This window comes from Melozone crissalis, unplaced genomic scaffold, assembly GCF_028551555.1.
Source record: "Melozone crissalis strain CALT ecotype California unplaced genomic scaffold, PUWL_Pcris_2 ptg000027l_1, whole genome shotgun sequence".
NCBI lineage: Eukaryota > Metazoa > Chordata > Aves > Passeriformes > Passerellidae > Melozone > Melozone crissalis.
Genome location: NW_026535805.1, coordinates 50,847,792 through 50,919,880, shown reverse-complemented (window position 1 = coordinate 50,919,880; position 72,089 = coordinate 50,847,792). Strand labels below are relative to the sequence as shown.

The 72,089-nt window shown below is 42.3% G+C and overlaps 2 protein-coding genes across 3 annotated transcripts; both read right to left on the bottom strand.

Moving 5' to 3' along the window:
- Positions 1-8,044: 8,044 nt before the first annotated feature.
- Positions 8,045-17,987, bottom strand: DDO (D-aspartate oxidase). The gene is given in 6 exon segments (XM_054280532.1): positions 8,045-9,333; positions 11,864-12,040; positions 12,857-12,965; positions 17,673-17,730; positions 17,732-17,873; positions 17,875-17,987. Coding segments are annotated over 6 exon segments (1,167 nt in total). The 3' UTR covers positions 8,045-8,765.
- Positions 17,988-22,738: 4,751 nt separating this feature from the next.
- On the bottom strand, positions 22,739-56,792 carry SLC22A16 (solute carrier family 22 member 16). Of its 2 annotated transcripts, XM_054280356.1 has the most exons (8): positions 56,704-56,792; positions 39,011-39,487; positions 36,317-36,434; positions 33,843-34,392; positions 31,837-31,964; positions 31,329-31,438; positions 30,726-30,825; positions 22,739-25,703 (listed from the first exon to the last, which is right to left on the bottom strand). In XM_054280356.1, the coding sequence occupies exons 1-8, from the start codon at positions 56,751-56,753 to the stop codon at positions 25,491-25,493; spliced, it is 1,746 nt and encodes a 581-aa protein (XP_054136331.1). In that variant the 5' UTR covers positions 56,754-56,792; the 3' UTR covers positions 22,739-25,490. The 2 variants fall into 2 exon arrangements, with proteins under 2 accessions (XP_054136331.1, XP_054136332.1); XM_054280357.1 differs by lacking the exon at positions 31,837-31,964 and having other exon boundaries at positions 25,536-25,703.
- Positions 56,793-72,089: the final 15,297 nt, after the last annotated feature.

The window sequence follows — 72,089 nt, the reverse complement described above, 5'->3', positions numbered from 1 at the left end:
ATTGGTGGTGAAGCATACTGGGAACTCTTGGAAAGTGAAGGTGGGGGGCGGTACTGACCGTACCAGGAATCCCTGCTGCCTTATCAAGGTGGGAGATGACAGCAGGAATAATTAATCACCCCTGACAGCCCTGGAATGTTCCTTATCTGAAAAGTAGCTCAAGTGGAACAGGAACAGGAATCATCCTCACTGGAATTTCATAAATTCCAGTAATACCCAGATTGCAGCCAGGATGAAAATATATCAATGGCTTAAGCCAACCATCTCATGGCCCTAAAGTCAGTGGTCCTAAGACAGACTCTGAGTTCTTCTGGACAGCAGTGGGCTGCATCAGTATTTCTCTCTGTGTGGGACGCCTCTCAGAGTGCCCAAACTCTCAAGTTTGTGAAATTCAGAGAAGTGTCACCTGGCGACAGAGCCTGGACTGATATCCCAATACTTGAGGCTCAACACCCCACCTCACCCCGTCAAGAAATGCCAAAAGGGCATTAGATATGAGTGTTTCACTGAAATGTTTTAGTACATACACCTTTGCACTTATACATTACATATCTGTGTGTGTATTACCTTTGTATGTTTGCACACACATATTTGGGGGTGTGTATTCACTTGGACACCCTCTAGCAAATATAGTATGCATGTTATTATCTTGAACCCTTAACAGTTATTACTGTTTGTAGTTGATCCTTGGTTAATCTGACATTTAAGTGCTTCTAGATCCTTTAGACATAAACAATTGACCCTGTATGAGTCTGAGATAGGATCCAGCCATGTGTGGGCACCTCTCTGAGAAGCAGTCTAGCAAGCAAGGGAGCTCACTCTGAATCTCATGACCCACCAGAGAGTCTCCCCTAACCTTTCCCTCCTTGCCCCTTTTTACATCCCTGGCCTCAATATAAATCACTCTAAATTGATTCGAATTGGCTATTCTTTATATGTATTATCCATGAAGTATTAGAATAAGCCTTTAATACCTCATGGATAATACATATAAATTATATATTATATATCATATATTGGGCTTTGCTTGACTTTTACATTTGTATTAAAGTTTGTTTTCACTAATATATTTGATGGTGATCCTTTAAAGTGATCAAAACCATTTATTTGTGCAACAGAGAAGCTCCCCCCATGGCTTTACTGTGTTCCCCGAGGGATGGATTGTTTTTCAGAACCTTGCTTTAGCCAAAATGCTGACTGAAGGCTCACACACAGGTGCTTCTGAAACACCAACAGCTGGCTCAGTTGCTTAATTGTCTGATAACACAGAAAATAAACAAACCTCCCCTCCTCTGTTTGGCTTGCAAATTGAAGGAAAGGCTAATGTCAGGCTTAGATATGCACTGGTTGACTGGGACTTTGGAGATGTTGAATCAAAAAGCTGTGCTGTGACAATGGTGGGAGCACAGCACGTGATGCACATGGTACATGCCTCTCACTGTGTGAAAAATATATTGGCCTTATGGTGGCTAGTGGACATTAACAGGAGCAAAGTGATGTGGGGCAGTACTCCCCTAGTGCTGGCTACTGTCAGTGGTGCAACACAGTCTCAAAGGATGAAAGCAAAACACAGGAAAAATATTCCCTTGAAACTACTTTTACTTTTGGAAATACCATTTGTATGAAATTGCTCACTTTCAGAAAATTTCTTCCCCCCTTCTTTTCTCACCAGCACCTCCCTTTCTTAGTAAGCCTGGGTTTTGACTCATGTCTGCTTTTCCCTCTCCAAAATATGTAATTTTTACTTCTTCATTGAGAAAAATAGACACGAGGGGGAAATTCCCAGAAAGAAACCAGTCTATTTCAGATCTTGAAGCAGTAATTTCTAATACCCGAGCATGCAGAATGGTGTCTGGGCTCACCAGGAGCCTGGTCAGGAGCCAGTGAACACATGGACCAGGATGCAGCCCCACATGGACTGCCCCACAGGATGTCCAACCCAGGCATTACTTGAGAGGCTGGGGGGACCCCAAGAACCCACAACACAAGGAACTGAGAACACTTGGCTATCCAAGACAATGGTTTTCTCTCCAGCCTTCTGGTGGGGGAAAAACTCTGGGACATGCTGCTATAGCAGCAGCTTTACCTAGGATTAGTATTATGATTATTTGGTTGTTTTTTTGGTTTTTTTTTCTTGGGGTTTTTTATTAACAACCACTTCTCGTATGCTGCTACCTTCACATTTATTGTACTTCTTTTAAATGTTCTCCATAAATCCATAAAGGATCTACGATCCTTTTTCAAGGCTCTGTTGAAGCACCCAAATCCCCCAAGCCCTGTAGGTATGTAGGAGCCCGACAGGCACCCAGATTTCCACTGAATTAAGCATCACTGCATTTGCTCTTTGAGATGGTGCGAGGGTTTTTTTCAGCAACTGCTTGATCCAATATCTCCCTCTGGTGGAAAGTAGGGAATAGAGCAGGATAGACCAGAGCAGCGGACAATGTAACAATAGTCACTTGATTGCTGTGAAAACAACAAAAATCTCAGTCCACGCCATGACGTTATCTCTAATTGCTACATTTATTCCTAATGAATTTGTAGTTTAGCTCAAATAGTCCTTGACTGGAAGAGAATGCTAATGAATAGTGAATGCCAATTTTCCTGTATTTTCCAGAAATTTGTTTTAAAGAGAAGCAAAAGCCTCTATCAAGAAATATGACTTTATGGCATTATTTCTGTGAGGAAAATCAACAAAATTCCTTGTTGCAGAAAACTATCATTTTGTGCTCAAGCTCTAAAATCCATCACACATCCCACCTGCTCTCTGGAATCGCAAGGATTGATAAAAATATCTCAAAATATAATCGTTCTCTTTCTATACCACAATTACACCTTTGAAGTTCCATGTGAGTGTGCCAGATCGGTTGCCATCTGCCAGGGGTGCCTCTTCAGTGTAGATCAGAAAGTGTGGATAAGAAGGAAATACTCAAGCACAGTTTGGATAACTTATGTCCAGACACGCACAGGCCTAAGGAACAGCAGAGGGATAAAATGCTTTGCCCAGGTGACACCGAAGTCTTTCTTTCAGGACACCTTTCATCACCATGAGGAAGTCAGGGAGGTTTAATGAACCTTCCACTCTTAATCCTCTCCCACGTGTGAGTGTTTCTCTGACACTTGTTCTGTGATTCCAGATGAAATCTACAGAGCTGATGCGGCAGCACAGACAGATTTAAGATCAAAACAGAGTTTTGAAAATTCCTCAGCTGCTGGCTCAGCTTCAGCTGGAGCTGGAGAGGCAACAGAGGCTGCAGCTTTGCTTCAGCTCCTGGCATGAGTCTTGGGTGAGGAGCAGAAACTCAGGGATGGCTGATGAGATATTGCTGGAGACCGACACCTGGGGCTGGGCAGCTGAAGCCAGCCAGGACTAGTCTCAACAAACTTCAACTGCCTGAAAGCAGTCAGCAGCAGTGAGCTGGCCTGAAGGCTCTGAAATAGTGTGACTCCCCTTTGTGGGCAGGTGCACAGCTGGCACAGGGCAGCATCATTATGGATCTAGGATATATTTTAGATTATTTAAATTTTCCATGCCCAGGGAAGCATAACAGAAGGATGTTCAGTTACTCCCAAAATATTAGGGCATATTCTTGGCAAATTGAAAGCTTTTGGAACAAAAAGATGAGATTTCTGAATAGAATGCCCAATCTTTTTGTGGCATGACTCTAACCAGGGAGAAAACCTCTGTGAGAATGAGTAAGATTTTAAAAAGAATTTCAAGCTAGAAACTGGAGAAGTGAAGAGGAAGAGAGGAGCAGAGAATCATGACTACATTTGTTTAAAGGTGCCATTTTGACATCATTATAATTACAAGTCAGAAACATCAGACATATTCCAGAAGGAAGATAACTACTGGGTCATTGTAATAGCATGATAAAAATTACATGGGAAAGAACCAAAATAGATCCCCTCCAAAATAGGAAAAGGACATGAACTCTGTCAAATTAAAAGCAGAAACAGAAAGGAAGACTAAAAAAATATTTTGAGACAAAAAGCCTCCTCTATCCCAGCAGGAGCCTCCTCTATCCCAGCAGGAGCAGGGAGCCTGCTGGAGGGTTCTGCAGGTGACCAGAGTGTGCAGTCAGCAGATGATCAAGGTGGCAAAGGAGTTTGAGAGGAAACACATCCTAACACAACAGCTAAACAGATTATTTGTGTCTGTGTTCAGCACAGAGAAGATTAGTGAAATTCCCATAGCAGAACCATTTGTTAAAGGGATAATGCAGGGAAGCTGCCTCAGATTGAAGGGTCATTAGATGAGGCTTTAGAACAAACAAATTCAACGGATAGTAGCAAATTCATGGAAAGCAGATGTTACTTGCTTGTGGGTTTTTAAGGAATGCGAATGGAAATTATTGCACTATAAGAGCCAGCGTATAAGCTTTTACTTAAAACAGCCAAAGAAAAAGGATGGCAATTTATGCTGTTTTCTTTTAAGTGCTGAAAGGGATCTAGAGAAATGTAAGCCATTAAATCTGACACCTGTGGCAGGCAAACAGCAAAAGCCATAGTAACAGAATAGTTACAAGGAGAGACAGACTAAGAGGGGAGAATTGGCAGAGCTTTGCAGTGAGAGCCTATGAAGCTGTGCTCCACCACCCTCTGACAGCTTCAGAGGAAACTGTGAAGCTGCAGATGAGAGCAATCCACTCGCTGTGATCTGCTCAGCTGCTGGAAAGCCTTTAACAACATCTGTCACCAAGGACCCATTAAGAAGCTAATCTGGCACAGGGTAAGGGGGAAGATCCTCTCATGAGTCAGCAACTGCATACAGGATAGAGAGACAAGGTAAGGATAAATCATCCATTCTTCACAGCGGAGAGAAGCTGCCAATTGCATCCTAGAGGGATCACGTAGGGCCAGTGTTCATCCACAGACCCATCAGTCAGGCAAATAACTGATCTGCTGGTGGTACCAGTTTGTTCAAGGCAGTAAAATGCAACCTGCCTAAATGAGTTGCAAAAGCCATCTCATGAGTTTGCACAAAGCAACAGCAGTTGAAAATCAGTATAGCCAACAGCAGAGAAAAACACCTGGCTGATCTGGGAGGAAGACTGCCTCACTACCCAGCCACAGCCTCTGAAACACTTAGTACTACTCAGGACAGGTATCTGGTTGCCACTTAAATGCTTACTAATTACTAGAAAGCATTTTAATATATTATGAAGTGAAGAGGGGTTACAGAGTTATGGAATGGTTTGGTTTGGAAGGGACATTAAAGATCATCTAGTTCCATCCCTTGCCATGGGCAAGTGCACCTTCTACTAGACCAGGTTGCTTAAAGCCCCATTTAATTTGGCCTTGGATGCTTCCAGGTATAAGGCATACACATCTCTAGACAACCTGTGCCAGGGCCTCACCACCCCCACAGTGAAGAATTTTTTGCTAATCTAAATCCACCCTCTTTCATTTTAAAGCCATTCCTGTTACTACATGCCCTTCCAAAAAGTCTCTCTCCAACTCTCTTGTAAGCCCCCTTGAGGTACTGGGAGGTGCTGTAAGGGCTCTCCAGAGCTGTTTCCTCTCCAGGCTGAACAATCCCAGCTCTCTCAGCCTACATACATAGGAGAAGTTCTCCAGCCCTCTGATCATCTTCATTATTTCCTCTGGACTCCCTCCAGCAGGTGCATATTCTTCTTATGTTGGGGTCCCCAGGGCTGGATGCAGCACTTGAGGTGGGGTCTCACAAGAGCGGAGCAGAGGGGCAGAATCAACCTCCTCAACCTGCTGGTCACTCTGCTTCCATGTAGACAAGGATACAGTTGGCTTCCTGGGCTTTGAGCACAAATTGCCATGTTGTTGAGCACAAATTGTCATGTTGAGCTTCTCCTCAACCAACACCCCCAGGTCCTTTTCCTCAGGGCTGCTCTCAGTCCATTCACCACACAGCCTGTATTTGTGTTTGGGATTGCCCCAGTCCAGACACAGGACCTTGCACTTGGCCTTGTTGAACATGACAAGGTTCAACAAGGACAAGTGCAAGACAGTTCAAGACAGTCCCACCTCTCAAGCCTGCCAAGGTCCCTCTGGATGACATCCCTTCCCTCCAGTGTGTCCACTGCACCACACAGCCTGGTGTCATTGGCAAACTTGCTGAGGGTGCACTCACTCCCACTGTCTGTGACACTGACAAAGATTTTTAACAGCACCAGCCCCAGTACTGACCCCTGAGAAATATCTTCACTTGGGACACCAGCCCCTCCTTGTTGACAAGAACAGGGTCCAGCATAGGACCTCTCCTTGTTGGCTGCTCTATCACTTGGAGAAGGAACCTTCTGGATTGCTTATGCTTCACTGTGCTGTCTTCTCCAACAGATTTTCCCATGAGGATCAGGGCTTGTGAAAGTGAGGCAATTATGTAAACCAAGATTCTTCAAGGTGGGAAAGAAGAGTCTGAGAGAGAGTATGGTGGAGCTCTATAAACTCAAATGGGACATGGAGTCACTACCTCTCATAACATGCAAGAAAGGGGCATCAAATGATGTTTTTAGGTTCAAGACAAAGATGAAGGCAACAAGCTCTGCTCCTGGACAAAGAAGTTTCTCCCTTTACAGAACCTGTTTCCACAGGATGTTGGGGAGTATAGAAGCACCATAAATGGTTTTAGAAGCAAGTCAACAACTTTGTGGAAGATAAATCATCTGAAACACTGAGCTACCCCTCAGATGAGGAAGACCCTAGACCAGAAGTGGCTGTCCTCCCTGCTGGCTATGAGCAAAGCTAGGACACCAGATGGATAAGCTTTGCAGCCAAACCTGGTTTTGACACTGCATCAAACAGATAATTTTTAGAAGTAGATTAGAAGAAATCCCATCACCCTGCAGAGAAGTGCACAAGCACAGCTTTGCTTTCTTATGGGGCTATAATCACCCTATTAGCATTAGTAGCATTTCTTGCTCCAGGATAAGTTACACTGTTGCTATTATAAAGCTTAAAATAAAGATTAAGAAAAAGAGTCCATTCTTATATTCTTTTTCCATGTATTTTTATGTTCTGTGTTAGCTGAGGACAAAGCTGCAGTTTGACAAGCCCTACGCCAACACTGCTGCCAAAAGCAGCAGCTCTGCCCTCTCATACCACTGGAAAGGACAAATGGGGGGGGACAAAGGGGGGAGTGCAAAATTAGCTTTCAGAGCTGAGAAAACGAGGATTCTCTTTTTCATTCTTCTTCAGTCCTGCTGAAGGCAGGGCTGGCTTAGGCTGGTCCCCGGCGCTTATTGACCCATAATTTAATTTAGTGATGTTTCTTCTGACAGCTGTCCCTTGGAAATGATAACTGTCCTCATCCCCCCTGAGAACAGCAGGAGTTGGTAGCTGAATGTGGCCTTTCTTGGCCCTGTCAGGCCATCCCAAATGAAAGAAAATCCCTTGCTTATGAAAGGAAACACTACAGAAGTGACCTTTGCTCCATTATTAGAACTTTATTTATCCATTAATTTTAATCATTGGAATTATTGAAGGATTTTGAATGGTTTTGTAATTTTATGGAACAAAAAAGCTAGACAAAAATGGATGATAACACTCTCAAGTGAGCCATTAAAGATTTAATGAGTCATTTATTCACTAAGAGTCAGACCTGTAGTTTGATGATAAGATCCAGTTTTGGGGAGTGATTATCTTCAGACACATCAAAGGGTTTGAATTGCTGAGGAGAGTGTAAAGCCCAGCACAGCCTCTGCCATGGAGTGAGCAGAGGACTCAGCTTTCTTACAGCAGAGGAGCTCGCTCCTGTCCAGTTACAGACACATTTTTCTTTAGAGTGTTTATCCAGTCTTAAATGGCTCTTCTACAAAACCGATGACGGTGTTAGAATCCTTGTTGGTTTGTCTCCAATTTATTCCTATCAGCTGTTGCAAGGAAATCAGACAGTGTTGTTGTGAAGTAGAAAAGGGATGCTGCATTCCCCAGCCCACTCTGAAAAATCCTCTTCAGTAGAACAAAGGCCATATCAATGTTGTGTGGGGGAGGAGGGGAGGGGCTGGGGGGAAATCACTGGTGTCTAAGAGCAAAACCAAGAGGGCCTTGGTTTTGCTCTTAGGAAGGGAAAAAACAGATTTGCAAACTAGCATGAGAAAAGACACACAAAACTGTAGCTCATGTGGGCCAATATCAGCAGAAACTTTAAGCTCCCTGAGGTGCAATATGAGCAAATACAGCGATGGGTATTACAGACCTGCTCTTAAAATCACACTTGCCTGGTGACTGTGTGTGACAGTGACCTAACACTGCTTTCTATAAGAGCTGACCTGGAGCGCTGTAATGCAGCACTGCAATGCAGCACTGCATGGGGTTTTCTTTTCCTTTTAAATCCTATAGACAATGATAAAATTTGTCAGCAAGGCAGCAGAAGCAAGGGCAATTCTAGATTAAATTTGGTACAAGAGGAGACCTTTTTTTACTATTTTTACTGAATCTGAGCCTACTGCATCTGACACCCTTTAGATGCAGGTGCAGAAATGCTAAATTGATGTTATTTGTATTATATTGCAGCAATCTGATCCCTGTTATGTGAAGAGTATTTATGTATCTTGTCTTCTTCACATGAGACTAAGATAAATGTCCAGGGCAGATGGAGGAGATGATCAGCTGCGCTAATACTTGGATCAACACATCATGCCTTTCCAAGGTGGTTACAGATACCACTGAGTATCTGCACTGGAACAAGATGTTGACTTAGTTCCCTTCTATACAGTAATGGACCTAAAGTCCAAGCTGCTGCTAGGAGATTCAGCACTAGCTGTAAATGGAAAAGGAGCCTCTGGGATTCAAAGCTTAGCCCTTGATGAGGAGGCTTGCAGAGCAGAAATGCACTCTTCCACCAGGAGAGCAGCCTCTTTGGCTGTGCCCCTGTGCACTGAAAAGCCACCTGCCCCATGTCCATAGTTGTGGACCACTGGGAGCTTAATTCCTCCTTGGCTCAAAACCTCTCTCTGCAGTCTCACACACTGCCTGGATGGCCTCAGGCCCACCTTCACCTCGATATCCTGAGCTCCCTGCAGTGAGGGCTCAAGGGAGCAGCATCTGTCAAAGATGTCTCTAGTAGTGCCAGCATCAGGAGATAGACTCCAGCTCCCCTTTTCCCTGGTTCCCCCCAGGGTCACCCTGTGTATCCCTGGGTAGATGTAAGTTAAGCCATCTCCATCCCGGATGAACTGTGTCACCCAAGGAGCGTGAACTTTGAGTACTTGTCCCCTGACAGGGAAGAGCTGCTCGTCCCCCACCAGCTGGTGGGCTCCCATGCCTGTGCAGTTGACAACGATGTCATATTCTCTGTGCAGCTCCCACAAGTCTGCCACTTTCCTGGTGAACATCTGGGTGCCAGCTGCTTTCAACCTGCAAAAAGACTCCAGAAGTGAGGCAGAAAAGAAACCCACATGCAATTATGATGAACATTAGGTAAATGAGATAGATCGCCTTTGCCTTTTACATACTGATCAAAACCAAACAATAGATAGGACAAAAAGCAAAGAAAATGCCATGGAGGTTCTGTTTGTGATTTATCTGATTTGATCAGAGGTATCTAGCCTGGTGGGGCTGGAAAAAGTACAGCAAGTTGAGCAATTTTAGAGAAGGGTCTGGCATCAGACCCTAGGCAGTCAGGTCTTTGTGGTCTGATTCATTTCTATAGCAGTATCAAGATTTAACAGCCCAAGCAAGCTGGGAAACAACAGATTTATTTACCAACTTGCTCATGCTAGTGGCAGAGCTATTGTCCTACACTCCTTTCAATGTGCCTGTTATATGCTGCCACACTCATTCCCAACTCACCTCCTGAGCTACATACCCATCTAATGCCATGTGCCAAGCCCTAATATCCACACTAAGGCTGGGCAGATGTGGCACAGGACCCCCAGGGTGGCCAGAACCTTCTGGAGCAGCAGCCAGCAGTCACTCAGGACAGCTCAGAGCACTATACATACACGTCTGCTCTTCAGTGAAAGTAGTCACCTCTTCTTGAAATTCATTTTTGAGCTCAATTTCATGCCAAATCCTCCCCTGAACTTGCCTGAATTTTGAAGCCCTTCCCTGTGGAAAATCACTGGTATGAATTGGAGTCCCTGCATGCTGTCAGCTGGATCCCATTGCAGGGGGTTTTTGCTGGGGGTTTTAGCATAAGCAAGTCAGGAGACAGGTCTGTGATGCACTAAATGGAAAATCCCATCCTCTGCAACATTCTAGCATCTGGCAAAGTCATCAACTCTACTATGAAGGCAGTGGTTTCCCACAAAGCAGTGAGTGAGCCAAGAATCCAGGCCATAGTTGATGCTCTGGGGCCTGATGGAGCAGGGCACTGAAGCTGTCTATGAAGAACAGGGGAGCTCGCACGCAGCAGCTATAGCTGGGCAACTTGCAGGAAGAGTTCCTAAGAGTTGTAACTGGGACTCTGTCACCACGCCATAAAAAATACACCAATGAAAAAACCTCCTGAAAACTCCTGAATTCAGGCAAGGAAGCAGGAAAAAATTCCTGAAGTCTATTTTTGGCCAAGCAAGGTGGGCACAACAAAAATTTTCCTTATGGATTGCCAGGAGAATGGTCTATAAATACTGCTCAGGTCACTAGGGGTTTGAGAATTAGTTACATGTTTAATATTCTCTCACTTCTCATCACCAGGGAGAAGAGAAAAAAAAGGAGCTTGATCATCTCATTAGACTACATCCTTTGAGAAATAAGAAGACTACAGCAGGAATAAGGAGGGAGCAGAAATCACATGGCAGATACTAAATGGGTTGTACAACTTAGCTGTCCTGCAGCAGAAATTTGCTTCAGTTAGACAATGAAACATGACAGATCATGTGTACTGAGTAGATGGCACAGACCTCACATGGCACTGGTGCCACAGGAGAACTCCCAGCCCGCTTGGCTGCTACAACAAGAAATGCTTTTTCACATTTTGCAGTGTGATGAAAGGCATCCAAGTAACCAGCTGAGCTGGCAATTTGTACCTTGGTGTCAGTACACATCTCTTTACTTAACCCCAAATCAGCTTGCAGCCTGTCTCTTTCTCTCAAGTGGATATAGCCATTTGCTCACTTTAGAGGTACTTATTTGGATTAAATACTTACCCCAGTATGTCCCAGGGTGTCAAAGCCCTTTTAGATCTGCATCCTGTCTCTCACATGGTTCTCCAAAATTGAGGTATTTGGGGGGAAACTTAAAAATTTGGAAATCGGCAGATTTTCTGACTTTGATGTCAATCCAGGCATGAGCTCTGAAGCCACGACTCCTCAGAGTGAGCACATCACTCATCTTATGCAGGCAAACATTTTCAAGAAATGTGTTACAAGATGATGCTGCTTAACATTTTGGGATTTTTTTCAGCTAAATGGATTAAGAAATTACTCCAATTGTTGAACAAATTTGAGATTAATTGGTCCAGTTACTTCATAAGAGGAAAGTCTTCACAATAAGACACCTTCCTAGATGTGCTTATTCTCACAGGCACTGGATGTATCTTCAAAAACAGAGGGACACTATTTGGGAAGTTTGGCAAATGTGGAGCAGCCAAATGTTTTCTCAGGACATGGCAGGCTCCTGATGTACCTTCAAGGTCTGGCTGGCCAAGCATAGCCCCTGTGGCTACGTTTGCCCAATGCCCAGGGTCGCTCACACTCCAAGCCCCATTGTACAGACACACTGGGAGAAAGTGGACATTGCACAAATAGGGCCTTCCACATTTCAGAAAAGTTCTGTATTTATTTGCCGTGCTTCTCCCCAAGCAAGAGCTTGTTGCATTTCCTGCAATGAGAAACAGCCTTTTCCCAGTTTTGTTCAAATCTAAGGCTCTCAAGGAAACCCTGTCTTGTCTCCAGTCCCTCTGCCAGGGTTTCCCCCTGCATGCCCAGCCTGCAGCAAACCCTACCTTTTCTCCAGCCACAGCAGGTAAGGTGGGCAGTCACATTTCAGGGTTGTAAAGGCCTGACCAAATCGGTGCTGCGGGAACTTCTGGAGTTCTGCTTCGGACATTGGTCGAAATCCCAGCACAATATCTGACCAGAAAGGTAACTCTTCTTTGGGAGGGCTTTTAAAGATCTGCCAACTAAAAAGACAGAGAAAAATCTGGACAACTTCACTGTTATTGCTCTACTATGTTATGTGTCGTGGCAATCTTAAAACAAATGCAGGAGCTCAGAACCTCTTTCCCCCCCCCAGTGCAGCTCTGCAAGGCTAGCAGCAATGGGGAAAAATTGCTGCTTGCTCCTGCAATACCTGTCTGGGCAAACAGGCAGAAGGTCAGCACAGTTGAGTGTGAGGGTGGCACATCAGGGTAAATAAACTGCAGAGAGCCCTTCCAGTGATGGTGTACGTACAGAGTGCCCTCATACAGAGTCCCCACCACAACTGCAGACACCTGGCAGGACCTGGTGGGGCCACTTGCACACCTGTTCACCATTCCTTGGGTATCTATAAAGCTACAGAGTGCTCAGTTTCAACACTCCTAAGAGGCAAATTTCTCACTACATAATAGGCAGCATAAAACACCCCCAACACACACATCCCCCAGCAGAATCCCTGTACTCAGTTGCTGAAGATGGAGGATCCTGCAGTCCCTTCTGTCTGGAGATGATCCCTCCAGATCAAATAACTGCTGCAAATAACTAGTGGGTGACAGTATAGAAAACAATGGTTATTAAAAGAGATTTGGTGCTGGTCACACTTGAGTGGATTTTCTGTGCACACCTGTTCCTGAATTTTGCCTGAAAATACAGCGTATGTGAGCAGCTACAATGCAGTTTCTTGGAAATACAGACATAAAAGCTATTCCTTGAAGGGAATACCCCTGAATCCAGCAAAGAAAACCTGCTCCAGAACACAGCACAAATGTACCAAAGGCTGCCCTAGGGGCTGTTCTTACCCAGAGACCAGGTGAATGCCAGCCTCTGATGCCTCGGCTGAGTTGCTGATGGCAAAAAGGTAAGTGAAGGTCTCTTGGAACCACTGCTTCTGCCTGTGGATTGGTGTGTCTGCATGTGAACAAATCCAAATGTGCAGAGAGGAATAATGCAAAGAAGAGAAGCATTCAAATGAGTGTCAAGGATATGGGACAGACATGGAACACAGGTGAGGGCACCTTTTTTTCTGAGCCTCTATGCACCGCTGCACAGGGCTGCATGAGGTGCCATGGGCAGTGCCGCCCTGAATTGAACGAACCTGGGTAGATATGAGGGATGAGCATCCCAGCTGCCACATCACTCGTTGTGTTGGGGCTGAACTGGTCTGAAAGGACTGTCACAGAGCAGCTGGGACAAGTCTCTGTGATGCACAGTGCTGTGGACAGGCCGATGACTCCTGCACCCACCACTGCAACCTTGGGTGAGGCCATCTCCAGGATGCAGAGAGAGGAGAGAGGTTCCTACCTGCATTTGGAAACAACATATCACACATCACTATCATCCAGGGCGAGTATCAGGCTATGAAATACCCACATGAGATGTAACATAATCCCTCCCCAACAACTAATTAACTGATGCACACAACCAGGACTGTGGTTAGGTTCAAAAAAATCAGCTTTTGATACGACAAAAAAGTTTTGAAAAGTCTTTAAGCAGCCACTACCTCATCCTCAGCAGATCTGCATGTCCACCACTAGGGCTTGGGCTGGTTTGAGGAAGGTTTCCTCAATAAAATCTGAGGGGGTAAGGCACTCATCAAGTTTTCTATTGTGTCAGGTGCAAAAGGCACAGAGCTCTGGAGAAACTGGCTTTTTTTAAGCTTGTTAGGCCAAAAGGTTACTTGAACATTGGGATCTCCAGCAGTGAGGGCTATCACTGCCTGGGCAGCAGAAGCAAATCACACTGGTGGTCTCCAATCCATTCTTGGTCCTTGTACCTGCCAGCATGACTCACCACCTTGGACAGATTTGTGGGCATCCAAGGCTGCCATGCTCTCTCAGCAGCACATGGCAACCCCCAGGTGCCAGCCAGTCCTGCTGCTCCAAGGGCCTGTATTTCTGCCTCTCTCTGCATTACTTTATAATTTGCTTTATGTCCTGGGCTCCACTCCACTCCTCACCTGCTGATTGCTTCTCCAGGAAGTGCAGTGTCTCTGATTTCCCCTGTCCTGGGCAAGTCTTGGAGCTGGCACCTGTCCTGAGGAGTGGCACACAGCTCTTGGTAGACAGTCACCTGGTTGCCCATCCCAGTGAAGTGCCAGCCTGTGTTCCTGGCCATGGCCAGCTCAGGTCTCACACTGGTGAAGGCACCAAGCAGAACTGAACCATGCAGCTCCATGCATCCTGCAAACTCCCCAAAGCCAGGACTAAATGGGCCCAGGAGAGAGAGACTGGGCAACCTCAGAGGTGATAAATCCTTTAGCAGCTTTGAACAGGTGAGTAGGGGTGCTCCTGCTGGGTCAGGCACCCCTTCAATAGGTTACTGCCCAGATCTGACCAAGGATGTCGGGGGAGGATCCCTTCTGCCTATGACTAATTTTTTTCCTGGAATAGCTACAATATTCACTCTTGGAGAGGATGCTGAGCGAGACAGACCTTCAGTTGTGTGCCCTGATGGTTCTGGTTTCTTCTATGGGGCTTGCTTATCAGTGACTAGAAATCCAGCCTCACTAATTGCTCTTTGAGAACTTCTACTGGAAACCAGTGCCTGCACTTTACAATGACAGGCTAATTTACCATCTTCCTGTGGCTTTTGGCATCTTTGATGTAAATTTAGGCAAGACAGACCTGGAGTTATGATAGGTCAATTTATTTATGAGATCCTTGTTCATAACTGTTCACACAGCTTCTCACTTACCCCTGAGGTTTTACTACTTAAAATTTGATGTCTCTGCTATGCAAGAAGGGAAAGAGCAGCAGGAACTGTTGCCTGTCATTGCATTCCTTCTGCCTCACAGCCAAGGGTTGTTACAACCCGTCTCCTTCCTCTCTGGGCAATGCTTAAGTTTCTTTCTGTTAATTATCACATCTTCTTTTACAAGCTAACTACTGAAGTGCCTGCACAGCAGAGGAAGAGGACACAGTACAGGGGGGAAAATGGACCCTGGAGCAGAACTGCTGGCCTGCATGGCTGACACCCAGAAACCCAGTTTGGAAAAATGCTGTGGGAAGGGAAAAGGGAAAGTAAGGAAGAATGTAAGCAACGAGAAATTGGAGGGCTGGGTAATAATTCTGAGGAATAATTCTGAGTAATTACTGAGGCAAACTGGTTCTGAGAAAGGTATCTAAATACATCTTTGTGAACAAACCTTCTCAGTCAGAACTGTGGAAATGGCATGTGGCTCTCAGAGTGCCCAGTGAGCCTCCCAGCAGTCCATGGACAAGCACAGCCCTGCTTTTTCAGCTGCCCTGGAACATATACAACGGGTACATTATCCACCTGCCAGAGATGTGCTTTCAGTTGTCCCTCACAACTCTCCTTTGCTGAAGCCCTTGGACCATGATGGAGATTGAATTTCCTGACTGACCTCCCTGGGGAAGAAAGGGGAGCTGTGGCTTGGTGGAGATTCAGGTTTCACAAGTCTACCCAGTTTCAGATGGGATTTTTGCAGATGAGCCAGTTTGATATCAACTGATCCCTGTGCTGCAAAATCCAGCAAGGGCAGGAAGGTGGTGACAGTGCTGGAGCCAGTGAGAGCAGCTCAGAAGACCATGACAAGCAGCTGTCCAATGCACCACTTTTCCTGCACCTACTGCTGCAGTCCAGGAGCACAACAAGCCTTCATGCCAAAAACTAACTGGGCGCAAAGCAGAGGCTACACACAGCTTGTATGAGCAAGCACAGCTCAGGCTTTGCAGAGCTACTGATCCTGCTTTGAGTGCAAGGCCCACCTATGGCTCTGCCCTGGCAGCATGGCCTGCATCTTGCTAGGTAGAGGGCAGAGAAGGAGAAACTATTTTTAGCTGATGTGGCAGCCCAGCTTAGTCCCAGCAGGGCTGACACTTCTCATCCCCTCAGACAGGCCTGAGTGTTTTGCAAAAATCAGCATTTAAAAAGGCAGATCAGTTGCAGTAGCTCTTGGGGAGGGACGTGAATGGTGACTGGTATTGTTCAGCTCTCTGTCCCTTCACAGTGTACAAAGAACAGGATAGAAGCCAGAGAGAGTTACCTGGAGCTGTACTCCCCAGCAAGGAGGACACCAGTTGCCTGATGTGGGTTTCATGTCCCTGTGACCCTCCTGCCTCTCCCAGGCCAGAATGAATTAGTTTTAAAAATACTGAGGTACTTTTTGATGTGACTTCACTCCCAACTCCCATAGCTGAGGAGACAATGTCAGCCTCATGTGACACAAGGGGGTCTTTATTCTTTCTTGCCTCAAATAGCTGTATGTCACCACTAAGTGCCACTAACTTTCAGCTCTAACATCATTCTGGCAGGGGGTAACATGGCCAGTATGGATAAATACACTGTTCCCCAGCACATACACACAAACACACACACACACACACACACACACACACACACACAGAGGAACGTGCACATCCACTGCCAGCTGCAGCTGCAGCCCACGGTCACAGCAGGCTGGACGCTCTAAGCTTGTGTCGCAATCTGGCTGGCCTACCAAAATAAGCATATTTACACACCCAAATAAACAGTGGAAAAAGCCCAGCTGAACTATTGACCAGAAAAGTTAGAACAGGAAATAACTAAAGAAAACCAAAACCTGTTATATTTGAAGGGCTTAGTTTGTGTGGGTTTTTTTTAACTGACTCTCATCATAAGTAAGTGCTGAAACTGTTTTGAATAGTGTGAAGCCTCTGGTACTGGGGAGCAAAGGCTAAAGCTTTTCTGAGCTTCTGGAGAGGCTCCTCATCCACCAGGGCAGCTGTACCCACTGTCTTTGTCAGTGCATGCCATGGAACACTTTTTCCTTTCTTTTTTTTGGTTGATCACTTTTATTTTATCATTTCCCCAGTTTACAAGCACCCTTGGTGTTACTTCCCTTCACATGACCCCAGAGAGGGGTTTTTCTGGGCAAAGACTGATTTATTCTCGGGTGTTTGCTGTGGAAGAGCTCCTGATTTTGGCCTTTTGACTCTGGCCAGGTCCCCTTTCTGCTCTTTGGGCTGCCCTGTGAAATATGCATTTAGGAAGTGCTGCAGGAGAAAGGCGAGGATGATCTTTCCTCAGCAAACAAAGGATTCCAGAGGCTCCTCGGGATCCCCTCAGCCCTTTGGCACACACAGTACTGCTGCCAGAAAGCAGGACTCGCAGGTGATCACAGAGAGCCACTGTCACAGGGGACCCCGGGAGGCCTCAGCTGCTCCTTCAGATGGATAGTTTGCAAGCATGGGACACACCTCCGAAGGGATGGTAGGGGTACCCCTCCATCAGCCACCTGCAAGAGCTGCCTTCACCCAGAGCACCTTCACATGCTTTCCTCCTAAACGGGAGAGGAAATCAATGCTCTCTCCGATCCTCGCTCCCCAGGGCTGGCATGTCGCCGCTCAGGCCGGGGAAGAAGGGCACAGGGAGCAGCTGCGATCTCGGGCCTTCCCCCCCAGCTAAGCCCTGCGGTTCACCCCTCCCGCCCCGGTGTGTGGGCCGAGCCCTCCCTGCCCGGCTCCGGGAGATGGGATCTGCCCGCGGGAATTCCCCACGCAGCCACTGCGGGCGTTTCCCGGCCCTCGGCTGCAAAAGGGCTCCGGCATCCGACATTTACTTCTTCACCTAGAAATACGGTCTGGAAACAACCCAAGCGGGGAGAGCAGGCGATACCTGGTGAGGAGGAGGCCCCCGGTCCCGCCTGGAAGAGCCGGCGTCCCGGGCAGCGCGGGGGCCGCCGCACCCTGTCCCGGGGCGCTCCGGGGCCCGGCTCCCGCCCCGCTGGATGAAGGAGCTGTTTGTGCCCAGGCCCAGGCTCGGGCCGCCTCCGGCGCTGGCAGCGCTCCCGGAGCGCCCGGCGGCCTCTGCCAGGGCTCTCTGCCGCCTGCCAGGACTTTCCCCCCTGATATTCCCTCCTGAGGAGGCCCAACGGGACCCGCTGTGCTGCCCGGGGTACATTGTCCTTTGCCGTCCCTCACAGGCAGTCATGTTCTGAGTGCTTTGGAGCTGCCTGAGGATTGCCAAGGCGCTGAGCGGCCAGGAGGGGAACTCCAGCCACCACAGGTCGGTGCGGAACGAGCGGGCTCCTGCCAGACCGCAAATCCCCAATGAGCGCAGCCAGGCAGGGCTGTTTTCAGCACAAAAACATGAGTTTGTCAAAAACAAACCTCTCTGCAGGAGCTCTAGGATGAAATTGCATGCCGTACACCCCGGTTTATTACTCCGGGTACTAGCTGTTGGCAGGATATTTTGGCTAATATTTGACAGCCTGAGCATTCGTCCCTGAACGCTCTCAGCAGGACGATGTTTGCCGACCACTCCCCTCCAGCCCTGTCGAACAGCGTTTGCAAAGAATCTTCCAAGCAGGTGCCTTTTCTCTGTAGCCATTTGAATTCAGGCCAGCAGCCATCCAAAGTGTGCCTGTATGAACAGCAACAGCGTGCACCACACATTGTGGATTGTTCTTGCCTCCCAGTCTAGCTGTGCTCTGAAAACTAAAGCCATGATACACTACACTTCACTGATCTCTGAGATACATAATTTTAAAAGGATTTTCCCTTCAACAGTGACAGGAACTAGGCACAATTCTCCCAAATTATAGTATGGCTTGATTTTTCTGAGTATTCTGAAAATAGGGGACTAAGGGAAGGCAGCAGAGGAACAGACGTTTGCTTGTTTAGAAGTTAAATTTTTGGTGGGCCTGCTGTATTGTAAAATGAACGCTGGTCTAAGTCATTTCAGGGTATCTACAATAGGTTTGGAAAGGATTTTCACATATGGAAATCTACAAATATAAACAGAGGTTTTGGTTCCAGCTAAGATAAAAACTGCCTGCTGCTTCTCCTCCTGAGATTCCACTGCTTATTGCTTAGAATGTTGCCAAATTTGAATGATTTGGATCAAAACATTCTGTGACAGATGTTTGTGCAAGTCATGTTTCATGGAATTCTCAGTGTGTTTTTTCCTGAGAATAAGATGCAGGAAATTCAAGCTGGTTTGGGATACCTAATCTAATAATAATATTATTGAAAAGAATCTTCTATGGGCTAAAGTACTTTGCAAAGGTGAACAAAGACATTGTGTTTGGTAAAGTGCAAGTCATGATTTGTCTGTTTGGGGAGAGACTGCCAGTCTTCTGGCCCAGAACAAACACAGCTCTGATTGTACTTGGAGCTCTTTCTGAACCATCACTGGCAGTGGCATCCCAGCACACCACCTACCCAGCTCGAGCAGTGCTTAAGAAGTGTTTCCTTTTATCTTAGCATTCCCTTTGCTTTGTGTGCTATCCTGAACAGAGCCATAACAATGGACAGAAATGACCTCTCTGAACACAGCAGTACTGACCTATTTTAGATCTTGTGAATGGCATGCACCATTTATCTGCCACTTCTTCAACCAGTTCAAGTCAAGCATCAGTGTCCATGGCAAGTTACTATTTCAGCAAGGAGTTTCAGCTGTGCCTCATTTTGCTGTTGTCCCGTGTTATTTACTTATTTCTGGGGGAATTCTCTCTCCATGAGGAAGAACCCAGCAGTGATGATATTCCTATTGAAAAGCTTTGTGAAAATATTTACTGAGAGATAGCCCAACCATTTAGGATGGTTGTTTTGCCATTTGACTGATTACCTCAGTCAAAACCACTTTTTAATCTCATCACTGGCAGTGAGGCTGTGGAGACAATCTTAACAAGAATCACCCCTTGATGCTGTTTTGTTCTTATTCCTATGCAAGTCTGTTCATCTCCATGTGGAAGATTATGAGGCAATGTTAATAACTGAATGCCTATGAGCATTCCATAGCTGGATCCTACTTATTTGCAGCAAATACCCAAGCAGTATCCACGGCTTGTATGATAGCCAGGAATGCAGAGACAGAAGAGTGGGTTTGTCACTAAATGAGATATTCCCCATTACTTCTGATTATTCATAAATCTAGGTTGGTAATTTTTTGAAAGTGTTGTTTTGTCCAGAAACTGGAATCTGTAATCACTGTTTATATACCAATCATACTAAAAAGGATATTTCCCCATATGAAGTATATACTTCTTAGGCTTGATTTTTCTCAGCTTGATTGAACTCAGTGCTCTTGAAATCAGTCTATCAGGCTTGATTCAAGTTTCTCAGCTTTAGCAGCAACTGTTTGGACCATTCACTCCAATCACTTTCAGAGAGGAATGTAAATCACCTGGCAAGGATGCATTAAGCCTTCAAAAATGATGGAGCAAAGCAATGAGTGTAACTTGATCAGAAAACACAAGATTAATAAAATATGCATGGAAAGTTGAGTCATTTGCACTAATTAGAGATTTAAGGGAAGTGAAGAATAAATAGGCTCCTGAGACATTTTAAGGGGACAAATAACAATAGAGCTATGAATTGCTGTAATTCTTATTTTCCTTGCACTTGAAGCCCACTCCAGTTCCTGCCTGAGGAAGCTGTAGTTAGTCTTCACATGCACTGAACACCACGTGCTTACAAGTACATTGTTCTGTCATTCCTGTGGTCACCTACTCTCTCTTCTGGTAACTCAAACCCATCCCTCAGTATCTACAGCTATTTTTGTCATTACTGAACATGTCTGAGGGACTGCTGCTCCAGTGAGTTTATACAAACAAAGGCAAGAAAGAATCATGTTTTTCCTGCAAATGAAATGCAAAACATGTCACATTTTTAATGCACCTTTTGTCATAGTCACCACTTAACACATTACCCAAATCTTGGTTTAGCTGCGAAGACAAACAGGGAAAAGACACACACAGGATATTTGCCATCTTAAACCATAGGATCTCCATGGAATGCCAAAACACCAGCCAGGCCTCTTTAAGGGAGTGTGAACCAAATGAAGAGTTGGTGATAGAAGTTCATTAAATCAGGGAAAAATGTACAGATTAAAAAATGTGTGTTTGACTTTATTCTTGCACATGATTGCAGATAATAAATACACATTTTAAAAAACCCATTAAAAATATTGTATTAAATCCACAAATTCTGGGCAAACAAACTTTCCTACGAGTACATACTTCCCCCATATAACCAAAAGACACACTCCATGTAGTACAGAATCCTGTACAAAATTATGGGGCTATCAGAACATAGATGTGTTTTAGTCTTTCTTCCTGAGAGGTAACTAATTGCCACCATTGACTAGAATTTTCCCTGATGGAATAAACTCAGTTTTTGTCAATACTCTATTTTCTTTTTAGTCCTTGTGTATAGTAGAGGTGGCCTTTGAGTCCCAGTAAATATCTGTATTGTACTTCAATATCTGTATATAGGCCTTGCCCCAGTAGGTCCCAGCTGATCTTGATGGGCTGCAGCTGTGATGTCCTTCATTGGGCTGCAGCTGTGGCTAGTGAAGGTAACTGGGATAAAAGGGGGTGGGTTAGCCAGTCAGGGAGAGCCTGGAAGGAGCCCTGACTAAGAAGGAACAACATGCAGAAGGAGGCAGTGGTGTGAAGATCTGCAGCTATAAGAAAAACACTGAGGAGGTATGGGACTCTAGAAATATAACAATACCACTAGTGTCTAATTTTTCCCCTAGGAGTCTGTTCTAGGATTCAGACAAACATGTTTCAGGTGTTTGTGAAGGGTGCAGGATGAATCCAGAGCCTCCTTTCTGCAGTCACAAATGCCTTTCTGGGCCAAGAGTGCAGGCACAAGTGAGCTCACCTTTTCCTAAGCCTTTCCAAAAGGCCCTCACAGGCCATGCACGCTGCTGAGCCTGATGCCACAGAGGCTTCCTGAGTGACTGCGCCCAAGGGGTTGGTAAAATAAACCTGTGGAAGACACAGGAGAATGCCAACAGTGAAATCCTTCACTCTATGCCAGAGCTGGGATGTCAGGCCGTTTTGTCTTCCCACAGAGCCACTACACAAAAGCCCTCTGCCCTCCAGGAGGCTTCACCTCTTGTTCAGACATTCAGGGTACCACCCAAACCATATGATAACCACACATGATTTGCATAGCATTTTTTTCCTACATAGTTGGTTAAATTGCAGAATTTTGCACAGATAAATTGAATGAATTTGTTTAAATAGAAAAAAATATACATTTTTGTATAGCTTAAAAATACAATTTTGAAATGTCAAACACATGTACTTACTATTTTTCCTTAGTTATCATTAAACTAATAATAGTTGTTCTTATTGTTATATTTGACCCAGAAAGGTATGTCCTTAACAAGTTGCAAAACTGTCTAATAAAACTGGATATCAAATTTTGGACAAAAATATTTGCCATCATGCAATAGTGACCAGCAATTATGACAGACAAGGACTCTAATTCATTATCTCATAGAACCATTGTTTAACTCCAGAGACATTGATGAGCACAAAAAATTTGCACGAAGATAAGGATGACAAATACAAACATAAAAGGACTTGTGAACTGAAGTGGGAAACTATGAAAATTAATTCTTCTTATGAGCACTGAAATGAAAATATGTTCCATTGGAACAGAAGCATTTGTTCTCAAACTCAGTGCAAGGGGATTTAAAAAAATCTATGAATATTTAAGAGAAAGAATGCAGCTCACCCTGATTTTCCTACATTTATAATGCATGACTAGTGTTAAACATATTTTTGCCCATATGGAAAAAACAAGCAAATAGAAATGCTAGAGACATAGAGATACATGCTAATTCCTTTCTTAAAAAGTAATACTCTTCCTCAGGTTAAAGAATAGGATACCCCAAGGCAATTTCTATGCTATTAATGCATAAAATCACAAAAGATGTACCTGTAAATCAATAAACATTTTATTTCCAAGGAAAAACAGTAACATCATTAGTTCAGGGAAATTCAGGGGTCATTTGAATTAAAGACCAAATACCAACTGACTTCAGTGACAGGAGGAAATGGCTTTTGGGGTTAAACCATCAAGCTGCATTGTGGTCTAGACTCAATTCAATTTTAGTTGTGAGCAGTATCAGTATCATTGTGTATTTAACTTTCTTCTTGTTCTTTTCTTCACCTTATGTGTACTGATTACACATGACCGGGTCCTGAATCCCTCAAGCCAAAGGAACACAGATTATGCTTTGGGTGTTCTTGGTGGGGTCAGACAGAAATCAGTTACTCAGCAGATAAGGAAGTAGAAAATTTAATTGTAAATATTCTTTAATACCTTGTTAGAAATAGACTGTACTGTTACTAAAAGTTATAAGCAGTGAGTTTTAAGATAGAGGTTTGAGATATTAAAGGAGGGAGTATCAGTGTGAAAGATCCCCCAAATAAGGAAAGATTTTGGAGCTCTGTGTGTGGGGAGGGTGGTTGTAAGGCAAGATAGTACCAGTTTAATTCCTTGTTAGGTGTATTGCATGATGGTGGTTTTTTAGCATGATTAAACCCTTATTTAAGGCAGGGCAGGAAGAGTTTGGCAGTAGATCTTGCAGATAAAGAGAGCTGCTCTGCTGTGCTCTGGGAAGTGCAGGAGGACCTGAAAGCAGTGGAAGAATACTGGGTCTGCTCTTCAGCAAAATAAAAAAACCACAGCATGTGAGTAATCTGATCTTCAGTCATCAAAGTATGTATTCAAGTCATTCTCAGAATAATGATGGGATTACTCACAGGGGGAAGGTTAAGTGCTTTTGCTGAACTCATATCTGGACAGAAGCCACAGTATTCTATGCAGGTCTTTCTGGAGGTTTTCCCTGCAAACACTGGAACACCCACAGAATTGTAAGAAGCATGAAGACTCCTTTCTGCTTTCTATGTAATTATCTCAGAGAAACTCCCTAAACTTAAATTTACTGATTTTTATTTGCTTTAAAGCATGTTGATCCTCATATAGGTATTATTTTCTCCTAATACCAGGACCAAATTCTAGGATAGTGCAGTGAAGAATAAAATCTTTTATAAGGGGAAATAAACCATTACTCTGGTTTCAGAAGTCATTCAAAGTAATAAAACTGTGCAGATATAATTGAAAAATGTGGCCATTAATTTCTACAGCATATAGAATACAGTATTAGAGATATCTTTTAGGATGGGTACATGGCAAAGATCAAGGAAGACTTGTTTTGATGAGACTGTGCCATGAGACTAGAGGCCTAAGAGGGGAAAACACTGATTTCAAACCAGGGAGGACTGAATTCACACAGCCCAGGCAAGAGAGGGCTGTCTGAACCTCAGCACGCACATGTTCCTGTGCTGCTCACCTCAGACCAAGGGTGGTCAAGCAAAGGAGACGCAGATCCTCAGACAAGGAAGAAACCCCCAGTTCTAGAGATAGACTGAAAAAGGGGAGGTGGGAGAAAGCCATAAAAGAAGCAGCCAGAATGATGCATTCCTATCTATCAGTTTTCTATGGTCCAGAGTCATAAGACAGAACCACTGCACCAACAATAAGTGTTGATGCACACATGAGGCATAGCAGCAGTGGCATGTTTTGACACTGACTAAAACTGTTACTAGTAACTCTTCTATTGATCAGTGTCCTCCAGCTACCATCTTTTGGATTCTATTTTTCTAACTGGTTTTGTGTGATATAATAAGGAAAAAATCAGTTACAGACAGCTGATCTGTGAGAAAAATGGTGAGTGGAAACCGTTTCTACCAAAAATTAATAACTAAATCCACTTCTGTGCAGAGAGCCTGAATAAGAGCCATATGCCATTTATTCTTTTCCACTGAGGGCTATGAAGACCTTGCTGGAGGCATTTGGCAAAGTTGCTGGTCTAGCTCTTAGAAGTTATGAAAAATCTGATGCTAGATGTAAGCTGAAATAAGTGAGAAAGGGTGCCCTGAAATAATGGTCTGGAATGAATGTGACTTTAAATGGGATGAGACGGTTTAGTTTTACCTAAACTAAAACCACAATAGATCCAGTGAACACTTTTTTTCTAAACCCCTAATAAAAATACAGTTGCCATTCAACAGAATGAATATACAAACTATTTGCACATTTTGCAAACTTAGTATTACTTTTTCAGTCAGAAGCTGTGCCATAGAATACTTTCCTTTTGTTAGCAATGGCACCATTTCTAGTAGAAAACTTGAAAGAAAAAGAATAAATTAGTTTAAAATTATTGATATGACCTGATGCAATGATAAGGCTTCTCTCTTGAATTTTAACAGTTTACTGTGTTCTGAAGTCTCAAGCCTGTAACTGGCAGCTGCAACAGGAAGAGACCAGGCAGGGCACTTTGTTGTAGGTTTACAAATCTAACTGCAGAAAATGTGAAGCAAAGAATTGGCATTTTTTTACATACATGTAATCAGGTAGGTTCCAACATTTACAGTAATCATTCCAACAGGTCACAGCAAGTCAGTTTAAAGTCTGGGTAAGTTTGATTAGGGAACTAGAAATCCTATCAATGTTCTGCAGTAACTCAGTCACTTTGAAAAGGTTTCATACAATTCCTCTATTGAAAAGGGAAGCCAGAATACAAAGTAAAAGGCACAGATGTTATAGAACAGTCACATTTCTTGAATACAGAGATCATATAAATTAGATAGTGATTAAAATTGGGAACAACCATTTTGCTGCTGCTTTATTTGTCAGTGCTGACTCTTTCTTGACCAAACATCTCTATCTTTTCTGATGCTGCACCACTATGTGCTGGAGGAGTCTTTTCTGAACAGCTTTTCTTGTTTCTTCCCATTTCTGTAGCTTCCACCAAAGTATTAGTCAATGGTTTTCCCAGTGTTTCTGGAAGCATTATGGTTAAGATTCCACTCAGAAGAGCCATGATTCCAACAAGCAACTGGAAGAAATAAACAGTAGGTGTAAAGGTAAATAAGTCTTTCAATCTGACCATAGTTTTGATCTTGCCTGGGAGTAAATCTATAATAAAGTACAAGGAACTGTAAAGCAAAGATCATAAGTCTTAAATGTTGCCTGTATAAAAGATCTACCTTTTTGTTGCATAAATGTAAAGATTATGCAGCAGAATTAATGAATGAGCAAGTGAAGTGTTTTGTTCACAAGGGATCAATACAGTGCAAGCAGGAATAATTCTGTTTGAGTAAACAACACATATTACCTTTATTGAGTATTTCAGTATCAGGAGTGTATTTAAGAACTGATTCTAAGATTGCATACATTTTTTTTACAGGCATGTTCACAGAGCTACAATTTCCCTTCCACCTGGAATCTCAATTCACATTCCAGCTCCTGTGTACCTGCACCTGTGTGCTTGTTCCTTCTCTACACAGCCAGACTGGAATTTCTCAATAGGGCTCTTTGACCCAGAGCCACAGAAGTGCACATCTGTGCTCAGGAGAGCTCTTCAGCATCGGCTAGCTCTCAACAGGAATACTTTGCTAAACTCAGTTTCGAAGAACTGTGAGGAGTGCAGGCATCTACTGACATTTGCACTGAGATCACATTTTGGATTTGTCCATGGTGTACACAATTCCACAGCAGCACCATAAGTGGTGCAAGGATCAGGATAATGTGGGGTCAGTAGCGAAACACTCACTTGTTCCAGGAATATCTACTCTTTCCATTCACATTCCCTTCACACAGACATTTCTATTTCTTGTTCAATGACACCAACTCCCACTTTGCTCCTCTGAGTACAGAACAGCATTAAACCCCTGACAGTCCTCCAACACCAGGTTATAAATGACCTAATTCTCTCCTGATAGAAAAGCTTTCACACAGAACATCATGCCTGATCTCAGTGTTTTTCCATTCTGTGACTGTGAACTTTGATGCTGTACTATCCTTATCTTGCCCTGTGCTGATTCTGAAGTCTGTCCTTTGCTCAATGCATTCTTTCCAAGGGCGAGAGAGAACATTTGGAATCACTGTGCCTACATCTCTCACACAGAGCTTGAGACAAGAGCTGCCCAGCTACCATCTGCAGCTAAGCCAGACTTTAAGTCAGGAAGGTGCTTTAAAATCAGAATTCCCTACTGTAACCTTGAACAGTGCTATTTGCCTGCCCATGCACCATGCTGGTTTTGCTTCTCTTCCCTTCCAAAAAAAAAAGAGGAGTTTGTTTTGTGTATTCTTTTAAGAAGCAAAATGCAGTGTTGCTTACCCTCCTTTTTACTTTGCAATAAATATAGAACCAAACAAAACAAAACAAACCCAAACAAACAAACCAAAAAACAACAAACTGTTAAATACTACAAACTACAGTGAAAATAAAAGTCATGGTCTTACCATAAAAGTTTAAAAAAACCCAAATCCTAGCAGTAATAGGACTAGAGGAAATGGCACAAACTGAATGAGATCATTTTAGACATGTATGTGGTAGGAGTGATACTTAAAATATATTCCAAAATATTAAAATCTCATCTCTGAGTGTCAAATTTCTTCTCTACTATTCAGACATGATTTTCTGCCATGGAAAGACAGGATAAATTGACACATGGCAGCTATTCCATAATATCCTCTTTTATGTACACCCTTTAGTCTGTCAGAAGTTTATAACTGAGGGTATTGGCATCTGTAATGGATATTGAATCTTAGGGACACCCATAAATTTGGAGTTTATGAGAACTGGGTCACTAGTGGTACTCAAAAGAACAAGCTTAAAGTAACACTATGTGCTTTGAATATGTCTTTTCTCTTTTCATTATTCTTTTTAGACTCTTGGCATTCTTCTCATGTTTTCCCTCCTCATGAACCTACGTCTCATTATTCCCCTGAGAACTCTCACTATTCTGTAAGTGTACACACCATCATCTTTCCTGCCTTTTCATCTCAGCTCTCATAACTCTATTTCATCCCATGTTAGTTTCCTTTTTTTTTTCCTCTTATGTGAAAGCTGCTGCATGCTGAGTAATTCAGTACCTTTCCCTTCTCCCTGACCCTCAAACCCTTTTCCAGTACTTCCTACAACAGACAGAGTATGAAACAATCAAGTCACAGTGTATTAATTCAAGGATATCTACCTTTTCAAGGGCAGTAGCCACAGTTATCAATGAAGGAACTCACATTTGGTAAATGCAACTCTTTTGCAGTCTTGGCACACTTCTTCATAAGCATCTGACATAATTTAACCCTCACTACAAAGGTATGCATTTTGCATATATATATTTACTATTTTAAATACACAATTCAGTATCAGACAATGTTCTCCTGATATAGTCAAATGCTTATGTGTACAAATAAAGTGTATTTGTGTTATTGTAGAAGGTATTTAAGTATGTTGAAGTTAATTTGACAGGCATACGTGGTTAAATGCATTGTGTTTTCAGGGTGTTAATTTGAAATCTGACTTCTTGCTTAGTCAAACTCTTAAGAGTGTCCCCAACATTTCAGTACAATCAGTAGGTTCTAACAGATACCATAGAAACCTTCAGAAAATATGTACCATTATTTTTCTTATGTCCTCTTCCCTTTCTGGACCAACATTTATAATTCTGCAGTGGTCTGAGACTAGGACTTGATATATATACTCCAGAAGAAAAGATAATTCGAATTAAATATCCCTACAAAATAATACCTTTACTTCTGAACACAAATTATTATTATAGTTTTCTATTTATGTTTATATTCACATCTGATGCCTCTGAACCAATCTAAAATGTGATCTTATTGACAAAGTTCTTACTTCAACAAAAAAGGTTATATTTCGACACGAAAAACCAATAGTATTTGACTGAGGGTTTGTAATCATTTATTAACACCAGTGTGGGCTTTTTAAATTTCTAATTTATGTTTTTTCTGAGAGAAAAATCAACCCTGTTAAAGAGCTATTGCAACATAACTCTTAACAGCTGAGAAACAGAAATAGGTTAAATAAGGAGTAGTTGTTTTACTGCACATTTTCTATAAAGTTGTCACATGAAAAACATACTTGCCAAGTTATTAAATTTATAGACTTATTGAAGATTTATAGCCACTCAAGATGCTTGCAGTGCTCACAGGTGGCATAACTGTGCATGAGGCAGAGTGCCAAACAAACAGCAGTAGTAACTGTTCAACAGTGTGTGTGTTTGCAATAGATCAGGGTGATGTGTATCAGTTTACTTACAAATGTAATCCATTTGATTTCACTTCCATTCCAAAACACTTACTTGACCTGAGACTTGGCACGCTATGCTCCAACTCAAGACAAGCCTATTTAATAAATTGACAAATGCTCTATAACAGGAGCTAATAATGGAAACATGTTCACTGTGAACTACTACTCAACTCTACAAAAACTCTGGATAACTTTTGTACCCTGAGAGTGGTTCATAGCTGAAATAATTCCTGTGTTTATACTGCCATTTGCACTGCTCTCCAGAACATTTGAGCACTCCCCCATCTGTGGTTTAACTGCAGAACTTCTGCACAGATAAATCTTATTTCAGAGTAAAGGCAAAATGCTGACAAGAGGAAAAAATAAATGTTTTCCCATGACCACTCTGCTGTGCAAATGTTTCTTTGTCTTTTCTGGGATCATATATTGGTGGAGACATTTTTAAGAAAGAAAACATTTTTAGGAACTTGAATAAATAAATTCTTTTGTGGTCTCCTTCATCCTCTTAGTTTTCGTCAAAAACAACCAAAAGTAATTAATTTAAATAATGAAATGAGCTCACAAGAATTCTCTGAAACAATCTATAATTAAAGATTTTTTAGTTGCCAAATCAAAGGGACACAATGCCCTTGTTTAGGAAACTCCAATATGGTGGATAAAATTTGACTATCAATCCAGGTTAAAGACACATCCCATTACACTTTCACTTTCTGACATGTATACTCTACATATAACAGCAGTGCCCTAGTCACAGTGAATTCTAAGGGGTTTTTGAAAGAATTTAAACTATTCTAAATCATTAATAAACATTTCTTTACTTAAAAATTTAATACAAATTTTGGAATTCCATCTGGTTTCACATATATAAGCATAATTTATCCTTCAGGAGAAAAAGTGGATTGAATTGCTGCAGGATTTCTAAGCAGCAAATGCTTCATAACAGAAATGCAATGAAGAAATGTGATTCATTATGTGAGCAGAGAACACATAAAATATTTTGTAGTAGTGAATCTACTACATAATGCCCAAAGTCCACAAAGGAATGGCCCCACCTCTCTTTTCTGGGGCAACTGGTGGTAAAAGACAAAACCTAATGGTAACCTGACCTGCTTCTGGTGCTTGTCAAAGTCATCATGAAGCTGATCAATTTACCATTTCTTTATCTTTTTCTATCTCATGAATTGTTTTGTTCAGTTCTGGTGAAAAACACAGAACAAGACCTTTGGGACAGGTGAGGTGAACAAATACAGTAAGCACAACACCTTCTTGATCTTTTGGGAGGCTGTTCCAAAGATGCAACCTCCCAAAGAAGCCATGGAAAATGTTAAGGCATAATGTAAGAAAATCCAGCTACCTGTGGTTACTTCAGGAGTGGAAGAACTATGCCTTTGAAAAAAAGTTAAAGTAAATCAGGAGCATGGTCAAAAGCTGCTGGGCCTGCAAAAAAGTCTGGACTACGACACTTCCTAAATGTTACATGATAAGTGCAAAATATTTTATCAATTTTATGCTAGGATTCAGAGCATAAATATTTTTCTGTCTTCTATTATAAAAACTTTTCTGAATATTTCATCAATTCAAAGTCTCTCTTTTGCTTCAGCAGCATATTTTTAACAATATGAGGCTACTAGAATTGGGACTTGAAAATTTCAAACTAGAATGGTTTACTCAATTTTCTTTTCAAAATAAATGTTCAGCTTTTGCTTCCTTTGTCACGTGAAAAACACTTAGTAAGTTACAAAGAGAAAAAAAGTGACACATACACCTTTTCAAAAAACATTCACCATTGAAATAAATACCTACAAGTGGCATGAAAATCCAGACACTTCTCAGATAAACACAGAAAGGAGCAACCACACTTCCTACACGGCACATCATGCTTCCACTTCCAACAGCAAGTGATCTACACAGAAAAGAATTTGAGTAAGAATTCTGGCAGTTAAAGGAAACAATTAAAAATGCACAGACACTTAAAACATCAGTAAGATTTGTGTCTTTAAGCAATTATACTAAGAAGCTGTTGCTATGCCAATGTAAATTTATATTGTAGTGCAATGAAGCTGCTTCTGTAATTAAGATTAAAAATATAATTATCATTCAGCACAGATCATGGGATTAATAACCAGGATTTATAAGAAAGGCATAAAACATGTTTAAGAAAGTATTGAGTATTCTTCTAGTTCCCCAGTAGAACCTACCAATGCACATGGAATGCAAAATAAATAAAAAACTATGGTACAACCAAACTCCAGACAGCTCTGAGGCAGCTGAGGAACTCATACCATCCCAAGTCTTTCAGATCACCCCCACTGATGCCAAGAGCAGCTGGATCTTGTGTAGAATAACAAATTAATGAATGAAAATTAATTAATGAATGAAAAATACATAACTGGCCAAAGTTCTTACCTTACTATTGTTGGGTACAGTTCTGCTGTGTAGAGATATATAAGGCCAAATGCCACACCTATGGAAAATTTTCCAGCCATATTTGCTAAGATAATTAATATATTGAAATCCTATTGAAAGAGAGCATAAATAAATATATCACCAGAAAATTACACCCTTCCAAACGTAATTTATGTTCTTCAAAAGTTGTGACACTTCTTTAAACAATAAGCAATACTCATTGCTTGCTTTTTAAAAATTGCTCAATAAGTTACTAGTTTCCACATCACTTTTTACCAGTCCTGGTTCACTGAAGCCCTGGGAGCATTTTATGTGTGACTCCAGCAATGACATTGTACTGAAACTTGTACTGAAAATACAGAAATCTATCTTAGACTGGCAGCTGCAACTTAAAACCAGCCTTTAATTAACTATTCTGTGATTTAGAAAGAGCAGCTGCATCTACTGACTTAAGAGCCTTTAAAATCAATTTCTGCTATAGGAACACTTCCAAGCATACATGACTAACCTGAGGTATGAACATAATTAAAACACAGATCAGTGCACTTAAAATAAGGAACGGAATGAGTGTGTTTCTCCTTCCCAGTTTGTCCATCGCAACGCAAGCAATGATATAGCAAGGCAACTCCACAGCACCTGTCAGTATGAAATTATCTCAGTTTAAGTCATGGTTACACATATTCATCTCATAACTGTAACTTCCTCTTTATGGGGAATTTATCTGATCCAGGGGCTAGTAACACAAGTAATATCTAAAGATAACCAGTGTGTTGGGCTAGTTCATTTGGTTACAGAAAGTGTGACAGAAGGCAGAGAACAGCCTAAAATACGGAAGTGGGAGTGGAGAAGGACAAGGGAAACAGGTTTCACAGCACAGAGCAGCTCCAGTTCTCTTTGGGGTGGAAAATTACAGAAAAGAGCAAGGCCACAGTTCTGTTTCTATGACACTGACACTTCTGTCTGAAAGCTCTACATTTGCTGCTCTTCTCCTTCGGGTATTTTCACATTAACAGCTCAAGTGTGCCCACAGGGAATATTGCTAGTGTCACTCAGACACACCTCTCAGGATTTGCCAGCTTCCACCTGGACAGGAAACAGTAGCCACACCAGAATCAGTTAAAAATCATCTCAAAGTAAAAGGCAAGAAAGGTCTGTCCACATCCAGTTTTCTGAGTAAGCCCCACTAATACAGAGTGCAGTTCCAGCTTTCTCCCTTCTCCCTGAAAAAGAGGGCTTACAATATCCCACTCTTAATACAGATCATCCTGTCCTAATGTTCCTTTCCAGAGAAAAACTTCTGCTGCTCCAAAGGTCCTGGCATTTGGCTAGACCTGTTTGCACTGTGTAAACATGATTTGCCCCTAGAAAAATAATACTGAGCCAAAGCCAGTTTGGACACGTTTTAAGCCAATTTGCTCAGGAAGAATGCTACTATGTCTAATAGAAAACCAAGGAAGAACGTAAGATACAGCCCTGAACAGCCTGGATTCCTTTATTAAGTACATATAGAGCATGTCAATACACCTGTAATATCAGGAAACAGTATTTTGGGGTTGTGTTGGAAAAAGCAGGTTGTAATTCTTCAGGGTCTGTTAGTCTGCTAAAATATTTTTAGAAGAGGTGGGTACAGTGAACTCCACAATAGCAGTTTAGTTATCTGTGCAATACCAGCACCCACTCTTCAACACATCAGTGTAACAATACACTGTAATACAGGGCAAAACAAACTGGAATAATGAGAGCCCCAGTCCTTCTGTGAGCCTGTGTACACCATCAGTCACATTCACTTCACTGAGAGTACTCAGCTGCACAAAGCAAAGCACATGATTTAATTCTTCACTGGCTCAGAGCTGCAAGTCTGATCTAGAGTCTTCTGAAGTCAGTGGAATATTTTTACTGATGTTAACAAACTTTGGATCAAGCCCTGAATGCACTTTAGCTGCCTTTATAAACAACTTACAGGCCAGAGAAAGATTACAGCCAGAATGATAAAATTAAAAGAGTATTACCACTTAATTAAAAAGACACTTCTGAGAAAATGAAAATGACTCTTCCTTCTGACAATTATGACTATGTTTTCTACACAGACAAACTCAATATATCACGACTGTAAGTGATAAAAGGAATATTTTTTCTCCCATTTTCCTAGTTTGTGCCTTTAACAGAGCTGTGTGAATTTTGTATTGCTTGTCTGCTTCCCCTGGTGTTTGTGTGGATTTGCTATAAGCTTCCAAGGCAAAGAGAAGACAAGCCAGAATATGGTTTTACAATCAGAAAGACAGACAGAGAAGAATTCTGTGCACCCACAAATTCTAATTTTTTTTTCTCAGATACAGTGAAATTTGGAGTGAACGATACTGTGTTAGTCAATTTCATGAAAAGTTAGCAAGAAACTTTTCAAACAAGGTTCACAATTGAATGAACAAAGTAAAAAATTGGCTGTCAAATCTATAGACATTTTTAAATGTTTGTTCCAGTTCTGTCATTAACAGAATAAGGTACAAGAATATTTACCTATGAGAAAGAGATTTAAATATTCATTGCCTCCTAGGCTGACAGAACTGAGGGAGAAGACGTAGTACCCCAAGCTCCCAGTGAACCAGATCAGCCAGACTGTGATGGTCCTTCTTGCAATTTGCCAGTTACAAAACAGGTCTAAGATGTTGTGCTTCTTTGCTGAGGATGTATCATCATCACCCGTTCTGCCACTGGCCACATCGTCTTGTTGGACTGAGCACAGTTCAGAAACTTTGCAGGGAGTGCTGACTTTATTCCATCTTGCCATTGTATCAATCACTTTCTGTGCATCTTCATATCTTTCCTCTGACAGCAGCCAAAAGGGTGTTTCTGGGAGCATCCAGCAGCACAAGACAAAGGGAAGAGTTGCTATGGATAGAAATATCTGATAGACCCACCAGGTCCGAACCAAAAATCCCACGAGTGCCACAATCATAATTCCCATAGCAAAAAAAGCATGGACATGCATAGAAGCCCAGGTTCGTGCTTTAATGCCAACAAATTCAGTCACATAAACAAAAGCCACAACCAGATAGCCACTTGAAACCTGGGAGGATGGGAGAGAGAAAAGAAGAAAACAAAACAAAAAACAGAGTGAGGTTTGTTTCTCCTCTCCCTGTGCACCAGCAGTACAAACAAACAGCTAACAAAGTTCTACATCTGTGTATGCTAAATTGTCACCACGCTGGCCTGTCTCACACTGACAGAAAAAAAGGCAACCATGAAAATGAGTCAGCTGGAGAAAAAATGCACTCAAACCTTCCGACTGTGTGGACACCATTTAAAAGTGTGATGTGAACTAGGATGCTTCTCTGTAGTGAGGGACAGCCAGCCAGAGACACCTGTGAAGAAACTTAATTTGTTGATGTCATTAAGCCCTTCTCCTCCAACAATCAGGTCCCTTAATGACATCACAAACTGGATGCTTGGGAAAGTGAGGTCCTCTGAAGTAGTTGTCACTTCTGAAAATCTTGATCTTGGCTTTTAAAGCAGAACATTAATACCCTGCATGTCAGAAAACTGCACATTTACTGCACATTTACGAACAATTACCTTCCACACCCTTGTAAAATATCTCATTAAATCAAAGTTTTTGCAATATTGGAAGAGAATCTCATATACATACACAATTACAGGTTCTCATATGGCATCAAGTGAATGCAATTCCTGGCATGTTCTGCATAATAGTATTTCTTCATTGAATATATATATATATATTATTGAATATATATATTTCAATTTCTCAAATATCTCAACATCAAATTCCTGGTATCTTAAAACATTGCAAAACACAGCTAGACAATATAGACTAGAAAATATTTCAGTATATTGTTTTGATTAATTGTTTTTCCCATTAACAATATTCCAGTTACCAGTCTCCAATTCTGAACCCACTGATAGGAAAGCTGCACTGACTGCAGTGGCACAGGGCTAGAGTTAAGGAGTGCACCTTGCAAATCAGTCCCAGTGGCCAGATAAAACCTACAGCATCAGCCTGGTCAGAGCCGTTTGCTTTTCTAAACTACCACAGGACCTGGCATCAACAGCCAAGGGAGTCAGCAGAGGGACTCCTGTAGATCTCACTGTTTAAGGCTGACATGATACAGTTTTTCCTGCTAGGAAATTCAGGCAAAGGGAGCTCCAGGTACAAGGTCCTGTCTTGACTAACGCACTGTCAGCAGAACAAAATAAATGATGGGAATATTTTTTAATATCTAACCCACGTTCAATAAGTTAGATGATTTTTTTTGTGATGGCATTCTAATTTCTTTATGCATTATGTAGTGAAAAGCTCAAGAATGTACTTTGGGCGGTAAAATAGTTATTTAAAATTAGTTATTATGTATAAATATTGAGTATGTGTTAGATATTGGATGTATACCACACACAATAAAATTGTGTGTGTGGGTCTGCATAAACACATATACTGAAATACCTTTAAGTACATATAGTACTAAGTACCTTTAAAACATCTAGGTGTTAAACATATCTGCCTATGTATTTCATATTCCAGATACAGCTTAAAAGATCAAAGAGATGCATGGAAGAGAAAATGTGCATCTCTCCTCCATCACTCAAAATAGTAGAGATAAAAATAATACTTATTATAGATTTGCTAGTTTAAGAAAAAAATATATTCCATTTCTAACAATAAGGAGAAATGCAACAGCAGCTGCAATGCAGAATCCAGAGTTTGCTGCTCACACTTGGTATTTAATTACCAGTCCAGCAGAGGTTGGGATGGAGGAAGTAGCAAACACTGCTTCATACAGACGCTTTCTATTAATTCAAAGAGGAAAACTGCTGTGGTCCAAGAACATTCAGACTCTCCCTGCTCTGCTGAAATAAGTGCAACAGACGGGGCTTTAGAATAATGAAGTCGGAGAGGAAATAATAACAAAAGGGAGGTTTTCCTGAGAAGGGGTAAGAAATGGCACAGAGAAGGGCCAAGGGTGAACGTCCTTTCTTACCATGGCAAGGAGAAAGCGCACAATCACAAAACTGTAGTAGTCAAAGGTGAAGGCCACCGCGATGCCAAACACAAACTGACCGGCACTTGTGAACCATATAACACGCTGTCTTCCCAGTCTGCAAATCACAGCAGTAATAAAATCATCAGTAGCCACAAACATTCTATTAAAATACACCTGCAGCTCCAGAGAGCCTAGATGGAAGTTACCAACTCACCGCAGAAATTCTGGTTTAGTTACCTGTATTAATTTGTCGGTAATTTCAGCTTCTAAGAAAAAGGATGAATGGAACTTCCATTCCACAATTCTTGGCTGGAAGCAATGTGCAGCATGCATTACATATGTGCACCTCCAGTTTTAACTTCCACATAACTGATTGGTAATTTTACTCCTATTTATGAGGACATAAATCAATTGAAAAATTGATTTATGTCCTCAGAAACAGGAGTAAAATTCAGCTATTTTATATTAAGTAGCATCGTGTTAATAATTTCTGACAAAAGTTGGCTGGGATACCATGCCATCTTTTGTCAAAGTAACAACCAATTTTGATAGTAATGAAAGGTTTCTGAAACATACCTTTGTCCAGTTCTTTAAAATTGAATTCTCTAATAAATGACAATCACACAGCTCCCCATAATTTTCTGATTTCTGACAGCACATATGCATGCATATAAAAACACAGAAATCTAGGAAGAAAGTAAGCTAATGGCAAAAAAATCATGTCAAACACTAGCTGCAGCAGTAGATAAGACTCCATTGGGAATTCACTACATTCTATCTACAAATGCTCTGTAACACAAACTGTGTGGAATTATTTTTCTTCCCCAATAATAATTCCTTGGTCTCTTATTACCTCTTCCATTGCAAACAGCTTTTTACAAATGGGGATATTACTTTTAGACAGAAAGTTTGAGGAGTTTTGGACTGGGTTTTTTTATGTGTTTTTTTATTTTGTACTCCAGTAAAATTCCTCCTGTTTTTTCCCAGACTTGACCTGAAGTCATAATTTGGTCTTTGATCCCTGCCAGGAAAGATCCCAGTAAGTCTTAGCTATCAGAGCTCTTCTATTGGGAAATCTGTTAATTGGTAATGGGAGGGATACACAAGTTTATTTCCCATGAGCCAGGATGTGTCAGAAAATAATAACTTGCAGCTGTAAATTCTGCAGCTGTAAATCTGCAACTCAGAATGTATTATCTTAACTGGTTGTCCATGGGTTGAATTAATGGAAATGAGAACAATACAATCCTAACCTTATAAATCATGTCCAAGTATTAATTAATAAAGTTATGAATAGTTTAAAGAAACTCAAAACAGATGTTAGTATTATATTCTGGTTTTGTATTAAATACAATTTTGCAAAGCCTGGGATTGGGAAGCAGATTGATTCCATGTGTTCTAAAAGCCAAATTAAAAAGTTCATCATTGTTTTTGCATTCCCATGTTGTGACTGTCACACTGTAGTGCTGTGCTAATGAAGGAAAATCAGAAAACAACACTCCTGATCTCCTTGTCCTGCTTACAGTCTTAGATGTGGGATGAAACATCACTCTCCACCCAGCAGAACTGTCAGTCAACAAGCTCCTTTATAGAAAGACATAAATAACTGCAAACCAGCCTTCAAAGCAAAGCACAGGTATAAAAAGTGCCCAAGACAAAGCTAAGTTCAACATAACTTGGATATTTGATTCTTATATGGCCAGACAGGCATGGCTGGGTGCTCTCTGAGGCAGGAATATGCCTGTTTGTGTCGAGAGAGGAAACCAGCTGAGGCAGGAGAGCACAGATGTACACTCTGAGGCTCACTGTTGCTTCTGAGTCCAGCTCTGATGCTGGATTTCAGTGCACGGGCTGAGATAACACCCAGGGAGGAACTGTTGGACAGGAATGGGCCTTGGAACTGTGAGCAAGAGTCCCTCCAGGACTGATGCTCCTCGTGCTCAAACAGAACTTTGTTCCTGCTGTAAATGAGTGAAGCTACAGCACAGCTCACCCACACCCATTTTTCCTCTTGCGTTCACAAGCTTTCAAAACACTGAAGTCTAAGCTAATTTTTCAGGGAAAACCTACAACTGGACAGCAAGGAAAAATAGTATATGGGTGCTTATTTTATGAAGGGGGCTTGATTAAACCCTCATAGCCTTTGCATCAGCTCCATTGAGCTCTATTCATGACACAGGTTAGGAAAGGTGATTTTCAAATACATGATATTTAATCTTCTAATAGCCCTTGAGCTGTTTGTCATACTACAAAAAAAAAAAAAAATTGCATTTCCATGAGGAACCTCTTCTCATGAAAAATGAGGTGAAAATCTACTCCCAGGTTTTACCATTGCTATTACAATGAGCTATTGCTATTCCCGTCAAAATAAATAACCAAACAAATAAATAAAAATATAAAGACAAATACTAGCTGCACAGGGCAGTTTCAGGGATCAAGGTCTGGAACAATGGATGAGAAAGTATGAAAAAGTTTTAAAAGTAAATTATTTGAGAATATATTTTAAAATTAGGACTTGTTATAGGAAAAAGAAACCAAGTTAAACAGATCTGTGAACAAAGCTATATCCAAACCTCCTGGATGTTGCATATGTAGTTATGAATATACAATGAATAGAAACAACAAAACCAGGCAGATATACATGAAGTTACTGTAGTCTGAAGCTACAATTTTCAGAGGATGGCACTTTACCTGTCAGCAATGTCACCAAAAATCACTGCTCCAATCAGGACTCCAAGCATGAAGGTAGGCTGGATTAATTTTGCAAGCCATTCTCGGTCACAGACCAGATCCCACTGTGTAACAACAGTGCTCTTCCACTTTGTATCATCATAGAGAAATCCATCAGAACAAGGAAATACAGACTTGTTGCCTTTGTATTCGTACGCCAGATCCAAAGTGACTTCTCGTTTGGACCTGCTGCATTGATCAAGTTCCCAAATTTCTCCATTTTCCAGCTGGACTACAATGTAGTTTTCTGTTGATGTCCATAGTGTCCAGATGTCCTCTATACTTGATGCAGAGGAGTTGTGGAACAGAACACTACTCACATTTCCAGGGAACCCACACACAAAGTTAGGAGTAACAGCCATGAACACAGATGCTAAGTAATGGATACCACATGACATAGCTTGAAAGACAGATGCAAAATAAACACATGCTTGAAATCTGTAAAGGGAAAGAAAACATATTACTGAGGAAAAGCCCTCTATACGTGAAAAAAATATTCAGTGTAATTGTTTGGGTAGATCAGTAAATGGAGATATCATTAACGTGTCAAGTGTTTTGTTGTGTGGTGCTGCTTCAATATTAGCCTAGCTCTGCAAGAGACCAAAGATGAGAAAAAGATCCATAATTTGGAATCTATTGTTAAGAAATGAGTGCTGCTCTTAGTCATGTGTTCAGTCTTACAGAGAAGACAATTTAAAATGAAACAGTTTGGACCTTAAGCACTTAGTTTGAAGCAGCCTTCCACCCTCCAAATCTCTGCAGCACATCCCCTTAAAATGAGGCCTCAGATTACTTGGATGCTTAGAAAAACCAAAATGTTGCAACCTCAGGTTCTTAGGAGTAGAGATATGTGCATCAAATAAAACAAACCAAACACATTAAGACCCTCATTCCACCTACTTGTATCTCTACAGCTGAATTCCATCTATTTTCCATCTCTCTTTATTGCAGCCAAAAGACAAAGAGAGAATACATGTAGACACACGTAGAAGATGGAATCTGAACAATGTGAAATGTTTTGTAGCAAAACAGAGCTCTGAACTGGGTTGGGTTTTGGCTTAAGCAGGGTGTACAGTTATCCATTAAAGATTGTATCATAAAGCAAACCTAGTAAAAGAATGTTTTATGCCTAGTCTGAATTTGGGCATTTTAACAGCTTTTAAAGCTTACTTGAGATGCATGTAAATCTTAGTAAAAAAACTGCACGTGTTCAGAATTTCAAAAGACTTGCATTGAACTCTAGTGTCACTGTATGCAAATTCTAGACATTTTCTGATAATTTAAGCATAAGGAGTCATTTTCTCAATTAAATGTTTAAATTATGCATCTAATTAATACAACATCTGTTCAGAAAAAACAAAAAAGCTTTTGTTCTCCTCCCTTTTTTATTTCCTGAAGGCCAACCAATTGCAATAATTTGAAGAAGTGTTCAATGAGCTTCTATACACACATTCTTTCTGCAGGACACAGCAGGGCCTTAGCAGCATGAAACAAAAAGCAGGGGTTTTTTTAACATGATCAGAGGCTATCTCTGCTGAAGTTATAGGAAATACTGTCTAAAACCAAATGCCTTGAAACATCTTTTGGGAAAATTCAGAGCAATTCCAATCCCTGTAAACAATGCAGATTCTAGATACGCCTTCTCCAAAATGTATCTAATCTAGCCATGAATTCCCACAATACAGATCTCAACAGTACATACCCTAGGACTTTTAAATCTATCATCAAAATTTCTACATAATTTTGAAACTATCTATAAGCAAAGTACTGAAGCAGAATTTACTGGCTACATTGTCTCAATACCCGATTAACATTTCCAATAAAATAGTTCTCTTGTAAAGCACATCTCCATTCACCATCCTCATTCTCCTCTGCCTTTTATCTTGATTCTTATTTCTTTCCTTGGTAATGTAAAAGCCTATAGTGTCCTTCCAATGGCATTTGACATTGCTGTTGCTCTGCTGCAGTGCTTTTTATCCCCCTTTCTCCTGATGAACAGCTCTATTGACTTTTCTACAGCACTCTGAGGAGTGAGTTCAATTGCTAAAGCCACCGTGGCAGCTCAAAATCTGGCTCCACATCCCTATGGAGGATGCTGCAAGGCAATCCTCACACCGGTGCTGTGCTGCTCCTTCCCAAACAAAACTGAAAGATATGGTCAGGAGAAACTGAATATAACCACAGCAATCCTTCAAGTCTATCAATTTTCTCTCAAGAGAACAGCTTCTTGGGGATTAAGTAGCTAGCCATAGGTCAAAGCAAGGCTGAAACAGCTCTGAAAGGTGTTTGAGCTATCCTGGACCACAAAAAAAGCAAAGGTTATTTTGAAATGTAACCCTTGGGACCCTATTGATGCAGACAAATATGGTCAACAATGTTTTTTAGTTCCTCTTCTCCAGTTTCATTTTAAACTGTTCCCATCAAAAGACACAAACTCATTTTAAAAATAGCAGGGCACGACCAAATTCAACAACCTGGGCTACTGTTGCAGTATGCAGAACGCTAGAAAGAGATAATAGTAAATTAAACCCCTAGAAGCTGTCACTTACATCTTCTACTAGCTAGTAAAAAGTGGCACACTTGGAATCAGTATTTGCAATTTCTGTCATTTTGCATTGGAAAATTGCAGTGTCAAATAATCCACTTGGTATTTCTGAGAGAGAGGGAGAATGAAATAATTTCAAACTCTCATACACACCTCTTGAGTTTCCTAATCAGTTCTTGCAATACAAGAAATATCAGGATCATCATTTATCTTCATCTCAGTAAGAGTGGGTAGGAAAAATATATTTATGCCATTTTTTTGTTGGAGAGGCTTAAGGGAGATAACAACTTTTAAGGATAGAGTCTGAGAAGATGGCATGAAACCATCCACTACACAAATTTTTATAAATTCAAAGCCCAACAGTATCACCAGGGCTATGAGCAGGTCTAGTTAATCTCTGCTCTCACTACTCGCTTGAGAGTTTTATCTTATCTCTTCCTGAACATTTCTTGTGATCATACTTCAATGACCATTTTGACAGACTGCTCCACTGTCAAATCTTTCTGCAAGAAAGTTTCTCATTAAATCTATGTCCCCTTTTCAAACATAAGACTATTATTAGCTTATAAAACACCCTGGTTTCTTTTATCACTTCATTGTACAGAATTCTCAGTTCTCCTCCTCCTCCTGTTACTGCTGACAACCATACAAACTACAGTCTGTACTCTTTCCTCTTCTTTGTGCCCCTTCTTTCTTTCCACCTCTGTAAAAAGCAATAAAGGATTCAATTTAAAGAAATACCTGTCATAAAATATTTCACCCATCTTTCAAGGGTTTAACTTAAAATTAGATATAGCTTATTCTTGTAAAAACATCCTTCCATTTCCAATATTATGAAAATATTACTCAGTTTCAACAAAGAAATCCACTTTGTAGCACCATTATTTTTCTTACCTAATTTGAAGCATCAATGCAAACACAAGAAGTCAGAATACCAGATATACATTAACAGACATAATTTATGCTGAATATTACTTCATTTAAGAATGGAAAAATGGGTTTTTACAGCAAAATGACCATGTTGATCAGAATTTTGCAGGTGGGATTGCACTGCAGTTTTTAACCACTACCTGCTCAATAAAAGAGCCAAGGAGCAGGCAGGGGGAGCTGGGATAGGGAGGAATAAGGCCTGATGTGAAGTTAGAAAAGCACTTGGAAGCACCAGGGTCTGAAGGCACTCTGCACCACACTAACAGGCTGCTTCCCTGCCTGCAAAAACTATTTATTGCTCTCTCCAGTAAAATTCCACACTGGGCTGGCTAAGCCTCTCTCTGTATATACTCTGTATATTTTTGTACATACAAAACACAGAAAAACTGCCCTGAAAGCCCTGTTTTGCTGTGAAGGAAACCCACTGCTGACTGCAGTAGTGTTCTAACAGCATTCCCCCCCGGTCCTGGATTGAAAAGCCCAACCTTACAGGCTTCTGCCAATCTCCTGTGGGTAGGAAGAACTTTTCTTCCAGAAAGACCAGTGGTGTAAATGTCAGGAAATTCCTTAACCTGCATAATTCCCAAAGAGGAATGAATCAGACTATTACAGACAACACAGGGGAAGAATGAAAAGTGTGTAGGGAGGTCGATGTGTAGGGATGTAGGAAGATAAATATGTAGGGATGGAAGGAGATGGGAGAGTACTACAGGTTAATGGAATTTTGCTTTCCAGAACAGCTGGAGACTGAACAGGGAGAAGGGCACAGGTCCAGCCTCAGTGCAGATGGGCAAACAGAGACTGAGGTGGCAGAGGGTGCTGAGCGAGGAGGAGCACAGAGCTGCTGCCTCCTCTGCTGCCACCTGGGACACCTCCCTTTGAACGCCATGGCACACGAGCTGTATCCCAGACCCCGTGCTGTGGCCATGTGGATGCCCTGCCCCAGTGTCAGAGCCCTGGGACAGGTCCCTGGCTGTGCCCATGCCATGGCCCAGCAGCCCCCGGCCTTTGCGGGAGCCTGGAGCAGCTCCCGGGTGCTGTGCGGGGCAGGAGGTCACAGCACAACATCCACACAGGGTAAAGTCTAGGCTGCCCTTGCTCCCCACTGTAAATTATTAACTTTTCCCCCAATTCTTAATTTAAGAACACCAAACTGATAAGAAAGTCCTTTATTACTGAGCTTAAAGCTCTCTGCTGCAGACATATACTATATACTGTATATATAGTATATGTACTCTATATATAATATATATACTATAATCCCTTTATTAACCACATATATATACTATATATATACTATACTATATACCATTTACCATATACCATATACCTGACACTATATACTATATACTATATACCATATACCATATACTATATACTATATGCTATATACTACATACTATATACTATATACTATATATATATATTATATCTAGTATATATACTATATACTAGATATAATATATACTATATACTATAATATATACTATAATCCCTTTATTAACCACACCAAACTCAATGTTTAAAGTTAAATTTCCCTGAGTTAAGAAATACTGTTGTTCGTGCATGGAAATGGTAAGAAAATACCATTGCAGGAGCAAAAAACACTATTGAAATTCACCAAAAGAAAGCAAATTCTGTGATTTATTTTCCAGGACTGATCTCAAAAAGGGCAGATTTTGGCAATAGGATTTTAGATACCAGTCATCTTCACACACACACTACAGATTATAGAACACATATTGTTGCAAATAGTCTAACCTATTTTACAGATATGTTTTCCTTTTTAAAACCCCACTTTTTGCCATTTAAAAAAAAGTTCTGTGAACATGATGACTGTCCTAAAAGGTATGATAATTCCTCTCAGTGTTTTTCCATCTCTTCAGTGACTTGCCATGGGAGATAATTATTTGGCAAGCACATTTTGTCACTCTTGCCAGGAGTGTCAAATATAGAAGTCAAGAAGACTTTATAGGCTACTGCTCCAGTATAGAGATGCTTAATGAATGCCAGAAGTCAAATGAGCCTAAAATTGTCTTCACAAAAGCAAGACACAACATGAAAACATTCCAATCCCTCTTAAAATATTAGTGATATTTCTCCACAGTATTTTTTTTTCACTTTGCAGCTTATAGTAAAAAAAGATTTTTGCATTTCTATTTCTTCTGCACAAGTTCAAAGATCAGTAAGAAAAACAACTGGTAATACCATGTCAGTACCTCAATATGAGAAATACTGTTCCATAAAAACAATGAATTAGATCTCAGACCACTGTTGCTCTGGCTGTAGTCTCATGGCACAACATCTCTGTGGCACTGTCAATGCAAGATATTTTCTCCCTTCTCTTTTGCCACTGTTTATTCCCCCCTTGAGACACACTGCACCCTAGCCTCACCTGTGGTGGTATTTCTTTTGTGGACCATCTGTGAACTTTGTCTGGCAAACTGATCTGACTTGAATAAAAAAGTCAAAATAGATATTAAATTTTTAAAAATGAAACACAAAACCAATAAGCTGGACTAGTTGTTCAGTCTAATTTATATTAGATCCATGCAAATTATCCACATCAGTCTATTTGGAAAGTTGTCCATCTCTCACACAAAAAATACTTGAAGTGCACACTGCCATGTATATGTTAGAGAATAAATCCCCAGCCTCAGAGTACTTTAGCGTTGTCAGTTATTGCAGTGTATAGCAGGGACAAGACTTGCTGTTGGACACTAATTTTTATGTTAAATAAAATATGATTCTGATTTTCTTGTCTGTCAATCAAAAACAGAAGAGGGGGAATTACCAGATACTCATCAAAATCTAACATAAACATTTTAAATCATTTTGGTGTAGAATAGACTCACAAAACTGTTCTGAGATTAGAAAAATATTTGTACTATTCCACAGGCTTTACAAGAACTATTTTTACTGCTTGTCTTGTCAACAACCTCATTTTTAAGTTGCTTAAGTCAGAAAACACAGTACATTTTTGTTGTGCAGTGTACATTCATAGGATGGATTCAGTGGAAAGAAATGTACAGATATTTACTATTTCTGAAAGAATTTGTGTTCAGTAACCACTTTAACCTCTGTATTCCATCCTGGGTTAATTGGGTTTTGGTTTGGTTTTTTTTAACATGAGAAAAGGCATTCAGCATTCTTTCCACTCTAAACCAAAAAGTGATGATGCACTTCCACATTTATCTTTTGAGAAGAAAGGAACTGAATGTGACTCAAGAGTATTTTTGCTATGGTGCAGAGATACAGATTTGGAGACAGCCTTAAATATACAACATGCACAGCCTGATTGGACTTATGGTGTCAAGAATAAACTTCCTTCCCTCCTAAGGTCAGTTTGAACCATGCTGAGAGTCTCAGCGCACAAGATTATTGCCAAAATTTGTTTTCAGAGGCAGAAGATGCTGTGCTTGATGTCCAGTTTAAACCTATCAACAGCAGAGATGAAACAGGAATAAAGGAAACTGTGGAGATCAGGAAAATCTCAGGAATTAAATATTATAATCACTGACAACAATGTGTGCATCAAACATCACACACCAAATCATTCTTATACTTAAAACTGATTCTCTGAAGAATTCACTTCTATCCCATTAAACTTATGCACATTTGCCTTTGATTAAGACAAGTTCAGTATTTGTTCATTAGAGTCAAGAAGAAAAATACATTGGCTGCTCACTACTCTGCATTTGGTATGGCAGCTCAGATGAAGGAAGCCACAGCAGCATGGAAATAAAGAAACAGTGCTAGAGAATTAAGGGCCATACTTAAAAATAGATATATATTTTGAAACTTAATTGAACAGTTCTACAGTTCTTTCTTTTAGACTATTTAAATCAGGCACATAATGTTCCTGTCATCACCTGTGACAAAACAATAAATATTGCTGGGTTTCAGCAGTTGAGCAGCAGAGCTTTCACCTATGGACAGCCACACACAGCCAAAAGGGAGCTGCTGCTAAAGGTGCCTGGGGTTTCTTGCTGCCCCAGGGGACAGCCAGGCAGGAGGATGGTGTGACCATGGCTCAGCCACTGCAGCCCAATGCCCAACCTTCTCATTCAAACGGCAGAGAAACTGGGAAAGACACAGGGGCTCTGGATTTGCATTCAAGCTACCAAGGTACACATAAACATTCCACTCAACTTTCCTGGGAAAGCAACCTCTGATTAAGGGGGAGCACATCACTGGGAGCAACAGCAATTCCAACAATGGAGTCAGTTTTGTTTTTATTCTAGCTACCCACTTGCCCTTTCTGCTATACATGGGTTAAGGACATATACCAGGTAATTTAATTTAAAAGAGCATGACCATGTAGTTTGTAAGTGACTTAGCTTTGTTTTGGAATAATTTGGACTCATGTTACACACAGCAGAGTGGTTACACTTGAACAGTAGTAACACTTCAGGCTCTATACTTGGAAGTTTCTATTTCAGGAATGGCATTTCTATAAATATCTACCATTTAGAAAATGAGCATGTACTCTGCATGATGTATCACTAGCATTACTGTCACAGGGAAAACTCAATTCCAGTTTCTCTGGTAACACTGTTTTCTTTTGGTCAGCCTCTGCTTTGTGGACAAATCCAAATTAGGTATCTCATTCCCTTCCACACTGTACCATTTCCACCAGTTTACATAAGCAAATCTTTTCTGTAAAGTGTCTAAAAGAATTTCAGTGTTTTTATTGAGGTTCTACCTAACAATAGACATAGGCAGTACTTCATGTATAGACAGTTATATTTCATTCTTCCTTTCCCATTTAGGAAATAGGATGTTTTCTGCTGGTTACATTGCTGACACAATGGACTAACTTTGCTCAAACTAGCTTATATTTATTTTAACTTTTTTTTCTGTCTGTAATCCTGAAATAAAACTAACTGGTTGTCATGTTAATAACATTCTTACACCTCTGTTATTCCATTTACATATTTCTTCTGCAAAACCTTGCATCTGTTGCAGCTGACAGTACAAACACATTAATTGAATATCTGCTTCAGAGTGGTGAAAACTGCCTATGCTGAAGCAATGAGCACTCTATTTTTTAAAGATTAATTCACAAAGCAATTAAGCCTTACAGTTCTCATAGTTATATTATGCCTTTTAAGAACTCTTTTTTTGTTGTTGTTTCCTATTTATAATCCACACCTAAGAAGATTTGGATACAGACAGTTCATTTTCAGTAAAAATTCTACGTAAATTCTCTTCACATCCTGCCACACATTGTTAGGCATATTACCCAAGGTTGTAAATTTCTACATTTGAAATTTAATTCCTTCCTACCTAGAAAATGATTTTAAAGTTACTCATTCTTACAGGTTTTTGAAAGTTCTCATGGAAAAATGCAAAACAAGTGAGGAGTCTGTGTAATTAATTTCAGAACATTGGACATCACTTTCCTAGGGAATGTTTGTAGCTGTTCCTGTACCTACAAGTATCTTCTGAGTTTTCAGTTAGAAATAATATGGAATATTCGCTCCATGGATCAAAGTATGTTTACATCATTTCTGTAAATACTTGAGAAGAATGTCATGGAATTTTGGATTGCTCTATTCTGTAAATCCTTCTTAATATAAGCAGTGATTTTATCCATAGCATTACTTTCACAGCCTTGAACATGGTTAGGGTAATTTAGTCTATTTCTATGGGCTACATAAAGGAGTTTATACTAGATAATGTGCCATTTTACTCTCCCTGGCTCCATTTGCAACTCTTACAATGTTCATTGTTAATTCTGATATTCACCATAGTGACTCTTCATCAAAAGCAAAACCCCAAAAGCTGAAGTAGATACCTTTGCTTTATTAGCTTTTTTGAATCTTTCATTTAAAAAAAAAATTACTTAACAAGACATTACATTAAGGGAATAAAATGTCAGATAACTCTGTCTTCTAAAATTTGGGACAAAGTCAACATGTAAATCAAAGCATCTCAGTGTCAACCACAGATTCTTTCCTGTTGAAGAGAATACTGCCAGTTGCAAACCTGCTTATATGGAATCCTACCTTTTCAATTCTATATCTCTATAGCTTGAAGAAAGAAATTCAATTTCATGCAGAGTCTGGTATGGTCAAATGATTTTCTTCTGTTAAGCATGCTTTAGTTTCTGGAATTAAGTACACCCATGTTTAGTGGCTATGTACTACATGAGAAATAAAACAGCCTCCACACCAACAGCTCTGCTCCCTCTCTGTAAAAGAGTAGCTAGAATCTTTAACAAAGTCTTCTGCAGGCTTTGTTAAAACCCAGTTAGGACATGGAAGAGGAGTAAAAAGTATGTCCTTTCTTCCTCTCTCTTCAGGAGTCCACACTGATGACCCACCAGTCGTTCAGGAGCTCTTGGGAGGGCCCAGGTTAGCAGCCCTGAGAGCACATCTTCCCCAAGGCAAGGCAAGTTATTTCTAAAGCCACAGAAAAGATGGCTATGGATAGCAAGAGGATTTTCAGCTTCTTTTGCAGGTTCGTGGCTCATCTTCCCTCCAAACTGTTCCTCTTCACTGCAAATGCACAACCTGTTATTTACTTCCACAGTACTGGCAGGTTCTTTCCTTGAGTCTGTCCCTTGTGGTATCTCATCCAAGGGAATGGGCTGGAATAATCCTATATTCTAACTGCACAGTAATATTTACAAGCATTTTAGAGGTCCCATTCTCCACAAAAATAAAGAAGCCAAATTCTGCTCAGACCTACCAGGGTTCTTCTACATAAATGTACTTTTGTACTAACTGCTCCGTCTGTTCTCAATGGGTGAGACAGAACCAAGGTTGGCTACACTGATCTACAAAGGATGACAGTCCCTCAAGGAGCCTGAAATACAGGTGTAAATGGGATGAGGTTCCAGTTTCTCTGAACCTGGAACTAACAAGCATTATCTCTCTCAGAAAGGTGGAGCTGTAGCAACCTTATGGTATTCCCAGCTCTGCTGACATACACCACTTCTAAAGACACAGGAAAAAAGATCAAACAACAATTTGTTCTGGAATATGATACCTGAATATAAATTATTTAAATGAAATGGGATATCATCAGTATAATTATACCATGCTTACAGTTCACTTAGATGCAATATAGTGTATATAGCATGAAATCCATATACATCTATGCTGTTTCTCTAGATCCCTTTTCCACTTGGTGAGGAACCACATACAAACCAGGATTTACTTTGTCCTAAACCACGTAGGGAAAACAAGACAGATGGGTCATGCCCTAACAGTCCAATTCTCCCTCTGGACAAGGTGATTTAACAGGGTCTGAAGTTTGCACTGCAGCCCTGTGAAGATACTGAGGTGAGCTCTCCAGTGCTTTGACTTGGACAGCTGATTCCCCACACAGCTAGAACAGACTTTTACAGATGTGTCAGGTAGGAACTTAGATGCTTCCATATCTCTTTCACAACTTAGAGAGGAGAATGAAGTCCCAATACAGCTGGAAAAGTTCAGGCCATCATGGATATAACACATTTAAATGGCACTGAACTCCATCCAAAGTCTGGTGCTGATTGCTCTTTATAGAGCAGCAAATTATTCCCAGTTCTTTGAAGCACCTTTTCAGTACTTATTTTCTACTTTTTGCTGCCTTATTGGCCTTTTCCATCTATCCTTCAGGGCTTGTCCTGTATTCTTGCCTCAGCACCACTGCTGCAGCTGCATCTCTGAGGCAGCTACCCAATGGTAATGCCTCCAGATAACAGGAAGAAGAAACCTAACTTCAGCTCTTGATGAAAACATTTTCTTGAGGAAAAGGTTCAGTACATGATCCAATGGATGGTGCTTCTAGATTCCTCAAATCATATTTTCACCGCATGTGATTTACAAAGAACATCTGCTCTCCATGAGCTAATCTGCTAATCTGTACCTTAATGTGGTACTATATTACTATAGATTAGCTAATCTGCTAATGTGTACCTTAATATGGTACATTGATGGCCAAACTATCATTATTAGGACTTGTAAATCTCTGTCTTCTACAATTTTTCATCACACTTTTTCCAGTCTTGTAATTGTAACCAAGATATAGCTACCTCAGCTGGTATCTCCTCTGGCTTGCTAATTTTTTTCCATATTTCTGAAAAGTTGAGGATCTCATGTTCTTGTTCAGCTGCTAGAGTTTTGTGCCTCAAGTTCTCTTAAAAAAAACATCAGCAGTGTATGTATCTCAGTACTGTCCTTGTTGTGTATAGCAAAATATGGCACAGAAATTGTCACAGAATATGCTAAAGGCTACTGGGGTCTTCCAAAAATTGCCTAAATTTAAAGGTGTTTTCTGCTTGCATGACTTTGCTTCCTGCAATAAATTCAAATTTTCCATGAGTAAGGCCTTTAATAAAAATTTCCTTCCACCTTAGAGATATCTTAGTATTGCTGAAAATCTTTACTGTTATAAGAAAATTACTGACACAGCTTTTATAGGGATGGTATCCCTGTCCTAGGCATTGTATTACAGGGAACACACTGTCCAGTGCCCTACATACATCATATTCATTCACACCATAATATTTCAGGATGAAAGAGTTGATGATCAGCTCCTTGACATGTGTGATAAGTGCCTTCTGCTGCCATAACTGTGTCTGTGTTACAGCTTGGTTTAGAAGCCACCCTGGGGTGTTGGCAACATTTCAGAGGTGAATCTCAGCCGTCTGGTTTACAAACCATAATTGATTTACCAGCTTTAGGTTTCAGTGTTGCTCACACTGCAGGTTCTAGCCTTAGAGAAGAAATGGATAGTACAGGTGCAATTTCATCCCACTTTTTATTTAGTCATCTTGCTGTTATGGCAATCTACTTTTTAATCTGCTTCTCTTACTATAATCTACTTTTTCAAGCCAGGAACTGGCAAGCACCTGCAGCGGTGAGGATGTGCTGTGGCAGAACAGCTTTGTCTATGCAGATCTTGCTTCAGACTGCTCTCAGTATGACCTGGATCCCTGCAGATGCTGTTAGAACCTCCTGCAGACCACACTGCTGCTGCATTGCCACCATTGTCCTGGAGCACTTGCCAGTATCCAGCTTTGGTTCTGAGTCTTGAGAATATTTCCACTTTTGCCTAGTCAGGCATAGATAATAAGGCCTTTGTTTGGGCTGCTGGAGTTTGCTCTCTGCAAACACACGGGCTGTCTCGGTCCTCCAAAGCTATTACCACGCCTTTCAAGCAACAAGGTTAAGCACTATTTGCAAAATATTCTCTCCACACACACACACAAAAAAAAAAGGGGGGGGGGGGAAGAAATGCTCAAGTCTCCCTGTTTCATCCTATGAGCATCTGAAATGAGCACAGGCTGGCTCAGATGTTAGAATATAGCATGGTTGTAAGAATGCTTATCAAACATTTCTGTCAAACACCACCCCTGACTGGGAGCCAAAGGAGGACTTAGATATGAGATTCCTCTGTCTGACAGCTGTCCACTGGTACATTTTGAAAACAGAATGACAGATATGTTGCAATAAACTTTTTCACTGCATAAGGTAGCATATGGGGGAAAAAAGGATTTATTTTAAAACAATCTCCAAACCACAGCACTTTGTTCATCTTCAGCAAACTACTCAAAGGTTAATCAAAAATTCACATTATATTGATTAATATTGAAAATATTAATTTTGTGTAGAATGTACTAAGTACCAAATGTATTAGTATTTGAGAAAAATCTTGTAATGCTTCCACTTTTTAAATTAAAATTTGACTGTTCAAATGCTGAATATGAATACAATGGCCTGCTTCTCCATACTAACCTGAAAAAGGAAAACCAATTTCTTTCTATATCTAACAAGCACCCTTCTCCACTTGAAAAATGTATTTTTCTGGGAAAGAACCTTTCAAGGTATCTGTAAAACAGGTGAGTGTGAAAAACCATTGCTTGAAAGTGCTCTTTTTTTCTTTTTGTGAAAAGAAGCAGTGAGCATGATCTTTGAGATACTTGGGACTCCTTGTTAATTGGAATACAAACCAAGAATTTCTGGAAGTGACATGTACACAGCACAATTTGCAGATGTAATCTGATCCCAAGAGCTGTGAGCTGTGGAACAAGAGAGAGGATAAGGGCAAGAGCATGAAAAGAAGAGCCTGGAAAAGTTCCAGGATGTGAAAAGAAGACAGACTGTTTGGTGTAGAGCTTTAGAAGTGAACCAAAGCTCTGCAAAGTAGGGAGAGGAGAAACAGCTGTTAGCACAGGCCACTCAAATATTGCTACCAGGGCACTGAGCAGCAGTCAGCAGAAGTCCACTACAAAGAATTTCTAAAAAAGTCAAACAAGTTTTTTAGCTAAGCAGACTCTCTCATATATTTATAAACACTAGAAGAGTGCCAGGGTAATAAAGAGATGTCAAAACTGTTGGTAAGTGTATTAATGTCTACTAAATCCCATGTTTGGCTGGAACAGGTGACTGTTCTATCCAAACAAGCAGCCTGTCCTGCTTCCCTCCTCCTCACAACAGGCATTGTTAAACTTTGGTTTGCTTGCTTCTACAGTCCGAACAGTAGCAACTCCACTGACCAGGCAAAAAGTTCATAGAAGACAACAGTGCTAAGATGTCAAAACCTGAATAAATACATAAATATATCAGTAGAGATAAATAGCAGTATTTTTTAATTTATTAGATAGTCTAGCTGCTAGTAAAATGTATTCTTTATAAAATCAACATTTGAAAATCCAGGTAACGTACTCAACTTTGTAAAAGACAGAATATTTCAGACGAAAAGGCAATCTTTTAGAAGATTCTGAAAATACTTCATTACAAACTCTGGAAATAGTGTCAGTGACACCCAGTCTTCCTCTCTCTCCCTGACAATTTTCACCACCTGCTTTTAGCTAAAGTATAAGCCAAGATTTGAAAACTGTTAATCACAAGGAAAACGCTGCACACTGTGTGAGCTGCATCTCAGAGCTACCAGACGTTCCAGCTGGGAAATCAAATCCTCACACTCATCCACACTTCCCAGAAGGGGCACCTCCCCAGAGCTCCCTCTAGACAGTCATTCCTGATTAGATCACGTCTCCACTCAGCACACTGCCATGGCGCATATGAGAGCAGCCAGACACGCAGCCTGTTTCTCACCAGCAGCCACACATGTATGTTTTGTTTCCTGCTGCTAGATTACAGTCACTGAAGTTATTAAAAGCCCTTTAGTTTACCTGGGAATCAGCCATGCAGGCAGTGTGAGACACTTCCTAAGGCTCACTCACCCACCATGCTACCAACCTAATGCCCACTGGTTGCGTCTCCCCTTAGGGACAGCCAGTGTCTGACTGCACCTGACTTCACCTGATGGGCCCTGGGAGGGGTTTGGACCCGGAGTGGGTGGGCAGAGAGGGGCTGAGAGGGAGAGCCCATAGCGCAGTCTGGCAGGATCTGCTGCACGGGAGAAGGGTGCAGTTCACTGCAGGTGCATTGGGAGGCTTGGCAGCCCTTTGGTGGCAACCCTTTAAGGCTTGGCAACCCTTCAGTGATGAGGCCATCTGAGTCAGGCAAGCACTATTTGTCTGTCACCCAATCTCTGCAACAGTGACCAGTGATCTCATGCTCCACAGACTCGAGAACAATGTTTGAAACAATCTTCTTGAATTTATAGGCCACAGATGCTGCCCATGCCCAAATTCAAACAGCGACATAAAGTCTTCCTTTAATGGCACAGACTACATTACATTTTTATGGTTATTCATGCATGTCTCAAGACCCTATTAAGAACAATGGCATCACTGAGGCTTGTGAAACTGAGCCCAAACAGAAAGCAAAATATTGTCAGCATCCATGTGAATATTAATTCTGTAAAATTCACAATCTTCATCAACGGGAAAGGTATATATATAATATTTATATTAATAACTTATATATTATGTGTATATTAATAACTTTTATATAGCTATATATTATATATTACATGTATATAAAATGCATGCATATTATCTCAGTATTTATATATGTATGAACAGCTGCTCATTCTCTACTGCATCTGTCAGATTTCAAGAAAATCAAAACAGTCTCAAGATACTAACAGTCATGCTTGGATGTCCCAGAATCTGCCTGTGTCAAATCTACAGAATCTATATATAGTGCATAGGTTATATGGGCCTTATGGGAATTGCTTGACCTGAAGAAATGAACCACTGATTATCTCTTAGTGCCAGGATGCTGCAAACTGAGCAGAACTAACTCTATGGTTACAGTTATGAACAACTTTTTCATATGAAATAGGATAATTTATCTAGCACTACCAAGGGATTAAAAAAAGTTTTTACAATATTTTTAAATAACTCCACCCACCATAAGCTGCTATTATACCTACTGTTATACTATACCACATCACTGGTGGCCTTTGAGATCTCAAACAGCCATAAGTCTAACAGGACTATGCAAATCTTGGCAGCCTGCATCTCATCTCAAAGCTCCTAAACTTAAAGCAGCTCTTATTGAACTGCATCTCAAACAATCTGGTCCCTAGATGTCAGGTTATTGCTGTAGGATTGGTCTCCTTTTAATTGCAAGGAGTAGTTTTGAAAACTTTATCCAAAGTATTGATAAATGTTCTCAAGTAGAAAAACTACTCCAGTAAGCAAAAATACCTACTTTTGTGTTATTTCAGTATTCAGCATCAAGTGCTTGCTTTCCACAAAGAGCACAAAATAGAGAAACAACAGCAGCAGCAAAATCAACTGATTGCTAGGATTTCTCTCCTAGTTCACACAGAACAAGGGATTTTTGTTGCTGACCCAGCACTGATAACAAATGAGATTTGTTCAGATACACATGCTTGTAAGTCACAACCTAGTCAAATATCTAATTTAAACACAGGTGCCACTTTAACAAGAAAATGTCCTTCCATCCTAACCATCTGAAGAGGCTATTGATACCCACCACTGCTGCTTGCACATGATATTAAGAGCCTCTCCTGCTGCAGTTCAGGCACTTCAACCATTACAAGGAGCTCCCAGGCTTTTCCAAAATGCTGCTCCTGCCTGTCCCTGAGAGAAGACCAGCACTGTGAGTTAGGCTGGCTCACTGTCACCGAGTTAGAGAGCACAACACTGTACCTCAACAGCTCGAGCTTGTGGCCAAATTGTGACACATGGGTCTATTCCAGCCATCTGCTCCGAGGAGCGTGTGCCTGCAAACCCCACGATGATCAGCTCAGCACGGACGTGCAGGAGAGAGCTCACTGTGAGGATGTGCACCCATTAGCCTTAATATTCATATCCTCTAAAACTCAATTTCCTTGCTGAACATTTCTTCTCCATTACCCACTATAAGCAGTCTCAGATGCCAGCCTCACATCCAGAGCTACAGAAGCATAAACAGACACACACATGCCATGTCTGGGTATCCATCCAACAAACCCAGGCCTCTGTACACACAGACACACCCCAGAGCCACAAGGCACATCAAAGGAAGCTCGCCACCGGGCACACATCATTCACCACGCAGGTAAACCCTTGCTGATAAGGATATATGCACGTATTCCATATGCCTGTAACACAGACAACAAACCCAGCCTCAATAAAAAACACATCATCTCCCGCACTCAACAGCCCTGTGCCCCTAAGCAGAAACAGCCTGAGTGTTACGCAGCGCTCCCCTGCATACTGCTTGTGCCCTTCTGTCACCCCTGAAGTGCGCAGGCTGTTCCACACCCTGGGGCTGCGCGTGTGTGTGTGTGTGTGTATGTGTGTGTGTGTCTGTGTCTGTCTGCGTGTCTGTGTCTGTGTGTGCTCACACGTGCCAAAAATGTGTGAGTTTCAGGTGTCTAAGAGTGCATGGCCCTGACGGGGCGGCCGCACGCACGTGGTGCCGGCAGCGCTGCGAGGCCATGTGGGATGTGCGGGATCGCTGCAGTGCGAGCGCGGCACACGCGGGGATGGATGCGAGCGAGCACACGCTGGAGCGCTGCGTGGATGGAAAAGCGCACGGGGGGTGCCGAGTGCTGCAGACACAAGCAGCAGCGCCTGTCAGGTCCTTGTCAGTTCACACAGCGCGGTGCCGTGTGTCACTCTGCGCGCTGTGACAGTCCCCGCGCGTGTGTCGCTGTGTCCGAGCGAGCGCCCCGCAGGCTGCGCGATGCCGGGAGCGCACGGACACGGACACGCAGTGCTGTCTGTCCCTGGGGCAGCTGTGACACCCGCCCAGCGCGGGCAGCATCACTCCCCGCACGGGACGTGCGGCCGTGACAGCCAGGGGCACCCCCGTACCTGCCGAAGTGTCCCAGCGAGTCGAAGAGCCGCTCGGAGCTGAGAGCCATGGCGGGGCGGCTGCAAGCCGGGAGCCTGGGCGCCGCTGTCCCGGCCGTGCGGGGAACAGGCACTGTCCCGTCCCGTCCCGCCCGCCCCCGGCCCCGGGCCCCGCCCGCTGCCAGGAGAATGGGCGGGCGGGAATGATGGGCGGGAATAACGGGCGCGCGCAGCGTCCCTCGCTCCCGGCGGGAACCGGGAGCCAGAGCTGGAAGCCCGAGCCGGCAGCGGGAGCCGGGAGCCGGACCGGGCAGCGGGAGCTGCCTCGGCGGCGGCCCTGCCCGCCCCGGGCTGGCCCCGGGCCAGTCACAGCCCCCATAGCTTTGGATCCCGGGCTCCCGGTTCAGCCTCCCGCACTGACCGAGCGCCTCAGCCCGCTCTTGTATTTAATGCAAAACGAAATTAAAGGAGGCAGTGATGTGCTTACATCCTCCTGTTACAATCCAATAATCCAATATATTTAGGCTGTAGTGTATTTCACGTGGACGTTTTGAATTAAAGGAGGGTAAAACTATTTTTATTTCACAGAGCAATATCTGAATCATTTTTAGTAGCCTTACAGTCTGCACTGCTATTTGGATGCATCACCTTCCTCCCCTGCCCCCAAAGTTTTAACACAATGTAAAATAGAATTATCATTAAATAAAAGCAAAATATATAACATATCCCCTACCTGCTTGACTGTCACTAGTTCTCAAATTTGTAATGAAGCCTCAATTACATTTGGACTTACTTTTCTGCCTTGCCCGTAGTAGGCCAAGATAATCACTTTGAACTTGTTTAAGGATTAGCAAAGTGAGTTGCAACAGAATTTGTAATTAGCTTAGCAGAGGGTTTTGTTGGAACAGATACACTTTAGCAGCGCAGTCACTCTGGGCTCTGATAACCAGGCAAAATACAGGGGAAAAAATCCTAAAATTGTTGCAGGTGCAGCTCTCATATTTAAGGCTTTTCTTCCCTAGAGAACTTCATTTCCCTGCTCAGATAGATAGAAGTTGCAAGATTTTCCTGCTCAGAGAAGGGAAGTGGACCAGATGCCCTCCAAAGTCCCCTTCCAACCTAAGTTGTTTTATGACTCTGTGATGAAAGACACATTTTCCAGCAGATTGCACGATCTCTTTCTGGGCTGCTCTATTGAAAAAACATAGAAGACTGAAACCAAATCAAAACAAATGGGCAAAAAAACCCAAGTAAATTCAACCTTATTACTTGTGTACTTCATTTATTAGGAAGCACAGGAAAAGCTGAGAGGTAAATCCCTGTTAAATCCCAGGAAGTCAGCCTTCTGTCTCCAAAACCTTGTGCTGTCACACCGAGGCTCTTCTGCTTTGCAGGGAAATGTGCCTTTAAGAGGCTCTGGCACCAAGCAAGAAGCACCACAACTGTTCCTCTGCACAGAGCAGATGTTGGGGCTTCAGGGTGACAATCTGTTCCAATAAACCTGGAAAGAGCAGATGTTTGTCAGGCTCTTTGGCTCTGAGTGACTCCTGACCACACCAGCAAAATGAGCAAATAGCAAGTTACACAACCAGGAACCTGAATAATGAGTTCAGCAGAGGACTGCTCCTTACAGCTGGGGAGTTGTGAGACCACTCACCTCATCCACCGGCTCTGAAGGCTTTGCTGCTTCTGACAAAGCTCCCCATGTGTCTCTGTGCATCTGCAAAGGACATTTTTAACACTGAGTCTAGACTTTGTTGCAGTTCCTTTCTTAGGATACGTAAGCCAGAAAGCCCAAGGATAGATCTGTTTTCTTTCAGTATGAATTTTTGAATTGCTTCAGTTTTACCTTAAAAATACCAGCGTTAAATTTAATCATCCTGGGGTTTTGGGGGCTTTTTTTTGTTTGTTTGTTTGGTTTTTTTCCTGCAGAATGTTTTTCAGGTTTAAAATGGTATGTGCTTGAATGCAGCACAGGTACTTTAACAAGGAGTTTCTTTCTTCAAAGAGCCACACTAGCCAAATAATTATTTGCATAAATAAACACCAATGAATAGTAAACATTCTGATTAAATATTGCATTGCTGGTCATGTGCCTGGTTTTAGTGTCCTGCTTCCTATAAGTAAATTAATCAAGTTTTCAGTAGCTTTATGGTGGGTAGGGAATATATAATGTAAAAGTCGAGCATGAGAGAAAACCTAATCCCTTTCAGCACCATTTTTAAGCCAAAAAAAAAATCCATAAATAGTTTTTTTCTCTTTGCAACCACTTGTAGGCATTCTTGTACACATTTCTATGCTTGTCTCTTTGATAATATCATGACTTTACTGCTCATAGCAAAGAAATTTTCATGCACTCCTGTTAAATTTTATATCAAACTCCCACAAGCCTGCATTTCTGAGGGTTATTAATGTAATGTCTGCTCTCTTAAACTTGTGGTGCTCAGAGATTTGCCTTGTTTCTTTCAAGCCTGTGAAGATGCACAACATGGTTTGAGCTTGCCTTTCTCCTATCCTGGTTTGCCAATCCTACATGAAGCAGTAACTGTGCATTTAGTCCCCATCATTCCTGACTGGGACATTTTTCACCAGGCACCTGGAGACAGTCATAGCGCTGTTCTCACACAATACACAGCTCTCTTCCCAAAGGATTGTGCTCCACGATAAACTCTTGTGCAACAGAAAATGCATCAAAGAAGGCATGATAGAGTTCTGTAATTAAAATGTGTCAAGGTGAGGCCATCCACATCTAAACTCTACTTACTGAAGAATTTTAGGGATTTTATTAGGGATTTATATGGAAGAAACTGAAGCAAGGCTGTGATCTCTTTCCTATAATGTCTTTAGGTGGGAGCACCAAGGGTGTTCACAACAGACAAACACTCTTCAGGGTATTCCAGAAGTTTAAAACGTTGGGTTTTTAATCCTGCAAGGGGAATGTGCAATGGTTCATCACAAGAAAATTTGAGTCAACCTCATTTCTGGCACTCACAAGCAGGCTGTTGTTGAACAGAGACATCTGATACTGCACAGTCCTTGAGGAAGGAGTGAACTTTACAATGCGTAACAGGAGATGAGACAGCTTACAAAATAATCTCTTTCAGTCTGACATTCCCACTAGGAAAAATCCAGCACCTACTGGTGAGGGCTGTTCATGGTGTCCCCTTTTTTAAGTCGAGTAAGAGTGTCACCAATACATGAGAGGTGTTAGAGGGACGTGCTTGTGACGTGGTTCTAACACACCCATGTGTGTACACAGAGTTTCCCATTGCAGCTGAACCCAAAACACCAAAGTCATGGGGATGGCAGATAACTGGTGGTGTTGCCAACACAGTTCCATGGACGCAGATAATGACTTCTTAAACAAAGCCAATCCTGACCCATCTGTTTCCCCACTTCCAATGGCAAGGTTTGTAGACCAGAGATGAGGAGCAGTGCAGGAACTGCAGGAAACAAGAAACACAGTTGATCTACCCACTGCCTACTCCCCCCAGGCTTTCAGGTAGACTCATCCATGAGTGCTCCTTTAACATCTGCTTTTATCACACTGGTGAAAAAAACCCTTACTGAAATCAACCACAACACATCTTGAATGCAACCTCTCACTTCCTGTTTTGAAGTTAGAAATTTCTGTTCCCTTGCAGGAAAAAACCTTCAGGACCCATGGCAAATGTATTTATCAATGAAAACACAGCTTCTAGAGAATAAGCCCAAAACAAGCTTTACTTGCATAAATGTGTGTCAGCCATTGAATTCTGGTGTTGAAAACCACTTGCAGAAATCTTGTCTTTACGAAAGGTTAGGCAGTGGTGCAGAAGTTATTTTTATCTGCTAGAAAGTAAACTAAGGCACTATAAGCCATTTACTTTGGCAGTTTGGAAGTCTTGCAATGACGCTGCAGTAGCTTGTTCATCATTTTACATTTAACAGACTTACAAACATGGTCAGCAGTGTAGCAAGCAGGCTGATAAAGCAGATTAGCACAGGTACCCAGCTAAGCAAAAACTTTTGAGATTCTTCTGAGCTACAAGGAGGGAAATCTGCAATTCCCTGATTTCTCAGGAGTCCAAGCACTGTCTCATGAGTCTGGAAGAACCAGAGCTGTAGCAAGGTTGATGAGAGAGTGGTTTGTTGGCAGCTGCTGCAAATATGCTCAATATACCTTGTTTTGCTCCCTGCTGCTGCTCAGAGCAGGCCAGGCAGGCACGAGGCAGTGGCAGCAGCCCAAAGGCATTCACTATGGCTTTGGCTATATTTTTTCTTCCACTGTGTCCTGGAGAGAACTCTGAAATAATCATGAGAGGCTCCTCTAGAGAACTCACTCAGAATTTGCATTCAGTGCAATAAAGGCCCAGACAGGATTTTGAAAGCCCAGAGAGTGTCTGTCTCCTAGCTGTACTGTCGACACCCACAAGGATACATCCAACCATGGTCCTTCAGTGTGCGCCACTTCAGCTTCACATTTTCAAAATTTTCTCCTTCCAGATTGTGCTTTTGTATTTAGTTACTGCAGCCATGCAGATGTTGAATGGATATGAAGAGAGTGTTTCATCTTGGAAACTTTCTTTACTGGTTCAATATGAATAAACACCCCCCTTGAATAATCTTAAAATCATCCAGAAATTCAGAAAAGCAAGTTGAATGTTTAGGAAAACAATGAAATCTTTACAAGTCTTTACTCCATCTCTAGTCTCTGGGGTAACAGAAGCCTGTTAGTCTATAAGGAAGATGGCAATGAGAATTTATCTGAATATTGTTTCAGTTTTGGACTACATCTACAGGATATACACATGGAGTTTGGCTTTTAGGGAAAGTAGAAGCTAAACTCCATGATAACTTCACAACAGAGCTCTTCAGGAATGTCGTATGAAAGAAAGAGAAATTGAATAGACATCATAAAAATAAATTTTAGCAAAAGTTTAAAGAGAAATTCTGAAGAGGGTGCTGTAATTGAACAATTGAACAGCACACTCAATATCCCACCTTTGATTTTTATTGAATTATTAGGAAAGAGGGCAGATCTGGATTAGGAATTAGGAAGAAATCCTTTCCTGTGAGGGTGGTGAGGCGCTGGCACAGGTTGCCCAGAAAAGCTGTAGATGTCCCATCATCCCTGGCAGTGTTCAAGGCCAGGTTGGATGGGGTTTTGAGCAGCCTGGGACAGTGGAAGGTGTAGTGGAAGCGCTGTCCACAGCAGGAGGATTGGAACTGGATGGTCTTTAAGCTTCCTTCCAACCCAAACCATTCTATGATTCCATCAGTATTCCTATGTTACCAGTGATCCCACACAGCCTCAGAAAGCACACCAGCACACACAGGCTCAGTGGCAAACATTCTCCCAGTTCTGTCTGCTCTAAGGTTTTCACCACAACTTCCTGGACACTGATGTGAATGTGGCCTTGTGAGCTCCCTATAGACCTCCTAAAACAGCAGCACTGACTGCTACAGCTGTGTTAGCAGGGCTACCAAATTATTCTTTCCAGTCTGTATTTAGTTGGGGAACTGAGAAGCCTCTTTAGAGTATGTATCCTTTAGAATACTCTGCATTTTATAGTGGTTGTATTTGGATCTTTAGCACCTTTCCTACCAAAATATATAGATAAGAAAATGCTTCAAAGAGGGTGAAGGGAACTCACAGTTCAATTTTGTAATCTTGTTAGAAGGAAAACAAAGAAGTGACTAGAATATATGCTGCATTAGAACCCAAATAAGGAAAAAATACAATAACCAAATGGCTCTAAACACTAGCTGAAGCAGAGCTAATATAAACTAGAAGCTGAAGGTTTAAGCCAGATTCATTAAACAAGAAAACAAGGTCCATGGCCATAGCAGGTATTGTAAAAAATTACTGAAACCATCAAGCAAAGGAACTGATGGATTCTACACTCCTTGAAATTTTCTAAACATCATCAAATTAGATGTTTTTCTCTTCTATGGTTAGACATCTGTTTTCTATATAGAGATATTCTCATATACATAAATATTTATCAAATGAGTTATATAATAAACCAAGTTGAAAGTCTGTATCTTTCATCATGCAAATGATCAGACATGCAAGAAGTGCCTTCTAACTACTTACAAATATATTCAGTGAGAAAACTGATGAGGTGAAATTTTTGTAGCAGCTGATTAGTGTGGGATCTCAGTCTCTCAGAATTGGGGTGCAGGGTGAATGAGACCACCCCTGGGGGGCTCGGGAGTCCTGGAATGTTGCCAGAAATGTCTGGTGGCTGGACTTTGATCCCACAGGGGAGATGACATCAGTATGAGGACAGGAGGATTTCACCGGGGTGAATGGTGAAGGGATAAGTTAATTGGAGTGTGAGATACAGGGTTTAAGATCCCTGTACAGGGGGGTCTAGAGAAGTAAGATGGAGGAATTGGGGCGTGCCCTTCTCCTTCTTCTTCTTCCTCTAGGCCTCCATTTTCTGTGGTGATGTTGGCACTTTGGGATTGGTCTTTACTAAAAGTGCACTGGTTAATAAGGGTAGAGGGTATTGGAGAAAAATGATAAATATTGTATACGTAACTCCGAGTATAAAGATAGACGACCGCCCCAGGGGCTCTCAGTGTGTGCCCATGGCTGACTGCTGAGCAGAACTCTGTCAGGCCAAGAGAAAATCTTTTAGATAAGCAATTAATAAACACCGAGACCGAGAAAAAATCTGAAGTTTCCTCTCGTCCTTTCGAACCCGGGGGCCCAAGGCCATCTTGGGCTTTTCCCAGACCATCTAAACAGCCCCAAAATCCGACAGATTAGTAAAACCATGCTGGCAATTACTGAATTCCTTTCACTGCTGCCATGCCAATGCTTGGAGCTCTTTTTGAAAGCTGGACTTTCTTTGGGACCTCAAAGAAAAGCATTGTGGCTCCTTAACAGTGCAGAAAAAACAGCAGCACACCGTGTTAGCTTAAGCTCTTTAGCATGATTAACCAAGGACACAGAGCTGACAGAGTTAGGAGAAGTGACTGAGGATGATACCAGTACCAGGTGTCTGCTCCATGCCCTCAGCAAATATATGGTCTGTGAAACAGCCTGGATGAGGTTCAGATTTCATATTATTTGGCCCTCTCTGTGTTGGCAGAAACATGGGCTGGAGCTGAGTGCCAGCAGTATCTTAAACCCCTGCATTTGGACTCCCAGATCCTGCCTGCTGGTGGGCTCAGCGAGGAGGAAGCGGCAGCAGAGATTTCAGAGCAGGGAGGACGCCAAGAACAAGCACCTCAGGGATCTGGAATGCATCCTGTGTGTACTGTACACTGCAAAATAACACCCTGGCTACTAAAGCAGACCATGTGTCAACAGGAGCTACTCGTTTTCTAATGCAATATGACTTTAACATATGGTAAAGAGTAATGAAGAGTAACTGAAATTTTTGAGAAAAAATTACTTCCATAGAGCAAGAAATGTACCAAAAACAAGAGACACATTTTGTGTGTGTCTCACAAAAATCAGATGGAGGCTATATGTGGATATGCAGCCAGATGTTGTCAGATACTCTCACCAAAAATTCTACTTTGAAGTCAAAAATTTTAGACAACTTTGTCAACAGATTAAAAAACTATTGCCACACACAGTTATAGAAGCACAATTATTCTGCATACCATTTAGGACATGAAATGCCATGGGTGAATTTGCATTCACTGGGCTGCTCGCATTTAGGCTATGAAGAGTCAAAGAAAAAGGAGGCTGACTTTCTAAAGACATATGCAAGCATCCCTCACTCAGAAAACCCAACCTCAGGCTGATGTTGGCTACATAAACACTTTTAAGATTTGAATATTGCTGCAAAGCTGATCCGATGAAATCCACAAATGGCTAGAAAGCAAGTCCAAACTCTAATTTTACAACCTTGATGAAGCACAGCCTCATAGAAAACCTTGTGCCAAGTCCTGTGGCACAACATCCACTGTTTCTTAAGAGGGATGGAAAAGCCACTCTCATGGAGCAATACTCCAGATGGGTTTTTCCATGCAAAAGTAGAACAAGGCAAACAGAAGTAGGTGAAGATAATGCCAAAGCCAAGCAGCACAGATGGATAACACTGCAGCAAGGACCTTCCAGGAGAAGCCCTACCAAGAGATGATCTTGTCTGTCCTTGAAGGCACACCACCACTCCTTGACAACAGAAGCAAGAAAAATTACGTTGTTTGTAAACTCATTTGAGCAAATTTTGGCTATTATGCACTTAACTGTAACTGATTTCCTGTACAAGGCAATTCATATCTGGGTAGAGAATCCCACAACAGATGTCATTTCACACTGTAGCACACACACCCTGCTCCAAAAAGCCTTTGCATTTCCTGTGCCTCCCCTCACTTAAAAGAGCTACCAACAACCACCGCTAGCTTAACCTGATACAGCTGAAGCTGTCCTTCCTTTTCAGTTCTGGAACTGGCATGTGTGACTGTTCCAGATTTGCAGGGTCCTGTGTTCTTCAGACAAATATGAAAGTACAAATGAACTTTGCTGACATGCTAGAGAAGCCAATATCCTACCCAAGCATTTCAGCTGCTTTGCTTTCACTTTGATACACTCAGCTCTTCAATCTCACAGTGAAAATGACCTGGACTGCACCAATTTTTTTTTCCAGTTACTTTAGTCCCAGCTGACCCAGTTTATTCCTTTACTGGGTTTCTGATGCCTGCTATATACTGTAAGACCACAGTGAGGCAGGTATGCTCAGCAATTCCTGCCAAGCCTTTGGGATTAACAGTTTGTTTAGTATTCCTCCTACACCCTGTCATGCTGGCCTGGGCGAGATTTCAGGCAGAAAGCAGTGATTATTCAGGATGCTGCTCCTGTTCCTTTTGAATTTGTTTGGCTGCCTTGAGAGGGACTGAACCAAGACTGCACAGGCTCAAGGACTTCCAGTCCTCTCAAGACAATTATTTTAAGGTACTAAATATTGTTTCTGTTCAAAACAAATCATGCAGGATACACTGTGATGTGACAATAATGACCTTTGGAAAACTCAGCTGAGTTTTCCAAAGGGCATTATTGAAATGCACTTGATTTTAATACCAAATCAAACCATTCAGTGTTCTGACAGCTCAAAACTCAGCAACTCAGGAAACTGAAGGAGTGATTTTGTGTGCTTACCATACATCATTTGCTTCTCTAAGATTCCCCAATATACACACAAAATCATCCCAGGACAGTTACTCCTAACATAAACTTGGCTAGATGGAAAAATTTGGTCCACCATCCTACAACACTACTTCAATTCAGATGGAAAAAACAGGCAAAGAGTTGTGAAATGAAAGAAGTAAAATAGTGAGGCTTTGCATTTTCTTCCATTTGTTTGAGAAACATCAAGCCATAATTAATTTGAAGCATACATGAAGAAGATAGAGGGGACCAAAAAAAAGGAAAATTTGTGGCTTTGGATGTGTTACCAAAGTTCTTGTTCCAGCAAGCTGGATCTCTTCCTTGGCAAAGAAAAATGAGCTGAAATATTTTTTTTCATTAGAATTTGCCAATTCAGTGATGTTGAAATATCTTGTGGAAAGGCTATGACTTTGGCAAAGTTTCAGAGGAGCCCACACTTGTCCTTAGCAGTCGCTCAGCACCATTCCCTGGCTGCCCAGGACTCATCAACCAGCAACAAAAGTTGCTCTATTTTCAGCTTCTCAGGAGCCCACAGGCCCACCATTTCCAGGGTGTGAGACTTGCTGCTTTCTCTACTGCCAAGGTTGCAAGTCCCTTCCACAGAAAATCTGACATATTGGAGTTTTGCAGCTCAGTGGAACAGGACCAGAATTTTCAGATGCCTTGTGACGGTGTCAGAGGAGGCTCCCAGCCTGACAAACTCCTGACGCAGCAGTTGCTCCACTGGCAACAGGCACAGGAGTGAGCAACAGGCATTGCTGTGCAGGGATGTGGGCTGTGATTGCAGTGGCACATTGCAAGTGCCAAGAATGGTAGATTGGAGAGAGAGAAACAGCAGTGATGGATGGACAGAGAGGCTCTCCCTGAACAGCGTTTCCTTGAAGTGCGGAGGTGTTTCTCACACCTTTACTGTGGTTTTTTGTAAATGGGGAGGGGAGATGATGGTGCTTAAAGAGAATTTATAATGTCCTCAGCAAGAAAAAGCATAAAACAACTATGGGGTGGCTCTTAATACCTCTTCTCTCTGACTGCCTTTTAACTGGCAATCGGAAGCAAAATCAAGATTTAGTGGACAATGATGGTATCTATCCAAGAAGTTCACATGATCCATCTGCTGGGTGCTGCTGGTAGTAGGAATTCCTTTAAGGAATATTCAACACAACAGGTTCAAGTAGCTTGGGAAGAAGAGACACATCTCCTGTGCACCTTTACTGACAAGAGACACAGAGGTATACGCAGACGGTTTCTATCCCACTGTCTCAGCAGAGACTGTGTCCATGCTAAACGCTGGATGCTGGCAGCAGCAGCAACACAAAACTCAGCCCCAGCTTCCAATGCCATCCAGAAAGCAGGGAATGAACGACCATGTAGGGAATAAAGCTGTGTACATCATACTGTGACTTCCAGGGTGGTTGCCACCTCAACACTTTGCTCCCCGTGTGGACCAAAGACAAGGTTTTGTCAGCAGAACAAGTCACTTGAGTATCTTGAGGAAACAGAGCAAGAGCTGCTGTTGCTGAAGGAGATCCCCCATGAAATCCTTGGGTGTTCTCTCAGTTTCCCAGCTGCCTTCTGACACCCCTTCACTCTGTTTTCTCCCATCATCTCCCTTTCTCCTCTGCTCCATCTCCCTCACATCCTGAAGGAGCTGGTGGGCACTGGCCAAAGACCAGCTAGGACTTGTGAGCAGCTCTCAGAGGAAGCTATCCCAGGTGGATGATCCCCTGCATGCTGCTGGTGGTCAGCTCCATGGTCTCCACTCTCTGACAGGTGCAGTTCAGAGCCCCAGCCTGTACACCACTGCCTCTCACTGGCTGCAGTGGATGGAACTCCATGGCTAAGAGCAAAGATCCTGTTCCTAGCAGTGTTCCCTCTGTGCTCACCCATGCCCTCACCTGCCAAGGGCTGTGCATGGGCTGTGGGCTCTATGCCTCTGCTGAGGAGCACAAAACAAGCCATGGCTGTGCTCTGCTCCGCTATTCAGGCAAGGACAGCAGCAAGGCTGTGAGCTGTGAAACACCCCCTCTGACAGCAGGAGGTGACCCCCACCTCCTCCCCTGGGTCATCACAGCTTGCAACATGCCTGGATGACCTCAACAACCTGTCAACACATTTGAATCAGAGCAGCAAATAGCATCTTCCTGCCTTCACACACCCCTGCTCTGGGTTCTCTGGGTTCATGGGTTACTTTGCTGCAAAGGGCATAGCAAAACCAGGATCTTTTCTGCTCTTGACACCTGGCTTTGACAGCCTGGAAGATGTCCAGCAGGCTGGAGCCCTTCACAGCCCAGGGACTTGAGCCCATATCCTGTGGGGCCTGGCTCTCTCCTGGGGCATCCTGGTTCATGGGCTCACCCTCAATTCTCATTTCCAGGCAGTGAAGCCACGACTGCTTCAGCCCATCATTTATCACACAAACCCAGTTGGTGCTCGTGGCACAAACAGTGCCACGAGCACCAACCTTTCCTGCACACAGGACCAATACTGGCACTGCCACAGCAAGGGGAAATGAGGGATTACCTGCCAGGCTTCAGCTGCTGTAACACAACCAAGGAGGCTGTGACCACCTTCCCTGTCCTTGGAGCAGGAATCTCTGCATCATCTCACACCTGCACCTGGCAAAAGCACCATTGCCTTCCAAAATCTGCCTTGATGCTCCCAGCCGCCAGTAGATGGTGATGCTTTATCTCCATCCGACATGCTTGCACTGCAGTCAGAGAGGCAGCACCACAGCCGCTTTGAGAAGAGATTAAAAAATAAAAATAAAAATGAATGCAAAAGTCAGGCTACAGACAACCTCCTGCTTGTGCAGATGCTGATCTTTACAGTCCATCTAATATCCCAAATCTCACTTGGGAACCCTGGCTGGATTTACAGAGCTGAAAACATGGCAAGTTCAGCTATGGCACTCGTTTCCTAGTGTGATCCTTTGTATGTACCTGAGTGGGCACATGAGAGGAGCACTGAAGGCAGAGCTCTTTATCGAATCTGCATGGTCTGGGCACCAGTGAGATGAAGAAAATGTATTTATCTCTGAAAATGCAAATAACATCCTCCTCATCTCTTACAAAGCAAAAACCTGGAGGTGTTTAGTAATCACTTTCTCTCAAAAAGCTCCCTTTATTTAACAGAGTTCTCTTCCCACTGGTGATGAAAAATAGTGCAAATCATTGATCTGCAGAGTCCTCTGTGGAAAATCTGCTCTCATGCTTCCATCTCTTCACAAATTGCCTTCAGAGCCACATTTGTGCAAGAACTGACTGACCATAAAGAAAAAATAGAACAGATCTGGCTGAAGGCTGCTTGAAATTGAAACGGCAATATTTTTGTCATTCCTGATTTATTCACATATCATTTACTTTGGGGCAAGACTGATGTGGTTGTGAGGGATGTGGTCCTGAGCACAGGCAAAGGGTGGCAGGATAAGAAAGCCCTGCCTAACACAGAGCTGCATGGCCAGCCTGACGCCTCACAGGCGCTCTAGGAATAACTGACAAAATATGGACTACAGCTGACCTTTCCCTTTTATTGCTCCAATTACAGGCCTGATCTTCCTTTCTCAGAAGCTATGTGGGTTACATAGGTGATCATTTTGACTGTCCCAAAACCATTGCTAAAACACTCTCACCCATTTAGCTGGGAGCCATTTTTTGGGTGTTTCCATCTCCACTGCCAGAATAAATTACTTTGCAGTCTCATCAGCTCATCCTTGTTCAGCCTGGATCCACTCCATAGGTGTTCCACGTTGTGGCTTCAGTGCCACCAGGCTGCACAGAATTCCACAGCTTGGGAATTGTCTGGCTCATGGCCAATGAAGGGCAACAGCAGACACCAAACCTCTGGACACCTCACAGTAGAGAGGGCAGGGTGCGACTCAAACTAAAGAGGCTGGGCTTGGTTCAGTAGTTTGCATGAAGCTTTAAGATTCTGCAGGATCCAGAATGGATCAGGCTGGACTACAGAAGGTCCAAGCCTCCTGCCCAAGCAAGGTCATCCAAGAGCACAAGGCACAGGATTGTGTCCAGGCAGTTCTTGAATATCTCCCATGAGGGAGACTCCACAACCTCTCCGGGCAGCCCGTTCCAGTATCTGGTCACCCATTCAGTAAAGAAGTTCTGACTCATCATCAGGTGGAACTTCCAGTGCATCAGTTTCTGTCCATTGCCTCTTGTCCTGTTGCTTGGCACCATCAGGAAGAGCCTGGCTTCATCTTCTTGGCACCCTCCTGCAGATACTGATGGACATTGATAACGTCCTCTCTCAGTTATTTCTTCTCAAGGCTGAACAGGCCGAGCTCCCTCAGCCTTTCCTTGTAACAGAGATGCTCCAGAGCCCATATCATTCTTGTTACCTTCCACTGGACCCACTCCAGGAGCTCCATATCTCTCTTGTCCTGAGGAGCCCAGAAACAGACACAGCACTGCAGGTGTGGCCTCTGTAGGGCTGAGCAGAGGGGCAGGATCTCCTCCCTCAACCTGCTGGCAATGCTTTTCCTAATGTACCCCAGGATGCCATTGGCCTTCTTGGCCACAAGGACACGCTGCTGGCTCATGAGCAGCTTGTTGTCCATCAGGATCCCCAGGTCCTTCTCCTCAGAGCTGCTTTCCAGCAGGTCAGCCCCAGCCTGTACTGGAGCATGGGGTTATTCCTCCCCAGGTCCAGGACCCCGCATTTGTCTTTGTTGAACTTTTCACAGTTCTTTGCCTATCTCTCCAGTCTGTTGAGGCCCTGCTGAAGGGCTGCCCAGAACTCTGAAATATCGGCCATTCCAGGTTTGTGTCTTCAGTGAACTTCTGAGGAGGCATCTGCCCCTTCATCCAAGCAGTGGGTGAATTAGTTAAACAATACTGGGCCCAGTATTGATCCTTGGGGGCACCACCAGTGACAGGCTTCCCACCAGATCCTGTGTCACTGATCACAGCCCTCTGGGATCTGCTGTTCAGCCAGTTCTCAATCCACCTCACTGTCCACTCATCCAGGCCACACTTCCTGAGTTTGCCTATGTGGATGTTGTGAGAGACAGTATCAAACAATCCTTGCTGAAGCTGAGGTAGACCATATTCACGGCTCTGCCCTCATCCATCCAGGTAGTTGTCACATCACAAAAGGCATTCAGGTTGTTCAAGCAGGATTTACCTTTAGCAAGCCATGCTGACTCCTCCTGATGACCTTCATGTCATCCATATGGACAGAGGTGGATTCCAGAATGAGCCTCTCCATCACCTTTCCAGGGATTGAGGTGAGGATGACAGACTGTAGTCCCCTGGGTACTCGTTCTTGCCCTTTTTGAAGACCAGGATGACATTTGCTTTCTCCGCAGGCTCCACTCTTGATTGCCACAGCCTTTCAGAGATGATCACAAATGGCCTCACTATGGTGGCCACCAGCTTTCTCATCATTCATGGATGCATCCCATCAGGGCCCATGGACTTGTGGATGGCAAGTTTTCCTAGGTATTCTTTAACCCAACCCTCCTTGACCAATGGAAAGTCTTCCTTCCAACAGTCCTTTGCCTTGGTCTCCTGGGTCAGAGATTCCTGAGGGATGCTCTTGTCAGTGAAAATTGAGGCACAGAAGGCATTCATCAGCTTCAGCTTTCCTCAAGTCCATGGCTGTAATCTTACTTGCTACCCTGCTTCCTCCTCACCCAATTCCAAACTCCAAAGTATGACCCAACAACATTGTTGACAACTGCTGATATGAGCCCATAACGTTATTATGAAATCAGGGATCTAAAATCAGTCCATTTTGCAGTCCATGTAGCCCAGCAAAATGGGCAGGCATCTGAGAAGAAACTGGCCTGAGTAAAATCCCCTCCTCAGCTGGCTTCCAACTTCCCTTCTGCACAGTTAGCAGCATGTTTCTCCCCTGAAAGCACAATTTTCAAACAACTAATTTGGACTCAAATTATCTTTCCCTCTCCCTTTAGGGTTTGAGAAGACAGAAACACAAATTAGAGAGGAACTGTTCCGATTTAGCAAGAGGCTGTAAGCGTTTCACCCAATGAAGAGAATAAACACCAGCCAATAATTTTAGAATCCCATAAAAAGAGGCAAAAGCCACCCAGGCAGACCTCAGAGAAAGACCTCCAAAATACATGTACAGAAATAGGAAATAGGAGATAAAACAACAAAGAGCAGTCAGCTCCCAGAGGCTCCTGGCCAGAGCAGTAAGGATGAGTTTGGATGAGCTGGCCAGGCCAGGAAGGAGGGAAAAGAGCAGCTGGGGCTCTGAGGGTACCCTGGGAAGGAGCAATCCTGTCACCAGCCCCATTTTTCACCTTCTGTGAAATGAA

Excerpts from the sequence above, each read along its gene's own strand:
- SLC22A16 (XM_054280356.1), bottom strand. The coding sequence starts at position 56,753 with ATGGCTCTCAGCTCCGAGCGGCTCTTCGACTCGCTGGGACACTTCGGC. Across the intron at positions 36,435-39,010 it reads TTTGGTGACATTGCTGACAG|ACTGGGAAGACAGCGTGTTA; the intron begins GTAAAGTGCCAT and ends TGTGATTTGCAG. Across the intron at positions 25,704-30,725 it reads TCTGGATTTTCATGCCACTT|TTGCTTGTTGGAATCATGGC; the intron begins GTAGGTATTTAT and ends TATTTCTTCCAG.